Raw genomic sequence first — 67,739 nt, 5'->3', positions numbered from 1 at the left:
CTACGTAGTACTCCGGCTAAACCCAATTAGACATGCTGCTGTTGTTGCCTTTCGAAAGGAGGAAGAGGAGGAGGCCCACAAGGTCATAAAGTCTCTTTTGACTCCGATCACATCGGCAAAAGGAAATTTCCAAAAGCTAAAGCCTGCATCGCAGTCATCTCGTGCAAAGATGGTGACCGAGATTTGCTTCTTCACCCTTCCATGCCATTGCTCGTTTCGAGTTGAGATCAACAAATGTTGTTAACGTTAGTTGATGAGTCAACTCATCTGATATCTCTTTTCGTATATTTAAATCACTAATCCTAAATAATTCTAACTTAAATTAATAATTTGAGCTGATACATTAATTACTATTATTCTTCCTAACCATAAGCTCTCAAAATAATCTCATCTCCATACTCCATCGTGCTTGTATATATATATATATATATATATTAATTATCACATCGTGCACTCTTACAGTTCATGCTCGCAGGCCAATCCATATAATTATATTAAACATACTGGACCTCGTACTTCACCTGCACCGAAGAACTTATAATACCAACCAGAATAACAATAACAGTTGGTTTGAATCATCGACGTATTTTGTTCATGGTTACTGCATTCGAAAGACTCGATGAGAAACAAATACAAGCTTCAAGCATAGTTAAACTGTGCTTGAATAATCACTATAAACAGTAAATAATAATTATCGCCGATGCATCTTCGTGCATGGTATGAAGTGATATTTCCATGCGGGGTGCACATCTTATCGACTGAGACCCGACCCAGAAATGGCGTCGCAGCATTATCCATTCAGCTGGCCATGCCGAAGGGTGGCCCCACCATCACCCACTAGTTGGGTGCAGGGATGGGTAACGACTGTCACGTTATGGCTGTTTTATAATTGCCCCATAATGGCCAAGCAAATGACACCGGAAGCGAACGTACCCGTCGCCCGCTCCCGTCTCCCTAAACGACAAGCCGCGTGCCGGGGAGGGGGGGGGGGGGGGGGGGCCCACCGTGACCCATCGGCAGCCGTCCATCAGACGCCATCTGATGCCCGCCACTTGTCCACGTGACCGTTCCATCAAATTAGTGGGGAATTATTGGAAGGGACAGCAAAGAGAGCGGGGCGTGAATCCCAACCCGTCACCCTGATGCCTTGTCCACCGTCCGATCAACCGTGATATCACGCGATCCACCGGATCGAGGACGTCCGTTCTGCTGCGCTCCCCCCGAAATATTCGTTTCTCAAAATAATATAAAAAACAATAAATATTTATTTTTTCCTGTCACACCTAATCATTAAAAATCTAATGATTTCGTTACTAATTAAAGCGCCGGTCCGATGGCAGACACCGTAATTACTCCAACGATAAGGTCATTTGTGGACCTCGGGAGACGGTATTCTTCGTTTCCTGCTCTCCTTGTCCGCAAGCGACGGACAAGGACCAGCGGCACGAAGCTAACGGTCCATATCACTCCACGCGAACCGGCAAATTTATATCGACCGTCGGATTAAAGCACCGGGTCAGAATAACTAAACCGGAGTCTCAACTCCGGTTAGTGAAGCGTGGAAGCGAGAGAGCGAGAGAGAGAGAGAGAGAGAATAAGAAGCAAATACATTAGAAGCGGAGGCCCTCCTCGTCCTTTAGATCTCAGGCTAGGGCTTATATCTTGTGCACTTGTTTGGATTGATCGCTGGGTGGTGTTGTTGAAGGGTTTGTTCTTTGTGGTTTGTCTGATTTTTCTTTCCTTTTTGGACTTCTTTTTTATCCATGCGGTATGAGTGAGTTTCTTCCCCTAAATCTTCTCCTCGTTGATCCGATATGATCTGAGCGAGTTTTGATCCTTGGTCCATCGATTTATTCCGGAAAAGAGAGGTTTTTAGCATTTCCGAGGTGGATCTAAACCTGATTCGTGGTCAAATTGAAGAAGGGGAATGGTAGATGAAATATGGGATCTTTTCTGACTCTGTTACTTCTGTTCTGGATAGTTGCGGGTGGAGTTTATCGACATCCCTGATCGAGTTCTTGCTTTTCTGCTTGTTGTAAGCCGAGGGGGAAAGGGCGAGTGAGGAAAGATCTAGTTAGTTGTAGTCTTCAGCCATGACTTACTTCCCGGAGGAGGTGGTGGAGCACATCTTCGACTTCCTCGGCTCGCACCGGGACCGGAACGCGGTGTCGACGGTGTGCAAGGCTTGGTATCACGTGGAGCGGCTCAGCCGCCGGAATGTGTTCGTCGGCAACTGCTATGCCATCCGGCCTGAGCGAGTGATGGCGAGGTTCCCCGGGATGAAGTCGCTCAGTGTCAAGGGGAAGCCCCATTTCGCCGATTATAACCTGGTTCCTTATGACTGGGGTGGCTTTGCTCTCCCCTGGATCAAGGCCGCGGTGCGCCGCTGCCCGGGCCTCGAGGACCTGCGGCTGAAGAGAATGGTGGTTACCGATGATGACCTTGATCTCCTTGCGCGCTCCTTCCCCAACTTCAGATCACTTGTTCTCGTCAGCTGCGAGGGATTTAGCACTGATGGGCTCGCTGCGATTGCCACTTATTGCAGGTGAGCTGCCTATCTGTTATTACTTCGTTTCAGCGGAATGTATGGTTAATAAGTGTATCTTAAGGGTGTACGCGCATTTGTTTTCTCGGATTGTCTGCAATTAGTTGTTGTAGTTGAAGGTTATATCTTTTCTGCATGTACATCTCTCTCCGTTTATCATTAGGTATTGGAAGTCCAATCAATCTGTAGCATTTTTTCCTCAAGCAGGATATGCTATAGCTAAATTTTCTTTTTACTGTTCTGCTAAAAAAAAATAATCTTTGCTCCGTGGAGAGATTAATAAGGATCATGGGTTGGCTCTGTGAGCATACAGATTGATTATAAGTTGCTTTTCTTCCCTATGTGTCTTGAATAAGTATTAGCAGCGTTTTGTAAGGATTAGATGACTTGATGAATTTAAAGGTGCTCACCTGACAATGTGGTAGGCTTAAATTCTTGTAATTATGAAGTAACATTAGCTTTTCCACTTTTCTAAAGAGTACGATTACTGGTTATAACATTTCTCTTGTTTGTTTATGTCTGGTTGCTGCTTATTAGAGGTCTTAGGGAGCTGGATTTACAAGAAAATGAAGTGGAAGATCATGGGCGCCAATGGCTCAGTTGCTTTCATGAATCCTGTACTTCTCTGGTGTCCCTGAACTTTGCTTGCCTCAAAGGGGAGGTCAATGCAGGCGTTTTAGAGAGGCTCGTGGCTAGGTGCCCAAACCTCAGGAGCTTAAAGCTTAATCGTGCAGTATCTGTGGAGTCACTAAATGAGATTGTTGCTCGGGCTCCTTACTTAGTGGACCTTGGAACTGGTTCTTTCGCAGTTGACCACCATACCGATGCTTATCAAAGGCTGATGAATTCCTTTTCCAAATGCAAGTCATTGAGTAGCTTGTCAGGGTTCTGGGAAGCTTCTCCTCACTGCCTTGATGCAGTCTATCCAGTCTGCATCAATCTGACTGTTCTAAACATGAGCTATGCTCCTGCAATTCAGGCCGATGACCTTATCAAGCTGATTTCCCTTTGTTTTAAACTTCAAAAACTTTGGGTGAGATTTTGTTGATTCGTTTCTGAAATCATATAAGTTTCTCTGTATCACACGTTAACTAACTGTGGGCTGATTGTTTCACAGGTGTTGGATTGCATTGGGGATAAAGGATTAGCAGTTGTCGCCTCCACTTGTAAAGAACTGCAGGAGTTGAGGGTATTTCCATCTGATATCTATGGTGCTGGAGCTACTTCTGTGACCGAGGAAGGTTTGGTTGCCATATCTTCAGGATGCCCCAAGCTTAATTCATTGCTTTACTTTTGCTATCAAATGACAAATGCTGCGCTTATAACTGTTGCAAAGAATTGTCCACATTTCACACGGTTCAGATTGTGTATCCTCGATCCTTGGAAACCAGACCCTGTCACTAATCAGCCACTTGATGAAGGTTTTGGGGCAATTGTGCGTTCGTGTAAAAACCTCAGGAGATTGTCACTATCAGGTCTTTTGACGGACCAGGTTTTCCTATATATTGGCCTATATGCAAAGTGTCTCGAGATGCTGTCCATAGCATTTGCTGGTGATAGTGATAAGGGGATGGTTTGCATTCTCAAAGGATGCAAAAATCTAAGGAAACTTGAAATAAGGGATTGTCCATTTGGTGATATCGCACTCCTGAATGATGTGGCAAAGTATGAGACAATGCGATCCCTTTGGATGTCGTCCTGCGACGTTACCCTGGGAGGTTGCAAGGCTCTTGCAGCAAAGATGCCAAGACTTAATGTGGAGATCATAAATGAAAGTGAGGGAACTGATAAGCTTGAGGAAAATATTAGCGATCTCCACAAAGTGGAGAAGATGTACGTTTATCGGACTGTTGCTGGGCCAAGGAATGATGCACCAGATTTTGTTTGGACACTGTAGAATTGGCCAAAACATCTGTATTATTGTTAGTTTCCGGCGGTAATGTTCTTAAGTTCTTCCGATGTTTTATTTGCTTTAATGTTGTGGAAGTGGCACTATGCAATATCTGTTTAGGTTGGTTTTTTTAGATTGAAGCTAAGGAAGCCAAACGGAATTCCCGGGTTTGTAGCCTTTGATCTTGTGTAATTTTTCTAGGGGCTTGTGGTCCTTAATGGTAGTAGCAAAAGATTACTAGACATCATCATATGTCTTTTTATTCGACTTGCTTCCACTTTACAGTTTTAAAGTGAACACATCTTTGAAAGTCTTCATGAGTTTAAAGAGTGAAGCATCTGCAAATTTGCTTCAATCATAATGTAAGTCTCATTCCTTGCTCTGATGTCTTGCCTGTACAATATCCATTATACTCGGCATGACGAAAATGAGATGCTGGTTGATCCAACTAATAATCATATGGTTTAACTGTGCAGATTGTAAGTATGTAAATTTATTTATTTGAAGCTGGTACTATATTATGTGATGTCTTGACTCCAAAATCCAAGTTGATGGCCCCTTCACTCTCATTTGATCCATACAACTACTTTGTCATCGGATGTAGCATTTCTTGATCCAAAACCATCAGCCCCACAAAGTCGATTACTAAAGAGAAGGAACTTCGTGGATTGTTCATCTCTGCTTTTGTTGCTTCCAACTCCCACCATGGAATGCCACACGTGCAGATTCAAACATGGGCAACTCTCTTTTTTCTTTGGTCTCTTGACATGGCTTTATTTTCTCGACACTGATAAGGTACAGAAGGAGAGTGGGAGAAGAAGAGCATTGGTGGTGTTGGTGCAGTGATGAGATTGTGTCCCATTAAGCTCATCATCATCTTTCTTGTGTTTGGTCATATGGCCTTTTTCTTTTCGTCACTGTGGTTCGCAGAGGACGACCAGCTTTTCTGACCATTTGCATCTGCTTTTGGTCTCCCCGCTGTAGAATCCGCTGAATTCTTCCCTTGTGATCGTCTCTTTTTCGTCGTCACATGACAGTCCAGCCTGACTCGAACCAAAAAACATAGATAGGGGAGACTGAAATGAACTCTGTTCCTGCTTTCGTATCTTAAATAAATAACATTTTCTATTCTTAAAGTATCCCAATTTATTAAATGCTTCTCAAGTGTTTTACAGCTTTTCTCTCGGCAGGAAATGTTCCATCACCTGCCAAATCAATCCAGCTGAATTAGTCACGAAATTGTTGCCCAGCCATGTACCACTCAATAGAAATTATTAAGGAAATTCCAGGAGCTCTCTCTCTCTCTTGTATACACACAAGAACTACAAATGTCTTCAAGATCGTTTCATCAGAAAATGAAGATTATGGACTCTATGTCTAAACTAGAGAATCAAACTGATTAAAATATAATAAGAAATGGGAACAAATTTGGCCTGTTGGGTATCTGTCATCTTCCTGGGAAGGACAAATACATAATAGGAACTTGTTGGTTGGAATGTAAGGCCAAAGGATACAGTATCGCAACAATTTTGGTCACTTCTATTTGCTCCCAAGTTCCATGAATACATCGCTGGCTGGCATCAAAGGACAGCGAAAGGGAGGAGTTAAAGAGGTCTTAGATTGCATCATTTGGCTATGGCTCCTTTACAGCAACAATACAGCTCAGATTGGTAGCGGTTGGATTGGACTCGTGGCATCAACAGTGACGACAGTGGTTTCAGCAAACGGCTGCTGCTGCTGCAGCTGCTCCTGTTGCTGCACCCCGTATCTTATCACAACCTGTCTTTGGCTGTGGCCTCGGACGCGTCATGTCTCACCACGCAAATAGATGGATTGTGGCTGGCAAATGTTGTCGGAACTGGCGATACTAACTCTTCTCTCTCTCTCTCTCTCTCTCTCTCCCTGCAGAGATTCCCGTCTGCCAGAGGACGAAAGGTTCCTTTGTCTGAAGCAGTTAACTCCTTCGTCTACCCACCTTATTCCCTTCTCAGTCCCCAGAAGGCAAAAGAATTCTACTATCTTAAGCTTCTTTTGCACAGTTGGGGTTTGGCTTTGGTGTTGTAGAATCCAAAGCATATGTTTACTGCGTCATGAGAAAGACAAGTAATGGTCGATAGAAAATACAACGGGGAACAAAGCCAATGATCTCCGAAATGACCCTTACAAAAGTACCGTTCCGTTACAGAACAGAGGAAAGGATACAAGTAGATCTCCACGCGCGTCCATATCCCAAAGGCCCGCAACTGCCATGGATGACGAAAGATCCAATTCCGGCGTGGTCCTCTCGTACCCATTCGGAGTGTCCATCGCGTGATCTGCGTTCTTGGTGCTTTGAGATGCACGCGTGGACGTGATTTGAGATTGGAGCTCGGCGTGGGCGACGTGGGGAGTGAGGCAGGACCAGGGAAAACAAGCACACCTCATCGCTTCAGAGTCCACTACGCTTTTGTTCCCCGCGTCCAGGTTGGCGTGGAGCCTGAACCAAACATGGATGAAGAGGAAGAAGACGAAGAAGACGAGAGAGTCCCACACGGAGTGCGTGATTGCGGTACTGAGCCACTGATAACAACGATGACATTCTAAAGAGAACTCTTAATGAATTCAATTGATTGATCCCTCCTGTTTGTGGACTGATGTCATCTCTATGATTCACATCTGCGTGTAGTTCGGAAAGAAAGGGTACAAAGATTGCAACTTGCATGTTCATAAAAACGCGATCTTTGACACTGGATCAGCTCAGGAGGAGCCGTTGTTGCCGAGGTGGAAGAGGCGGCCGCCGCAGCTCGGGCAGACATGGGCGCGCTTAGGGACCATGAAGTACGTGAAGCAGGCTCTGCAGCCGGCGGCGACGAGGACGTGGCCGCCGCCGCCGCTGCCAACGTCATCGACGGACGCGGAGGTCTCCGTGGAGGAGGCGGAGGAAAGGCTGGAAGAGCCAGGGGTGTCTCCGCTGGCATCGTAGCTGGAGCCAGTGGTTTCTCCGCTGGCGTCGTAGCTGGAGCCGCTGTCCTCATCATCCGAGGCCTCGCCTTCGTCGGAATAGGATGAGGCGATCGTGGAGTTTCGCGGGTCCTCCGTGGTTCTGATGCCGGTCTCCCAGTTGATGTAGTAGACTTCCCCTGTCTGTAACAGTGGGAACAGGAGACATCAGTACGAGGCGACAACAAAGATCGAATTTTTGTGAGAAAATTTGATAAGAAATGCATCACTTGGGACGATCGAAATATTTGTCGACAGAACATATAACAAGATTCTCGGGAACCAATGAAAGATGAAAAGCTTGAAAAGCTGACGGGACAAAGGAGACATGGGAAGCCGATGAATCTGAACATGTTTTCGTGCTTGTCATGTATAAGCAACAAAAGGCCTTTTTTTTTTTCTTTTCTTTTCAGTTCTTTACAATCATGTTCCTTTGGTTGTGCTCATCCTTGACAAGCAAATCAACAAAAGAATGAGCTGAGAAGGAGCAATTCCTTTCTACTACTAACCATCACAGTCTTTTTGCAGCAGAAAACCATAAGAACAGAATTGGTGCATTTGCGGTCAACGTTGGAAAAGGTTGCGGATGCAAGAGTGGCATTTACTACAAGAAAACCAGACGAGAAACATCAAGGAAGGATTTCGACGAGGGAATCGACATCTTAATGAGCATTAATGGCCAAATGATTGGGCAAACAGGGAGAGGAGTGGAGGAGGAGGCAGAGAACGCACCCTCATGTCGAGGTACTGCTCCCAGTTGTGCGGGAGGGCGGTCCCCGAGTTCAACTCCACCGTGACTCCCGCGATCTCGTCGCTGTCCTCGACGAGATGGCGCCGCTGCTGCCGCCGTGGCAGCGGCGGCGGCTTTGGCTCCCTCCGGCCTCTTCTCAGAGAGCAGTTCCGGAGAGAAGCGGTGATCATGTCGATGTTGGGCCGCGTCATCGCCGAATGCAATGCCCGAAACCAAACCAAAGCAAGTTCAGAGAGCAGAGAGGAGGGAAGAGCTCCTCCGGTCTAAAGACGAGCCATTTGGTTGATTTCTAGTGAAGTAATATATATATGTATATATATAAATAGAAGCGGCGGGGGGTAGAAACACGATACGAACTCATTTTTAACGCCATCTTTAGATCTCCTCTTGAGTTTAACTTGGATTCTTTTACTTGAAGCTTTACATCAGGTCACGAAGACCACACACAAGAATCTTTTTTGGATCCTTTGTCTGCAACTGATGCATTGAACCATATTTCGAAGCTCAATGACTTACGCAGAACTATGATTCCTCACGAATCATCCCTGAATTCTAATCTGCTTTCCTACACATATTCAAGCAACAGATTGGAAATTATGCAGAACTATGATTCATGGATTTCCTTTTTCTACCCGATATAACCATTTCATGACTGCAACAAGAAGACCAAATTCACAGACGAAATCGACCATTATATTTCCTAGTGATCCTACCACTTGGACAGATCAAAATTTGATGGGATGGAAAACCCTCAACCTATAGTCTCAAAAGCATTCTCAAGAACAGACCAACCAGCTGCCACCAGGAGATCTAATCACCATCTCTTCTTCTTGCTTGACTTGCAGCACTTCACTTTGATGAGCTGGCAATCACACAAGTATGGCCAGTGATCCATATTTGGTTAAAAAGCTTCTCTGCATTAAAATCTTAATTTTCAAAGCAAATTGGATCAAAGATACAAACTTTAAGTACAGAAATACAAAGAACAGATTAAAAGCAGAAGACTAACACCTTTGCCTGAGCATGTATTCCAGCAGTAATGGTTCAGATAATGCGTCAGAAATCATGTAATTGGATGTTAGAAGTTGCAGCAAATAGTTTTGTCACAAAATAGAATGACAAATGATCTGAAGCAGATAACTCACTCATTCAAGTGGTAGAATTGGCGTAGAATAAGCATCCTAGATCAGATAAATAAGAAATTTGTCCCAGAATATTCAGCGAGAGAAGGAGGCAATAAAAGAATGCCAAATGAATGCCAACATGTAGGTGATAAGTGTCTCAAATAGGCATCCAAATGAATGCCAAACTTGGCACATTTTTATGGTTCTGATGGATCACCAAAATTGACAGATACCACAGGCTCAAAATAATGCATCTCAAATGTATAGTACCACTTAAAAGTATTAAGGCAAGAACAAACCTGTAGATCAGATGATGCCTTTCACTTTAGATTCCAAGACGAATGTGTGAGAAGCAGTTGTGAAGATGAATGAGTAGTGAAACCACTGAACACACAAAAAAACCATATATAAAGATAAAATCAAATGAAAGAAGCAAATACATTTTGCATGTATTTGATGTTATCAAACCTATTCTGAGACCAACAATCATCAGTAAGGCTCACATCATACACAATCCTGAATCGTTGCCAGTTGCACTTTTAAGGAATCAGGCTACAATAGTCAGCCAATTCAAAGCTTACATGAATTGGCTAAAGTATCAGTCATAGAACTGAAACACCTCAAAGAAGCATACTTCACATGACTACATATACATACATACGCAATACAGCATGACTGCATCCCTAGTGCAAGAGAACAAACTCGAATCACGAAAAGAAATCTCATATGCAGAAAAAGAAGGAGAACGTGAGTCGATGCCCATCATAAAGAACACGAGATTCTAACGTAGAAACACTGCATTTCCCCTGTCCATAGTGAAAGAGAACAGAGGCCATTAATGAGGCTGCTAAGGATCCATGAAGAACAATGGAAAATTTCCAAGTGAAGAATACCTGGGAAACAAATGAAAATGTGTAAACATCGACGACATCAAGAGAACAATGATGTGGGCAAAGTGATAACTCTCAGTTCCAATTACCAGAGAACAATGCATGAACATAGACAAATTGATTGAGATGACCAGTTGATACCAGTGGCCTGGTACCTGATTCTAAGATATGTCTTACCACCAGTTAAGATAAGGATTTCATTCCAGGACTGTAAAGTCAACCACAAGCTTCTTCTTGGCACTAACACCTCATGGAACATAGAAAGAGTAAGCAGCCTAGCATGAAGGAAAAGAGCCACTTAGATTAGCCAAGGAGACTGCCTATAAACCACACAAAGGTTTTGATTGCAGCACTGAAGACCATGGAGAGATCATAGGCAAGTCATCCTTGGCTACCCAAGTCAGGATCTTATCTTCATGTAAGGCCACTCTTCCACCTACTGCTTCAAGGATTGGCATACCCTCTCAATGGTTGTGCGCCTATTTATAATGCAGGAGGAGAGAGAAGGGACTGGAAGCAGCCCGCCACATAAATTTGTCACTACCTCATCGCCTGATCCATGAGTCATTTATCTCTGAGACCTACTGATGGCCTACTCTCAGAATTTATCCATGCAGAATATATTCTCCTGATTTCTTGGGACCAATATAGATGGATGTTAATTCCAATATAGTTCACACACTCTTAGTTTCTTCCTAATAGCACTCTTAGTGGTTCTCCTCGTTGCATTAATGCAAAATCTTAACTTCTGAGCAATTCTAATTATCACATGCTTTGACCTCTTGCATCGAACAGTAAGCGTCATGATCTTGCACAAAGTAGAATAATATATTCCGAGCCTTTTAGCAGCCTACTTGTTTTCTGATTGGTGAGGCACAAGTGGTGGAAAGAATTGACGAACTTTAATTCCTTTTCATGCTTTCAGTATATTGTTCCGATACAAATAAAGTCAATGCTATCCACCACTCTTTAAAGCATTTTGTTCTCTCCCAATTGGTTGACCCTTAGGATCCAGTAAGGTCAAGGCTTTCAGGTGATGGCAATTCAAACTTGGCTATATGCCAAGCTTCTTCGACAAAAAAGTTCTCCAGGCACACACATACATATCCGCTGCATTGGCAGCCCTACTTATGGAAGCTATTGGAAGGCTTAGGTGCCATGAACTTGTGGTCAAGGCAATTGCAGAAAAGATGGGGAATGGCATTCATGTCTGTGTCTGGCTGCTAATGAATCAGATGCATTCTTGGATCCTATCAGTGCCCTTTCCTGTATCTATCAAAACGTTGCATCAGTTTCAGTACATTGCAGCATTGGATAAACTCGACAAATATATGTATATATATATATATATATATACACACACACGCACACAAAAGAAATAATTCTCTAGCATATTAGATGTTGAAAACTTGCACTGTTTTGAGGGAAATGGATGGCAGAGCTCAGAGACTCTGAACTTATCTTTAAAGAATCATGGACAAGAAATGGTGGACCACTGGCAGAATATTTTTGGGTACCACATGTTTGATCTACTCGTGAAGGAGTTCAAAAAAATTTGAGCTCCATCTCATATCAACAATTAATTTGCAGGTAAAGATTATTCGATCGCCAAGTACTTGGTTGTTGAATCAAGTGCAGGTTTTTAGTATATGATCTAACAGTGGAATCCAACCTTTTCAAGAGCTTACCGAGCACAGAAGCTTCAGTTCATGTTTCTGCAATCAATGAACCATGTGAAATGCGAGCAAAACAAGATTGCAGACTCTCTCTCCTCCAAAGCAGCACTGGGAGATGTTGCTGATGATGTTTGGCTTGGGAATTTCCCAACTGTTGTCGTGTACAAAGAAAGATTGCCATTCACCCAGAAAATAAAGGAAAAGTAGAAATCTTCCATAGATGTGGGAAGAAAATGGTTGAAAATATCAAATCTGCCAATTTTACTGCTATTCCGATTGTTCAAGACTTGGATTAAATAGTTAGTTATCTTGATGATGATGATGATGATGATGATGATTTCTAGATGTACAGATTGTTGGATCAAATATATGCAAACAAACTAAAAAAAGAATTTTACTGTGTTCTGTATTAGGAAAGATATTATTGAAAAAAAATAAATCATAATAATATTATCATAATTCTCAATATTTTGATATTATATTATCATAATTCTATTAGTAATAAAGATCACAATCTCTAGTGAATGATTTTATATTTTTATTATTGATTAAAAAATTATATAATTATCATATTTTATAATATCTCTTTATGTATATAAATTCATACTTGAATAAAATTTAATAATCTATCAAATAATCAATTCTTTTTGTTTTATGCTTCACTTTCTTTAAAACCTCTATCAAGATTTTAATTACCAGTTCGATACATATCTTTACAATCTAATTTTATTTATACATATAAATAATATTTAGTTATTTTTATTATATGATCAAGAACATTAGAACGATTGGACCGGTTCAAGCGAACCCGACCGGCTGGCGGACCGGCAGAGACCGGTCCACTGGCGCCAATCTCTCTCTCGTCTTCGCGGCATTAAAAGTCTTCCAAGTACTACTATTTGTTGTAATTTATTCTTCGAATTGCCGACTTGGTTGCTGCTCCTCCGCCGTCGCCATGTGAGCCCCTCTCGAAAACCGCGAAGGATCTCAATGTCGAACCCCCCAGACTGAGAGAGATCTCCTCCTCCCTCCGCTCGCATCACCCGGAAGCTTCTTCCTCTGCTTTCTCTCGTCAGCATCTCCTTGCCCCCTTCTTTCATGTTTGCACTGTGGATTTTGATCGGTTAGCTTGGGGTTTTGGTGGTTCCTCCTATGGCCGCCAGGAACCTGAAAAATCTCATCTTTTGATGAACCTCTGGTGTTTCCCCTGCTTTTCTACGCTTGCGAAGCTTCCTTTAACGCTGCTACTACACTTTTTGAATCGTGGCAACTGTAAGAATCTCATGTTTTGATAAGTTTCTTGTGTTTTAGCGTTTTCTTGTGCTATGTCTTTCTTGTTCCGTCCCTCTGCTTCAAATTTCGCTTTAGTTTTTTCTAACCCTTAGACAGAGCGCCTGCAACTGAAAAGATTGAATCTTTTTCGTTATTCTATATGCAATGCCTGTTATAATTTTCGTCTTTCTTTCAGCAACTACAAGAATCGCATATATCTGGATTTTAGTGTTGCGTCCCATCCTTTTATGTTCACTTATTTTGAAAGATGGTTTCTAAACACAATTCCAAGTCGTTCTTAATCCATGGTCAATTTCTCACGGTTATCTTCAAAATTCTTGACATTTCTGTATTTTCACTCGATTCTGTTTTCATTGAGCTTATTGTTTCTGTTGTTTCTTGATGGTATGCCTATGCCAGGATGTTTGGGATAAGACACCGTCCAACATTCGAGAAGAATGGGTTGCACTTCGTCTATTCCGAAAAGGTATCCTATGGGAAGGAAGAAGAAAAAGCACATCAGCATCCATGAGGTTGCGGTATTTGTCCCAGCGGTCCGGGTTCCTGTGGCTGTGGATCTCATTCGCCCTCTTAGAGGATTGGTACCTCAAGATCTTCTTGACAAGCTGTCTGCACTTCGGGGTCGAATAGTGTTGCTGACTGAAGAGAATTGTACACGATCTTAATCTTATCTTCTCATCAACTTTGTATCCGGATTTTAGATCCATGCGTTCTAACTTAAACTATTATTAGATCTTTCATCAGTACCTACTGTTTCAGAACTCCAGCGAGCCCTCGAAGAATACCTACGGGTCCTTCTTGGTATGTTGAAACCAGGTATGAACCTCTTATTGATTCATTATTTTCTTCTTTTTTAACCTGATAGGCGGTCTGACTAAATAAATGATTACCTTGTAGAACACCGGCTTGAGGCATCAGTAGAATTTAAGTGGAAAAGCCTTGGAGATGATGGTCATGTATGATTCTATTCTGGTGAATTTATTGATCTGGTATGTTTCATCTAATTTCTTGAAGTAAAAAGGTTGAAATTTCTCTTAGGAAACTTGTCTTGCGAGTGCTTGGTATGAAGTGCTGTCAGTCGTTCATATGATGGCAATTCTTTCATTACTGGAGGCGAACCTAATGCTCGTGCCTAAGGATAGTCTAGATTCATGTGAAAGGAAAGTATCAGAAGGTTTGTCTTTTGTTTTATAATATTGGAGGATAACATCAAAACACAATCTTGATTCCTGCATAGAATTTGTTGGTAGCTAATTATAAATATGAAACCTGGGCTCTGGAAGATATTGATTCCTGATCATCATTTGCTCAACAGATTCAAAGAGGGTTGCTATTGATTTTTTACTCAAGGCTTCAGGATGCTTGGAGTACTGTGTTCACCAGATACTGGTGCATTTACCGATGCAGATAAGGTTACAGCCAAAGTTTGCATGACATTTTTCCAGTGCCATCACATGATAGCAAATTACCAAATCAAAGTATCATGGAACCTGAAATTATGGTTTACATGATTTGTTACTCGAGGCACTTGGGCCCCATAGACTATAAACTATGGCATCATTTATATGGGTTGAGTGGGTGTAGATGCACCTAAGATTTTGTTTATTTTTTGAGCTATAGGATCCCAGATGTTGGTTATTTCATGTTTCATTTGCTACTATTTCATGATGTAGCCACACTCTTTTGGTTGTTACCTCACTCTGACTTCAGCATGTTATTCTAGGAAAAGTCTGCCAAACGACTTGCAAGATGGAATATTGGAGTCTATCTCTTCTCAAGCATTGGCCCAGGTGGCTTAATTTCACTAACTATTCAATATGAGGATCAAATGTATTGTTGGTAGATAATACTAGAATAATTGATGATTTTGCATGGTAAACATATTATTATACTTTTCTATTTGGACATTTTTACTTCATATTGTGTTAAAACAAGATATTTATTTAGATAACGCAACAGATTGCTTAGATCAAGGATTGTCACGTTGGTCAGCATGGGTAGCATGTGCTTTGCCAGAAAGGTGATGGCACATGGTGTGACCATGCTGAGACGTATGACTAATACAATTTCTGTCTCATGCTTGCTAGCATAGAGACATGATGCACATTCATGTTGTACCAAAAAGGTATCAACATGCCCTCAAGCTATGAAATAATCCATGCTGAAGATGAAAAGAAGTTGATTCTTGGAGGTGTATGGTCCTTGGGCTTTTTGTATCATTGACAATTATAGCTGAGTAATTAATTATCCATTTACCTTTTCTCCTATTTGATTTACTATTTATATATAATCTGCAATTAGAACAACAAAGCCTTTTTCCATCATAGTTAGACGATCTGTCCTAACTTGTTTTTGTCTTGATAAGATTCCTTCAATCAGAACTTAAATTTTGAACAAGAACTAGTTATGTCCTAAAGGACCTAAAACTTATGAGATAAAGTCAACAATTTGAAGAAACTTTTGTTCAATTGGATTGCAGAGTGGTATCAAACTACATAAGAATCATCATAAAATATGCCATATTATCTTTAATTTCAATTAGAATTCCTTTTAGTGTGTGTTTCATGTTTCTCTGCCATGTCTAACCTCTTTTTTCATCTCAAAAAGGCTAATAACTTGGTGCATTTAAATGTGAAATACCTTTCTTTATGTTTTGTAAGGCTTTCTAATACTTCATCGAGTGTATAGATCATGTTATATTCTGTATTATTGTCAAATGCAGGGTGTTGAAATGCAGCTGGGGTTGGCAATCGAGTCTGAAAAGGCTACTTTGTCTGTAAAGAGGAGGTTGGCCTGTGAGGAGGTCAGCTATTTTTCCGAGGTCAGTGACTTCGAGCAAAATCAGTGCTAAGCATTGCCAGTATTGTAACAGAAATTTACTTCACTATATCACAATAACTTTAACAGCAACTAAGGGCATCAAATGTATTTTTGAACAAGGTTTATATCATTATATTTTATACCTATGGTGTTATTTTTTATTCAAAAGTTTTTTGTAGTTTGTGCACTTGAGATACTTCTTATCTTCTTTGATAATTTTCTTCATTTCTCATTTTTAGATGTTACACCACTTGAACTTGGACATTGGAGAAAGTGCAACTTCAATTTCCGATTGACTCCCTAAGCTTTCTTCTCCTGTTGTTTCCTCTCTTTTCTCCTCCTTCACTAGTGATGATTTGATCGGTCTGGCTGAGCCAGATGCCTATCTTTTATGAACACCCATGTTGCAGGTGCATATGCTGACCGAATCATAATGACACAGGTTTATTATTGATCATTTAAGGTCTAAATTCTGTCTTAGACTGGTTTTGATCCTGTCGGACAGGTACACTATTGTTATATTGGATGCTATACCGACATGTACTGCTCAAAATCATTAAAATAATAATAATAATAAATACAGACTACTATTGAGCGATATGATTAGTATATATCAGTCAGGCTGGTATTTGAAACATTGGTCCATTTAACCTTGGATTATGGTTTGGCATCCTCTCTTCTGGTTATCATCGGCATATTTTGCTAGTGTCCAAAAATTAATTTGGTAATGGTGTTTATACACACTGTTCAGAGGTAATTGGTATTTTTCATGCCTACACCATTTAGAGGTTAAATCTAAATCGAATTTTGGCATCCAACAGTATTTCCAAATTTTTCTTGATTGATTTGTGTGTTTGAGATACTACATCTTACTTATATTTATGGGCCATACATGAGATGCATGGATATATTCTTTACATGATACATATGAGGGTTTTGCCTTGTATATATAGGGCAATGACCTCCTTGAGTCTCATGGTCAGAGCAAATTGGGTATTTGCTTCCTGGCTCTCTTTTCTTCACTCTATGATCTTTTCACCTGGTATTTCATCCATGTATGGACTTCTGTTCAAAATTGGTTAAGCCTTTGGCTTGGACCATTGATTCATCATCTGACTTGTGTAATTCTAGAGCTTGTCTATATGTATGTGCTTTTCTATGCGGCTTAAATTGATTTGAATCAAAGTTTCATCCGTTCTTTTTTATTGACTACTTTTCCTTTCGTTGATCAGGCTCACAACTGGTTGTCAGGGTGTGACACCAGCGATGCATATGGGAAGAAACTTCTCCTGTACATTAAGTGGAAATACCTGGAGGCTAAGGTGCTGGAAACTTAGTTCTTCTCCTACCGGAGTTGTCATGTTTATCACTAAACAAGCTTGCATGTATTAACCTTGCATTGTTTAATCAGGCAGCAGCATATTATTACCATGGTCTTATCATCGACAAGGGCAGTGAACTGAGCAATCATGTCAGTGCAGTTTGCTGCCTGTTTGCAGCTGATGAACTCCTCATTGCTAGCAAGAGAGCCAGCTTAAGCTTTTGCCTCGCAGCCCCTGTTACCAGGTGTTTTTCTTTTTTCTTGTGTGTTTATCTCAATTTATGTATAATTCATTTGCTTTAATAAGATGTGAGATTCTTTGCTGTTCTTTTTTCTCTTTGCAGGGTTCCTCCTACATGGGGTGTCATGAAGCACTTACACAAGAAAATTCCTGAAGTGGTGTCCAAGAAATCACAGATGTACGGATATCTTTTTGAGCAAGATAAGAACGAGTATGAAACTTCTAATTAACCTTGAATTATAGATATAGTTCATTTTCACTCTTTCTCTTCAAAGTTGCAATTTGTTATTTCTTTCCAAAGTTCAGTGGATATATATACACACACTCACATACATACATACATGATTTATCTTTCCTGATTGAAAGGACTGCATATTGGTAAAACCGATTTGCTTCTAGTATCATATACACATTTGAACTTATTCAACTTTTCTTCATGCTTTTCATTGGAAAAAATTAGGTATCACCTATTTTTATTGTTTGATTACTAAACCATGGTATCATAAACTGGATAAGTTGTGTTTGTAATTTATGTACCAGTCATAGCAGAAACTGCTCTTAGGGGTAGGTAGTGTGAATCACATACCATGTCAAGTTATATTACTATCCATTGTTAATCTCACCTAAAGGATTCTGTGAAGTGATATTTTGGAAACTTAGGACCAAAACCTTTTGCCACCTTCCATGATGCTTTGCCTTTTCACTATTCGGAGGTCTATTGGGTTTTGCCATAGTTATACCTTTAACATTGTCCACAAATCATACGAACCACATGAAAATTAATCGTGTAAGAGTTATCATCTTCATTGACGCCCGTCCGATGTCCAAATAGTTTCCAAGAAGAGAGAACGAAGAGGATGACAACAAAAAGGCGATTAACGTCCCAGCACCTTCCTGAGACAACAACATAGTGTGCCATGTCTGAAAACAATGAACTAAAACTTGTTCTCCCTACTTTGGTTTCTTTTCTTTCCTTTTGCAATCACAGTTCCTTTTTATTTGTTGTTCTTGGAACAGGGCTTTTCAAGCCTTGCCAGATCTTCCAGAGTTTCCCCTGTCCTTGAGGCCTGACGACTATGAGTTGCCAGAGATTGATGCAGCATGGAACAGTCAGAATTGCCAACCTCAGATTCAAACTCTCAAGGCTTATCTCAAAGATGATGAGGAAGATGTGGGTTCACATTGAACTGTAGCTTTCTTGTCCGTCATGACTATTGGCAAATTGCATTTTGATTGATGACCTTTATCTTGTATTTATTTATCGTTAGCACAGTACAGATACCCGCTAGACTGTGATGATATCATTGATGAATTCGCAGCTGACTGACAATGTTTGCATTCTAACTTTGTACAGTTTACCATTCGATGGTAGAAGCTGCTTTGAAGTCATTCTCCAACCCATCCAATCTTGATTTATATCGACAGTTCATCCCACTTGATTTTGCATATCTATCAGATATGTAAAGACATATATCTATCAGATATAAAGTAAATTTGCACTTGATTAAAGCTATAGGTTTTGCGTATCTATCAGATACAGACACATGTTTTTGCAGATAATAGTTTCACAATTTTCTGCTTGGAACACATAGTAAAGATGTTTTTGAACTCAGAAGGAATAATGAATGATCCACCAAGTTAATTTTCCATGACATATATTTTATAAAGCGAAAAACTATTGGTTCCAGTAAAACATCTCAAAATAGTTGCTTTACCATTCCACATAACCTCTGAATCCAACTCCTGCAACGATTAAAATTCAAAAACTTAAAAGTTCAATAACTATAGAAATCATCACGGAACAGACCTCCTACTAAACACAATATAGAAGACAAAGATGCCTATAAAAATTTTTGTTTCATGTAAAAATTATCTAGTGACAGACTAATGAAGTGCTCTCTGTATTTGAATGTGACTACAAGTCGAGAAGAAGCCGATGTGGATCTTCAACCACATCTTTGATACTTTGATACGTTGCAGGAAGAATACGGCTCATCTGCCATCGATTAGTCGATGATCATAAGACAGAGCTATGTACATCACAGACCTGGGGACAATGTTACCATCAACCACCATTGGACGGGACACTATGGAGTGCATGCCTAAGATGGCAGACTGCAAAAAAAATGTAGACATATTAGGTTAAATTATAGAACACACAAAGAACTATTCATCTAAATTAGGCTAATTACTTGTGGGGGTTGATTATCTGTGTACTCAGAAGACTCCCATAAACTCCACCATTTCATCTATTGATATTGTCTATTGTTTCCTTCCTTGCGAGGTTATTGATCTCATTTTGTATTTCTGCAAAATTTAACCTATCAGCATTCCGGATAACTCAAACCATAAGTCTCTGCGAAAAATTAAAAATTTGAATAGCCAATACATGCCGAAAACAACAAGGTGAAAGCCACAAATTTGGCACATAGATTTATATACATGCCAAAGTAACAATTTAACCACAAACCACATCAACAAACCTTCTGTGTGCCAACAGCTATACTAATGTCAATGTAGTCTCTATATACAATATCATCCCTGTCGATGACTGAATCGATGATTGGCTGGTTCTGGAGTCCAGAGACAGTGACCTGCCAACATAAAGAGATGATAAAAAATAAAGAATCAAGTCATCAATGAAAAGGTATCTTTTTTATTGCTCCTCACATGACAGACCTTAACGAAACCTGACATGAGACCCAACTTCATGCCATGCTTTTCTGCAAAAGCATCTTTATATTCAGACCGAAGCTTCATCAGATTTGTCCTGCGATATAGATTGCACAACATGATTGCCACAACGCAGAAAGAAATATGTGAAAAATACTATGATAAACTTCAGCAGAGACAGCGACCTAGTCTATAAGACCATTGCCAATACAGGTACATCACACTTAACCAACTCAACAATAAAATTGAACCAAATTGGTGCATTTGGTTTGATCTAGCTCATAATTCGGATTTTTTTTTCAAATGAGTTGGTTTGGTTTTTTAAATTTAAAATATATTAATGTAAACAAATATATAGGCCATATATGCATGTCATATTTGTCCAGCATATTTGACAGATAAACATAGTATATAATGAGAAGATTATAATATGTTCAGTTCCATCTATAAATTACCTTAGAAAAATGCACAACCCCAAATCAAGTTTCCATAGGTTTACTCCAACAAAGCAAACAAATTGTTTCAACAATCTGCTCTCATCATGTTCAGATCACAATAACCTGATAAACATGTGCATAAGGGGCTACAACGAATTAGTTTGCAACACTTACATGTCAACTTCATTGAATGTTGTTAACGTTGCAATGTGTTCTGAGAATCCTTCAAACGTGTGGTCACCCTTTTTCTAAGCCTCGGCATTGGAACCTGCAAGGAAATGAAATTGAATAGGCAGAAGCAGTAGTTGGACAACAATTCAAGAAACTATCCATTGTCTAAACCAGACATAAATCTGTTATCAAGACCTAAATATGATGAGCAAAACAAAGAGCCTTACTCGTCTTTCCCTTTCCTTGGGGAGTTAGTTGAGGTTCTGAAGGTGAGGATTTGGGGAGTACAGCAGAGGATACTTTAAGCACTTGTTTCTCAATCTTCTCTGCTTAGGACCTGGTCGTGGAGAATCTGCAGGAGGAGATGGTTGTCGAGCATCTTGACCACTTTATCATCTGATGAGGCAACATGTGTCGCCAGGGGAAGACTTAGATATCACAGCAACCTTGGTTCCTTGTGTCACAGTATCACCTTCCTTGGCTATAAACTGTAAATGGAAAAGATCACCATATTTGCATCACTTATGAAAACCAAGAATCAACTATATAAGAGAAATTTATTTGAAGCCAAAGTAAGATGAACTCTAACCTTTTGGATAATCCCAGCTTCAGGACTATTTACATCAATGGTCACCTGAAACAAAGATCCAAAGGTGCTGAGAACAGCTCCAAGTGACCTATCACTATAAAATCGTGGACTAATTCCTTATCAGTCTCAATCTGAGCAATTGGTTCATCAACTTCAACCCTATCACCGGACTCTGAATGTAAAAAGAAAAGCACATTCCACACATTTGTGAGAAATAGCCCCTAAAAGCTTCAGGTAGGAGCAATCAGATATCACAAAACAAATAAATATGCTTCTTCAACCTATCTTTTTGAACTTAACAAGTCTCTTCAGTGAATGGTGAGCTTATAACGTTTGTGCATACAGGCATACACCTGCAAAAGCATGCACCACTATGCTTATATGCATCCAGTGAGAGCAGAGAAACGACATGCTTTTTAAGAAGGTTGCTAAAGTCCAATCGTTGATAGATTCACCCATGAACAGAACGACAGCATCAACCAAGTTGCCTGAAGAGAAAATTTTCAAATAAAAAAGTTCTCACTGCCAAATAAATCACAGCAGCAGATATTTATCTAACCCTTGCAAGATCAGGCAAAGACAAGAATTAACTGCAAATGCATACCATTCTCAGAAGAAAATGACCTACTCCACATTTGATAAGGAGAGGCCCTGGGGAGTAACCTTATAAATTTCCTGCAATTTTCACGCAAATAAGCAATCGAACACAGGATAAGCACTTGAGCTTTCAAGGTTTTCTTATCCATAACAGCCACATACAAATTGAAATGACACAATGTGAGATCGATGCGACTACTTTAACAAAGTGTAATCATGATATATGGAAATCACCTGGAAGCGTATGATGGCTACGGTGGTGGACATGTCCACAGCTTCTTGCAACGAGTAGAGCCTGCAAGGCCGTACAAACTACCAAATTTAACAGCAATTTTATGATGATTAATCGAAAGGGCATATAATGTACCATAATGATAAAGAAGAACGTCACTCGCAGCCCGAACTCAGAAGCTTTGCTGGTATGAGCACACTGAATCAGGAAAACCCAAAGAGAAGCTTAAACAATATCGTCGTCTCTCGTCCCCACCTATTGTCCTCTCTCCCACTACGGCGGGCACGGATTAGATTAAATTCATTTACATTAAACATAGCAATATAAAAGACAAAAAAGATTTCATCTTTGCGCATGATAAACGTCCAATTGCATCAATCTTTGTCGAAAACCACAAAAATCACATTGCTTGTTTGGAGCAACGAGATAGAAATAGATGGCAAGCAGAGGCAAAACGAGCGATGGAAGAACTCATCGGGTTAGGAGCTTACGGCGGCGGCCGGCGTATCAGAAAGAGACGGAGGATTAGCGAGAATACCACTTCGACGGCTTCCTTCCTTTTTCTCTCTCTCCCTCCCTCCCTCGTTCGGCGGGCTTTTGCACGTGTTATTCACGTGACATAGTGGATCCACCTCTCTGAGAACTGGACCTTCGCCCAGGTGGGCACTCAGTCAGGTGCCCATTATTGAGGCCGTCATGGTCCCACCGGTGGTCCAGCGTTTGCTAACACGGTTTGTCCAGTAAAATGTCGGGTAAACAATTCGAGTGTAATAGACGAGTATAAAGACTATTCTACAATTTGCCAAGAATCATTTTTGCTTGGCCCACATGATATGGCCAATAAAACGTCGGGTAAGCGGATGAGTAGCGAATGATGGATAGCAAAGATTGTTCCCAATTTGCAAAGAATCAGTTTCACTGGCCCACAAGGTTCAGCCAGTAAAACGTCGGGTAACATATTCGAGTAGTGTAGATAGGTAGTATTTTTGCTCGTGCATTAATACCTTCTCATTAATAGTTTGTGACAATGATCATTTAATTAGCCCATTTTTATTGATTGAAACAATTAATTAAAAGTTCATATTGTTTAAGTTTTTCTTTAACTTAGTTATTTTGTATATATTTTTCTTGTACATTGTGGACATTCATTATCAAATAGCTGATAACTATTTCTCTTTAGCATATTATAGAACCCTGATATGATATTTTGAATAATTACAAAATTATATTTGGCTGTGGTAAAAAAAAGAAGTTCTAAATGCATCCATGTTAGATTTAGATGTTGAATTATAGTTGATCCAAGCCATTTTCAAAGTCAGTCTCAGTTCAATTTCAGACGAGATGTGATTTGTTTTATTTTGAATATCGATGATATTTTTGATAAAATATTTATCTAATACTTAAAGTTAATTTAGGGTTCAAAGGATTTGGAAGGAATTTACAGAAAATTCCTTATGTATAGAATGCAATCGTTACTGTCATAATCGTTGATAGTTATGAAAAATAGTTACACGTTGCATTCGAGTTTTTAATTACCATCACAATATCATCATGACGTATCAAATTGAGATATAATTAATAGTAGATAAGATTTTTTCAATTATACGAAGAAATCATGTTATGTTGAGAGAAATCCTCCATCCTAATCTGTATAAATAGGAGAGAGACATGTTAATGTATTCGAGCTTCAAGCTTCTTCAATTAAGCTTCTTCAATAATTTTTCACATCCCTTATCTCTCTAACTCTTGCTCGCTCCTTCCCTCTTATCTTACTTGCCCGCTCCTTCCCTCTTCTCCTCCGGGCGTTGCCTGCATCAATCAGGTTTCTCCACCAAATCGCTACAGCTTCCTCCTCGTGCAACTTTCTCTTCTAATGTAACATCGCTGCAGCTACCTCCTCTACTGCACCTTCCTTCTCTATTGTAGTTATCTCCTCTATTATACTTCTATTGCAGCTTTCTCCTCTACTATAGTATCGCTGCATCTTCCTCCTTTGATGTAGCATCACTATAATATCGTAAACTGTTTACTTTGCATCGATCCAAGATTGGTATCCTTGACAAGAGCACCATCTTGCAGGGGCATGATAGCAGATAAGTTTTCTCCAACTATATGAAGAAATCTCTCTACTCTGTTAACGGAAATCCTCTATTCTGTTGAGAGAAATCTTCCCTTCTAATTTGTATAAATAAGAGAGGGACATGTTAATGCATTCAAGCTTCAAGCTTCAAGCTTCTTCTTTAATAATTTTTCTTATCTTCTATTCTTTCCACCAAGGTTCGTTGTATCATACCGTATCGGCATTTTGACCCAGGCTCGGTATGGTACGGTACCGGTGTACTTGGCGGTACATCAGGGCGTACCGAGCAGTATACCCTGGCGTATCGAAAAATTTTATATTTTTTTCATAATGTAGCAGTGCTACAATATAGTACTGTAGCACTATAACAGTGGCATAGCATAGTACTGTAGCACTGTAGCGATACCGGGCGATCCACGTACCGGTAACCTGTCGGACCTGTACGTATCACCCGGTACGGACAGTACGCTTCGGTATGACAGACCTTGCTTTCCACAATAATAACGGTTTATTTGACTTAGTCATAACGTCGAAGTATCAATCAAGATATCGACCCTATGTCATCTACGTGGTCATATCGGACTATCGATCAAATGTCATATCATCATTTTTCATATCGCAAACCAAATCAAAGTTCAACTTATCATAGTAACAACTACAATTTATTTTTTTGTTCTCTTTAAATTATTCCCGTGTTGTTTATAGTGATTTAGCTTTGTTTCTTTCTTCAGCTGGCGAAGAAGGTAAGGAAAAGAAATCGCATACTTGGTCATGAACAGACTAGCACCAATTTAATCTCACTAAGAAGCTCTGTGTCTTATTTCTTGGATTACATGGGAGGAGCACGTCTTTCACAATTGCTTGTACGCATGCTGGGTGACCACACCATTAGCTCTTCCTTGGTCAAACCACCATGCCTTCCACCCTCAACCTGAGGATGAACACATGCAGCGTGATGATGTCTGCGTTCCTTGTTCAGCTCAAATTCCCTCCCCCCACCCCCATCAGGTGGTGGCTGGTCAAAGAATCTGGAAGCTCAAACAAAGAAGACAGCAATCCCACGCCGCACTCCTGTCAGATGTTCTAATGGGTTGACTTCCGGCAGGATCCGACCCGTTAATGCCCATCATAGTGCATTCTGAATCGGGTTCTTGCCTTACCGGATCACCCAGGGCTAATAATTAATACAGGAAAGGAAAGGGACAGAGAGGATGAGAGGGGGACAAGAGAGCTTTCGTTGAATTGGGGGACGGCAAAAAGAAACACATGCTGTGTCGTGAACGACCGAACTCCCAAAGGTTTAGTTGGATGTTGATCCCAAAGCCACACTCACAAGAAACCCCGGCCGGCTGGCTTCGTGGCAATCACGTAAGCCATTATTTATGCACCTTACGGTAGTTTTTAGATCCCTCCGTGTTCTTATTTAGCTCACCTTTCTTGTTTCTTTTATGTTGTTGGCTGCCTCCCTGTTCTTATCTGCTATCCTCCCACCATGTGAGCTTGACATACTGATATGAGCCTTAAAAAAAGGGTGATATAAGCTTGTAAGTCATCTATATATTTAGATATGCCATGCCTGCTGCAATCGTGGTTAGGGTATCATGTCAGTGTGGTTGCAGATCAGCTTTCATCATGTTCTAACACATTATTAAGCTCATCATCTTTCCTGTGTCCTTGGTAACAATTTTAGAGTGCAGCAGCAGTTTCTAGTCTACACCTGCAAACTTGGAATTCAGATCGATCATGGGTCTCATTCTGATGTGATCTCCACTTCAAAGCAAACCCCTGAGCTAATATTATTGGCCAAGGAGGGACCCCCATGCCTTTGACTGGCCTCTTCTTAGCTCAGACCCTCTTTTCTCAGGAGCATCTCATCTCTTTGGCACACCAAATGCATTCATGCCCTCCTCTTTAAGAATTGTTCAGCTTTTGTTCCTGTCTTTTGGCAGCATTGGATCCTCTTTTGTGCATGTAAAAGCATGGGTCTCTCGATGGCACAAGCCACCCGGGCTCAAAAGCAAGATGCAACCTGTCTCTTCATTGTTCTAGCAAAGAGGACAGACACATTGGGACTAGCTGAAGCACGTGATTTCATTAAGATCGAACATTCGTTGCACATTAACTACTGGTTCAACTGCTCCATGAAGCTCTCTCGCGTCTAAGTTGTTGAAGATGAACGCTTACAAGAGATGAAGAAGAAGAAGAGTAGTAGAATTCCCAGAGTTCAGCTCAAAGGTTATTTGGACTTTGGCTTCCGAGAGAGGAAAAAAGGAGGCGGCTCTAAGTTTTGATACACTGATACAGAGGGTTTCTAGGCAGGCCTGTTCACTACGGAAGTGATGTGCCGGAACTGGTTTCCTCTCCACTGCTGCTCCCGTAGGAGAGCTCGGTGACGCAGCTCGTCTCAGATATGGAGGATGCAGAATGGCTCCGATCTCTATCACGCTGCCCCATGAAGTCAATGAAACCAACTCCATGATTCGTGCCTCCGTCGTCGGTCTCCGCCTCCATCTTGGTAGCTCGTTTCTTCTTAAAGATGCGACAGAGCACCCAGTCTCCGCTTGGGACGGCCACACAACTCTACATGATCACAAGCATTATGGAGTTCAGCAAAGATTCCACACTGATGAAGCCAATTTGCGAAAGAGGCTTGTGATTACATTCTCTGTAACTCACAGTGAAGTGATCTCAAAGCAGAGCAAAATCAACAACAGTTTGGAGCTTACTTGAGATGAGTTCTTTCTCTGGGGGAAGATGCAGGCTGTGGTGTCAGGGCCGGTGAGGCGGTACTCATGCATGATCCAATCCGTCTTGGCACCGGTTGGGGGCTTCCCCTGATAGAAGACCAAAACCTTCTTCATCCCGACCACCTGGCTGGACCGAGACGACGTGATCTGCTTGTCCTTCCCCGTGGCCTTCCAGTACCCGGATCTCGCCGCCCGGTTCGATCGGCTCCCCTTCGTGTACTTTGCCTCCCGTAGATTGAAGAAGTATCTCTCCTCTTCGCACCCACCTGAGCATTGCCATCATCACTAGTGTCACTTCATCGGCACTCCAAAGCATGATATGGTTGGGGTTTTCGGAAGTTACACAGGGGAAGTAGTAGTAGTAGTAGTAGTAGTAGTAGTAGTAGTAGTAGTAGTAGTAGTAGCAGTAACCTGGCAAATCCCATGGATCGAAGTTTGAGAGATTGATGTCAGGGATGATGGAGGCAGGCAATGGGCATGAGAAGACCTTCGTCCTGAGGTACTGCACCACCAGCTCCTCATCAGTGGGGTGGAACCTGAACCCAGGGGGGAGCCTCAGCACTCCATGCCTGGCGACAACACTTGGCTTCGTATCCATATGAAACTCGGACCAGGAAGCAGAGGAAAACAGCAACGACGACGACGACAACAAGGAGGCCTCTAATTTCTCGAGCTAGAGACTACAGCCGCGGGTCCAAAACGGGCGGAATCAAAAGGAGCTAACGATCCATGGTTTTCTGCTTCTGTAGCGCGAAAGAGAGAGGAAAGAGGAGGGGGGAAAGAGAAGGGAGGGGAGGGGCCAAGGAACCGGGGCGGGGAGGGGAAGGGGCGTGGGTCGAAGGTGAGGGAGAAAGCTGGGGCGGTGGCGGGTCTTTTATAGCAAAGGTTGCGGCCACAACGCGACGACTTGTGTAGCGTGAACCGGACTCAAACCTTTGACGCATTTTATACCCATATACACACGTCTGGTGACGGCGATTCACACATCTGAGAATTTACCAGCACACATCGATGCATGAATTTTATAATGCTCTGATGATGTCCAGATTTTTATGTTTAGAATATTACTCCGTTGATGATCGAATCCACTTATTGGACATTCAAATTTGGATTTCTTATCCTATAATATAAATTTATTTATCGATACGTATTCAAATAAAAAAGTCCTTTTTGTGCTGGGATTTTTCTTTTTTTTCTTTTTAGAATTATCCGATTTAAAAGAAAAAATAATAATTCTGTACAGCAAATTTGGATCAGTGGTTGCATCGATTATATCTTGTCGAGAGGAGACACCGATGTCCGGCCTCACTCGTCGCATGACGTGATTGATCGTGAGAGAGCCGTGCGAGATATGGAACCTGAGAAAGTTGGACGCAAACTTATCTATGTATTTATTATATATTCCAGAAGGTCGAATTTTCTTACAAATAAATATTCTTTGGGTATTTTAGGTGAGTCTTATTTTTTGTTTTCAAATACTATATCTAATTTGAAAAATATTTGAACTGTTCCTCAAATTTTTTTTTTACATATTGCAGTGTTTTGATCCAAAAACAAAAAAAAAAACTTAAAAGCAAATAATTTTTCAAATTATTTTGAAAAAAATAAGAGTTTGCTATAGTGTTTAATATGTATTATAATATACTATAAATAATTTTGATATATTATAATATTATTTAATATGCAACATCGCTCAAATCATAATAAAAAATTATAAAATCTATTTAAAATACTATAAATAATCTAAATAGACTCTTAACATTGACAAATCTAAATATAAAAATATGGTATCTTAATGATTTACGAAAGAGACATAATATAAGTCATTTTATAATTTTTTAATAATAGTTAAAATTAATTAAATAAGATATTTTTTTGAGAGATATTTTAAATATTTTTAAATTAGGAGTATTTTTTGAGGGAAAAAAAATTGAGTGCAGTGAATGAGAAATAACCCAAACTATGAATATTTTCTAAAAAAAAATCACCTGTTTTGTTTTATGATTTGTTAAAATGGTAAAGTCCAACATGTAATTTATTTATGGAAAAAGAAAAATGGAGGGTAAACGGTGACTCAAATTGCAATTGTTGAGAGCCTTCTGATCAATTAATCCATGATCGATGCCTTCTGATCATTTATCACCATCAATTAATCGATTAATTATTACGAATTTAAATATATTTAGGCTAAATTAAGAATAAAGGGGAAGGGAATAAATAATGCAGTTCTCCTCCTTTTTGGTGGGTCCCATTCCACTAATCGATCTAACGGACATCTGTCAATAAACCTGACGATGTGTGAGTCAAAGTCGTCTCGTGCTTGCGTCACGCTTACGATCTAACGGGGTGAATAAACCTTTGGGATGACCAGTTATCACGGAACTACCCTCAGGTCCGGAGCGCCAATCATTCCCGTCCATCGTCGGAGATCAGACGTGATTTCGAATCACGAAGCAAAATTAGTTGGGAAAGCGGGCCTACTTGCGTCCAAAACCACCGACAAAAAGGAGCAAAATGACAAATTTGCCACCTAACGTGAAAGGATGCTTTCCATTTATTCTGATCGACCAATCGATGGGCTTAGTAGGATTCTTTAGCGAAAAGAAGAAGTAATTGCCTTCAAAGATCAACAATTCTGTGAAGCCAATTAATTCCAAGCAAAAAGCTGTGGCAATGCAATGCCGCAGCGCATGCGTGTATGGAGGAAACTACGGCATTGACATTGCATGGCTTTGGCTGCTGCCGTAGGGCGAAGGCAAACCTTTTCATTTGCCACGAGAGAGAGAGAGAGAGGAGAGCGAGGGAGGATGAAAAGGAGGCAGAGGAGACATGTAATGTCCCACTTGCGATGTGGAAACATGGAAGAAAAAGTGCTGCTGGAGATGTGCTCCCCTCAGCCAAAATGCGGCTGGTTTTTCCTTTTCCTTTGCCAATGATACGATACCATCTACTTCCCCAGTCTTTTTCTCTCTTTCACATCTCCTTTTTCTGGTGTTGTTTTCTTCTCATCAGATGGTATCCGATTTATCATCATGATCTGTTTCTGGTCAAGGGCGTTTGCGTGCGGGGATCGAAGAGGGCTCGAAGGAGGGAGCGAAAGAGAGGGCGTCAAAAAGGTAATACTTTTGTGGTTTGGAATATGCCGTCCTTTTCTGTGTTACCTTTCTTCTTCTGCTTGGCCCTGGCCTTGCTTTGTGTGTTTCCTATGCCACTCATCGGTTGGAATTGAAGCGAGGGAGAGAAGGTAGCCATGTGTGGTGGAATGTCCGTTAGCTACCCCAAGCTCATCTATTGAGGGTGGTATCGGGTGGTGGTGGGTTGCACATGGTGGGACAAAGGACCACAAGGTCTTTACAAGGTAAAATAGGGTTCGCACAACTCCATGGGTGATGAGCATTCGTGGTTCAGAAACCCTCCTTGTTCTTGTTACTTGTACTTCACAAAGAAACCAGTACCTAATGCTTCCTTTTTCTCAAATTGAAGCAATCAAGTAAAATTAGCTCTTGTGGGGCATTTCTTGGGTTCCAAGGAGTCAAATCTGGGCTTCCCTACATATATGAACTTAGGATTTGGTTAGGGAAACTAAACCTGAGGTGGTGCATAAATTGCATGGATTACTAGTGTTTACTGAGAAGAGCAAGCTATTTAAAGATCACAAGAGACCATGAATTGTTTTCAGGTGCAACATATTTACTGATGGCTTCTTGCTTTATAATCCTAAATAGTATCAGAGTCTCCGATTTCTCCCAAAACAGGGTGAACAAAAAAAATAAATCTTTTTTCTTTCATTACATGCTTCCATCTTGATTAAATCTTAAAATGGAATATGGAGGAACTTAAACTACTGGATTCCAAAAGCATGCTAATTTCATAGATATGTGGTTTACGTATGCCAATAAGTTAAGGTATCATGGACATCATCTGTCAGCAAGCATGTAGTTGAATCAATTAGAATGATGTGGGCATTTGTTGTATCAGCCAAGCAATCTGAGATAGCAGATCTTCCATTGTCGGAAGAGGTTGATACTCCCTGTATCAACTAGAGACTGTCTGCTACCTTAAGTCTTTATCGTTTCATGGTTTTGAGTCTCAACTTTAATGGCTTTCACTTTCTTGATTACTCCTTTGGGGAGGCATCTAAGATGACTTGTGGTTATCGGATTGGGATTCTGATTTCTATGGAAATGTGACGTTGGATGTCGGGGTTATCCTTTAGTTAGGAACATAAGTTGAATCCTTCTCTTCCACGATATAAGACAGAAATAAAATTGGGAATAGTGAGGGAAGATAGAAAGAATTTATGATGCTGATTGGTGTTGCAAGTTACAGGACATGTCTCTTGTGTCTGCGCTCCTCCAAAGCTTGACTAATTTCATCCACAAATCACATCATGTCCCTATATTCTGCTGATAATATTTCTGAATTGCATGACGCTTTTAAGGATAAGTTTCATCGAACAAGATAGGCAATCATTTTAAGCAGGCAAGCATCTATGGAATAACTTAAAACTTGATTTATATTTGATGTTGTGCTTCTAGTTTTCTTCAGTGTTTCATGTTAAACAACACCAGTGTTAGGCCCTTGTGTCTTGACTCATGAAGGAAAGGTACACTCAGAGAATCACAAAAGCGATCCTAAAAAAACTGAGATGACTTCAACTGGAATCAAGGTGGATGGACACGAAAGAGCTACTTAAAGATTGTGGATAAGCATATAGGATCATTCTGGAAAGCTAGTAGTATTCTCAGGCCAATCATAGCATACATTTTTTTCTCTTATTAATCAAAGGGTATCAAAATATGTTCTCTTTTTCTCCAACTTTGGTCGCTTCCTGCAACAAGTATTATGCATCGGTGGTGCCACCAATCCGAGTGACAAGTAACAGTAACATTCTTCCCGCAACAAATATTAACAAGACTTTGATCGCTTCCTGCGACAAATATCATGAATTGGTGGTGCCACCGATCCGAGTTTTGTTGACTAAATTGTCAACATATTGACAGCAGCCTCATACAGGAAAAGAATTCGGAAAAACAACATCCTTTATGGGTGAAACAACAGCTGAATATTTGAACTGCTTTCTCATCCAGGCTAGATATTGGGACAATTCGTTATAATACAGTTAGCACAATCAATTTTCATTATGGCTATTTTTTCCATTTATAGTTCCATGTTAACATTTAATGAACTTCTATTTATACTTCTCAGCTAATTTATTTGCTACTCTGCTTTAATTATGCTTCCTGTCACAAAATGAGGAAAAGGATTAGTTGTGACTGAAAACATGATCAACAATCTAGGTTATCAATTATCATGATGTTCATTCGACAGTCTCTGCAGGCAAAATCTTAATTCATTTTCTAAAGTTTACTACTATATATTATATGGCCACTTGAGCATTTATCTTTCGCCCAAGCTTGCAGATAATTTCTTTTTATAATCATATGGTATCAACATCCTCATTTTTTTTCCTTCTCGTGGTTAAAAGGTTGACAACTAATTGGTGGATCCAACCATGGAACCTTTCAAAAGGCACAAGACAGAGAAGCAAAGCAGATATCTCAAGTCTTCCTACCAAGACCTTGGTGTTCAAAGGCTGCAAGTGCTTGCTTGTTTGACAAAACAAAGCGGCTATGTTAATGGATTTGCCGGTGCTCCTGGATCTATTACCACCGTTCCCCATGATCTAAGCAGCACATGGATACAAGTTTAATTAATATGCATATATCTCTCTCTCGTGTCAGGCCATATAAAAACATTAAGGTTGCTTGCTCAGGAGGATCAGCAGCATCGGTGATCCATCTGTGTTGATGGATCTCATCATTCAATCCACATCTGTGTTGATAGATGAAGAGTCGATGATATGAAAACAAGCTGCTTTGAACTGTCAATCCATGCCAAGCAATACTTATTTGGACACGAATGGTTTGAACCGGCCATTTTGGCAGGTGAAGTGTCTGACCTCTGCTTGAGTCTTCTAAGCCAATCCAAGAATGAATGTACATGGATTTTATACACTTAAATCAAAGCTAAAAACTATTAGATCCTCCATCCGAACCCATATACATATACCAAACTTGTTTCTCGGAAAGAGGCAAAACACTAACCGCTATATTTCATGTTTTGGAACACGTATCGTATTCTGAGTTTTAGCTTTGCCTTTGGTATTTTCACTAAATGAACGTTTTACCATTGATGATAAGGAAAATAAAAACATTTGATTGTTATTCCAATATTCGATGGTGAATGTTGTTTGCGATATATACGTACAACCTTGTGGGATATATATATATATACTAACGAAAAGGAAGATTGTTTGATTGATGAACACTCTCATCCCAAGGAAATCGAAGAAAGAGTGAGAGCCCATATCAAATTAGTGTACAGCGATTACCCCTGAAGGGGAACATCGAAAAAAATTCTACATAATCTCGTACACGAAGACGACAGTAAGTGTCATTGTTGTACCAGTTGAGGTATGAGCCTCAACAGAAACGAAAGCTCATGCTGGGAAAACTTGGGCCTCGAAGCCTCCTTCACCTTTGCCTCGACCGCATCTTCTGCGTCCGGGCTGATGAACTCCGAAACAGCCTCAGTGATATCTTGGACCAAGTCCACGATCACGCCGTTGATCCCCATGAGGTGCTGCATGTAGACTGCCTCGGGAACGTTGCTGCAAACGCAGAGAAAAAGTCATCGATCAACACCAACAAAGCAGAACAGTATATCCTGTAGCTACAGGAACTGAGTGCAGGTAATGGCGTACTTCAGTTGTCCGTATGTTAGGAGGGCAAGTTTGGAATCTTTGATTCTGGCTATAGCTGTTGGATTCCTAAAGATGGCTTTGACTTCGGACACTAATCCCTGCAAGCCGTATGCCAAGCAGAGCTTGATTCCCTCATCCAAGGAGTTTCTCCTTGCATCCCCGTAGATCTGCGTTCCTCCATTGGTGAGGAAGAACACCTGCGCCAACGACAGCCAAGAAATCAGATTGGAGTCCGTATGCCTTACACTCTCTTCTTCGTTAGTTGAGATCAAAGCCGCTTACAGGGTAGTCATTTTGGAGTTTGCGAATTAGTCGTGCGGCGTCGGGCTGGAAGGACGAGAAGATGATTGACCTCTCGTTGGCGAACTCGTAGACAACCTGCAGAACGAAGGAAAGAGGAATTAGTAACACCGATCGCGAAATGCAACAGGGACGTGGAACCCTTGGAAGATGAGGTGGTGGTGCATCGTACTCGCAAGGTCGCTCGAAGCGATCGAGTGAGCTCTTCTTCTTCGTACACGACATCGTCGACGAACTTTAGCTCGATGTTGAAGCCGACACGGGGATCGACACCTTGGAATGCTTCTTGCAGCGTGCAAAACGAGTCATCTGCTTTGACGGCCCAGTTCAGGATTCGCCCGTCTTTTGCCTTCCTCAGCAATGGTTTCCCCACCTGTAATCCAGTCAACAGCAAAAAATAATGAGCATTGATTCTAACTTTCGCCTGAATGAAAAGACGCAGTCTTGATAGTGATTACCTTTGTATGATGATCTCTTTGGGGGCCGTAGGAACGGAACTCCTCCAAGGAAAGATGGGTGACAAGCTTCTCGGAAATCTTTCCCTGTGATAAAGAAACAATGAGAGATGAACATTACATTGAGCAATTTGATTGCCACCGTAGAGAGTACGTACAAATGGAGATTTAACAGACTTACATCTTCGTCTTCGGTGAGTATGAGATCGTCATGGAAGATGATGGGGCAGTCATCTTTGGTGACCTACAAGAATTGATTGCATCGAGGAAAAGTCATCATCATCCTAGCCCAAGAGTAAGATGCAAGAACCAGTCGGTGGGGTCAATCATCAAGGGGGTCGAGGATGATGTTGACTTCAGCGGCTAAATTTTGGTGCTCATCGGAGGATGTAAAAAGAAAAATAATAAAAAAAAGAAAAAAGATAATCCATCTACACCAAAACACGAAACAAGGGGGAATCAAACGGCTCGTAGGATGCCACGACACACGAAAAAGAAAACGATTCTTTTCCGTCACCGCCTCCGGTTTCGACGCCAAAATCACGTGAAAACCATCCGCCCAAAACCGCGGCACCTAATCGGGCAAGGAAACAAACGCGGCGTTCTCGGACGCCGCGTCCTCCCCCCGCCACTCCGACGCGGATCGCCGCGGACGGAGACTGTGGACAGCCAGAAACCCAATGGTTGCTGTTTTCTTGAGTAACGACCGAAAAGAGAGCCGTGAAGTGGCCGGAAAAGGTAACATTAACGGCATTAGCGTCGGTGTGAGAATTGAATATACCTGGACGTCGAACTCAACGAAGTCGATGGGAAAGCGTGCGGCCTCGTTGAAGGAGCGGAGCGAGTTCTCCTTAACCTCCCTCAGCCGCGGGTCCGGCGACGCCAGCGCGTTCATCCCCTTCCCTCGGTGCCCGATCACCACCAGCCTCTCCGCCTTGTTCACCCATCCCGCCCCTGCTCCGGTAGATCACCGATCAACATTCAAGCTTCCACTTAAAAAATAGAGGTAGGGATGGAGGGAGAAGGAAGGGACATCCAATACCTTTGTGGAGACGGGAGGAGGTGGAGAGGGCGACGACGGGGGCCTCCGGCAGCTGGTCGAGCGAGGGGACGTCAGAGACGTGCACGGCCTTGAGCGCCATGGAGATCCGATGGGACTAGGAGGGATTCGGAATTGAGGGCTTTGGGAGCGGAGATCGAGTCGAGACGAGACGAGGGGCGGAGGCCGAACGGGGATGGGATTTAAAACACGACGGGGGAGTTCGAGACAGGGTGGGAATATTCGCGGAATTCCGTATTCACAGGATAATGCCTTGGGATATCCCACATCGGGCCTCCCACGACGGAATCTTTTGCTCAATTTTTATATGATTACTATTATTTCTTTTAAGTGGGAGAGCATATACCGTCGCTTATGCCGTCACGGACGAAACGGAGAACGCGTGCGGACCGTTCGGGGGAGGCATCGGAATATGCCGGGGAGATATTCCCATCGCGTTCTGACGCGTAACTCTCGTGTCCTCCGACGAATGCTAATCCATCCGTCTTATTTAGCGATAAAGACGAAACAAAGCAGAGAAATCGTCAGCCGACACGTCAAACCAACATAAGGAAAAGCTAATGTTCTAAATAAAAGAGACCAAATCCTCCGACCCGCTTTCCCACCCTATTCGCGATTGGAGAGGCAAAGGGATCACTCACCATATTACACGCCCCATTGTCAGGTAAGACGTCTTATTAGTAGATCGCCAAAAGTTGCGTCGGGTTCCAATAATTAAACTTGGATTACTGATGCGATTAAGCAATTATTAGTTTAATTTTCCTCAACAGTTTAGTGGGATCCAGCTGCACTTAATTAAGTATAGCGATAAGCATGACACCTCAACGATTAATGTGCCATTGAAAGCCCACAGACGCGGACGAGGGGAACGACCTTTCTCTCCTTTTCCTTATTCCATGAGGTGGTGGAGAAGCCTCGAGAACGAGGCCACACGAGACTACACAAATCGACAGATCGCAGCACGTCAGAATGACGCGGACCAACTTGTAGAAAGACGCAAAGACGTTGAGCTTCGACGGTGACGGAATACGCTCGTAATTGTGATCCGAATTGACCCGGTCGGTGTCAGCTGTTCCTATATCAGGATCTCCCCGGTCAAATTAATCCGCCGTATTAGGGTCCATTCCGGTCGATCAGGGTCAACTTAGGTTGGCGAGACCAAGTTAGCTAAACTGTTAGACACGCAGCATATGCCGAGGAAGAAAAGGAGAAGGTTGAAGATGAAGGGAATCCAGTGAAGCTCTGTCTTCGGCTGGCATGGTAAAACTCTGACAAAGAAAGCATCGGGTTCGCTGAGCACCATTGAAGGACAAAGCAAAAGTTTGCTTGACGCAGATTACGTGAATCGAATGTAATAGGATCCCTCAAACGAATATGAAAAGAAGCTGCTTAGTAGCTTCTCTCATCCGCTGGCTGGTGAGACAGTGCAGCTGATGATTCCTTAAGATATTAACTTCATTCAATCAAAACTTGGCATCCAAGTAACTGAGTAGGTGTCGGTCATCATCCAAGACAGCACCAGGTAGGAGATTTTAGTTCATTGCATGAACACTTGTAGTTTCCTGTTTGGAAGAAAGGGAAAGGTCACTTGTATGGTCCTTCAAAACCTATTCTTGAGGAACTCTACCATATCTGTTCTTTTTTGGTTGGGTCACAAGTTGTAGAGGAGGAGGAGGTGGTGAGACACCCACCACAGTTTCTCTTGTATTGTCCTGACTACTGGAGAGAAAGGAAGTGACGCATCTGATCTTTATGTATTAATCCCTAAAATACTTTTAACCATGTTAAAGCTAATAATACTACACTCATTAAATCCTCACAATCCAACATAAGTTTTCAGAACTTAATTGTATTACGTGTGTGATGCACAAAGAAACCAATTATTGTTGCTCGTCAACTATAGATCTTAAATAGGAGCTAATATTGTGCAGTCAGTATTCGATTGTAGTATTGTGATTAGCATTAATCATACATGTCATTGGCAAACACAGATCAGAACACATGCAAGAAGCTCAAATGTTCACTGAACATGCTATGCTTTCAAGCATACCACAAGAAGACATTTCATGGTTAGGAAAGATTGCAAAGCTCCAAATTCTCAACAATCTGTGACAACAAACAATGGCCAAGGTGTAAGCAAAGATGTAAGCCTTGCACAAGACCAGTGTCATGATATTGAATGTTACATTCATCTTGTCCAATATATTAATGCATATTTCAGCTTATAGCAAGTTGATATTCTTGTAGGAATGAGTGTCTTGCTTGTATGAGAAATTGTGTGGCAAAAACAGATCATTCTGGACAATAACATGGGGTGCAGCAAGGATTGTGAGGGGCCTGTGACCCAAATCAAGATGGTCGTAGCTCATTCAGAATGGTCTCTTTAAGATCCATGTTTCCGGCTAGCTTTCAGATTCAACAAACTAAAGCATCAGAAGTAATGAAGCTGAGCTGAGAGAGAGAGAAGAGAACAAAAAGGAACAAGTCTGTGTTCTTGTCTCCTTCTTACCCTTTTGTAACGGCACAGAGCAACACTTGGAAAGCATGAAAGCCGTCCGCCTATGTGTGCTAACGCCATAAGCAAGCTATTGGTCACCAATGAACTCCCCCTGAAGCAAGAGAACAAAAGCAAAAAAGGAGAAAGACCAAAAAACAGAGTCTCAAAAAAAATTATTAATCTTGAATATATGTGCAATCCTTACGATAATACATTTGGAGATAGATAGGCTTTCAGGTGTATCCAGTGGAGTTTTACATGGTGTATACGACAGAAAAATTAGAGCTGGTTAACTGAAAAGGAAATCAACATTATTCGATTCAAAAGAGAGGAAAACTGGGGGAAGAAAAAATGGTGGAAGTCGCAAGTCATGGAGGAGGAAAGTAGGGTTTTGTGGAGTGTGCACACGAAGCAAATGAAGGCACCACCCCAATCATGGCTTTTGCCCATTCGTTGTAACGTAAATAGAAGCTTCAGCATGCCAACATGAAGCCCATATGAGTTCATATCTATGCATCTTTCATGATTCAGAGTACCATACAACAATTATTTACATGTTTCATGTAGAATAAGCTAATCAAGCCTCCCTACTCCCCCTTTAAAATGGGACCTTCCTCACTCCTCAGAGCCCCAAGCATCCAACCTCACACCTACTTCAGCCATCACCACTCCCGCATGACCTCGGAGGTCGGCGAGCCCCCTCGTGACCCTCGCTGAGCACTTGGAGGAGGAAGAGTCTACTTCCTTTAAGTGCTCGACGCAAACTGTTCTCTGAGGAGGTGGGAGAGATGGCCGGGCTTTCCTTGGACCACCCTTGGGCATTCACCATTGGCATCCTTGGTACATCAACACTGAAACCTCTCTTTCTCCTCCTGCATGAGTCTGCAATGAACTTCAAGGTTCACCACCTGCACTGAGGTGGAGGACTTTTGAGGTCCAAGGAAGATGGTGCACTTTGTTGTCACTATCAAATCCTTTCTGAAACATCATTGTCCATGCATGATATTACACTACTCGAGTCTTGGAAATCAATGTCTCTAATTCTTCATTCTCCCCGATGAGATTTCTAACGCAGCTTCTCATCCTGATCCTGTCCCAACAGGTAATATCATCTCACTCATGGTGTTTCTTGCGCCACTGTAAGTTCTCTCTCATTAATTTTTCTTTCCTTCACAACTTCTTTGATCGTTCAAGCTTTCAAGTGACTGTGCTACTCTACTATCTGATGAACTCAAAACGGCAGGCCAACATTCTATAGGATGTACACAAGGAAATCCACTGAAGGGTTCCAATCGGTGCCATATGTCGTTGCTCTGTTCAGCTGCATGTTATGGTTCTGCTACGCATTCCTCAAGACCGACGCATATCTTTTGATCACCATCAACTCGATCGGGTGCGCTATCGAGACAGTATACATAGTCATATACTTGACGTATGCACCGAAGGTGGCAAAGGTGCACAAAATGTAGCTCACGTCCAAGTTTTCTTGACCATTGCTTGCAAGAGTATATATTATACGTCTATAGTCTATCTCTCGATATGTTTGCTTTCGGATTGCAGATATTTACCGCAAAACTGGTTCTGCTTGTGAACGTGGGGATGTTTGGGTTGATTCTTCTTCTCACGCTGCTGCTAGCAGAGGGCTCCAAAAGAGTTGGGGCGTTTGGATGGATCTGCGTGAGCTTCTCCGTGAGCGTCTTTGTGGCTCCCCTGAGTGTCATTGTGAGCACAACATAATCTCGATAAAAAGTATCACGGTGAATACATCTTGTAGACTCTATACATGATTTGATTCGTGCAGAGGCTTGTGATGCGAACAAAGAGCGTCGAGTTCATGCCCGTCTCGCTGTCTTTCTTCCTCACGTTGAGCGCCATCGTCTGGTTCGCGTACGGTTTACTGACCAAAGACATTTACGTTGGGGTAATCACTTAAACACTCACTTGTATGTATTTGCTTTGTCATCTCAGTCTTTCTGCACAACGAAGTCACTCTATTGTCCTTTTTCCTATCTCGTTGTGGGATTCATCAGCTGCCGAATGTCGTGGGATTCATCTTTGGGATCCTTCAAATGGTGCTCTACGTAGCTTATAGGGACAAGAACAGGGTCGCCATCGAGCACAAGCTGCCCGAGCACATCATATCGATCGCGAAGCTTAGTGCTGAGAAGGCCTCCGAGATCTATCCCATCGACTCTGCCACACCGGTAGTCCATGATCAAGACAAGGTGGGAAACGAAGGCCAGAAGGAGCAAGAACAGGGCGGCGGTGCAGAAGAGGCCAAGGGAGGCATGGCAGCTCCTCAAAGGGAGAATGAGGCGAACAGTGTTGAGGTCTGACTGCCCATTAATTGTTGGATGGATGGATGGAAGGGAATGAAAGGAGCTACGTTTGAAGAAGAGCCACACAAATGTTCGCTTGTTCTCTCTGTCATCTCTTTCGGTTACTTGACTTTGTTCTATTGCGAATTAATGAGGTGTTGTTGCATTGGCTTCTCTACCGTCATGTTTTAGTTGAGAGACTTATGTTTGGTTGCAGATTGTGAGGTGGGCGCAGGTGAGTTGGATATGTAGGTTTATAACGTGTAACCATGATTCTATAACATGATGAATTAATTGGTCACTCATAAATAAAGAGGAGCCAAACATGAATGCTTCTGTAATATGCGCAATATATGAATGGCCAAAATGTAGTATATGAAGTCACAAGGAAAGCAAGAGAAACACAACACTGCTCCCGTCTAATTTAGCTGCCGAACTGCAAAGCTGAAGGATCTGTCATATAAATATTTTACTTAAATTACTATTCTGATGCTACATGACTCTATTTTTTAGTTATCCCATAGTCATGGTTTAAAGTATCGGTCCGCACCGAATTAGTTAATACTTGATATAGTGAATATTTTCGATTAATCAAGACTCGATGCATGCATGAGCTCAGTATATCAAACCCATCACATCAACATGAAAATAATATTATTGATTCATAATATATTTCCATTGTCACTCTAATATGGGAGTCTGAGTTGTCTCACCAAGCATACTAATTTTACGGTGTGTCGTAAGGGGCGTATAGTTCTCGAGCACAATAATATCGAAAAATAGATCAACAAATTCTGATACTAACGATACCGATCAAGATATAACCATAAGTTCAATAGCACTCAATACACTAATTATTGTTTTTGTTTATCGATAAAAGCAACATCAGAATAAAACTGAGAAACCAACTCCATGGCACTTGACTTTCTTGAAGAAAGCAGCATCAGAATAAAGCCACTAGGAAGGTGGGCACAAGAAACAGACATAGCAAAAGGCTAGCAGAAAAACCATGGCGTAAATCAAAAAGTCTTCTTATACTATAATAGATTGTTGACTCAACATAAAAGGACATGGGCATGCAATTGTTCTTTGTCCATAATGGTCCATGGTCAAAGCTTAGGTTGCTTTCCTACTCCAAAGGCATCTTAAACAGGAAAAACTCCTTCCTAGTAGAAGCCAAAAGATACACTTCGATATGAAAACACTTGTATCAACTTTGGTGATACTGAACGATAAAAAAAGATTGGTACATCTCCAAGGCCATATGAGCCAAATAAAGGTCAATCAATGTACCTCAATCGTTTCTACTTCACATTTGGTGAGGAATATACGAAGTTGTACCACAATTACGAACTTTTTTTGTTTTCGTATACGCATCTAATTAATTTCCTGTATTTGTTTGTAGTGTATATAATAAACATTGTTGAGAAACTAAATTGTGTGAATAATTTCGAGGAACAATAATTGGAGAACGTAACTACAGAGAGGCAAAGAGAAAAAGGAGGGAGCCCCGAGATTGGACGTTGGGCCACACACAATCTTGTGGAGATTCGCGCCATGGGATCGCGCGTGCGCCGGGGCGGCCGAGCTGGCGGCATCGGGTAGCGTGGAGGCACGCCATTGGCCTAACACTCCGACAAGGATGTCCCAAAAGAACCGCTTCGTACCGGAGGAGGAAGTTGGCGGGCGTTGTTTGTCCCCCTCACCCAACTCTCTCTCTCTCTCTCTCTCTGCACCTGCGATGGACTGAAGGTTATGACCGTCTATGACTGAACTCGAAGGACTATGCCTCCATGTGAATGCAAATGCAGCCCACCTCTGCGACCCATTTGAATCTTCTCTTCTCTTCACTTCTCTTCTTTGTTTATTACTTGTTTGTTGTCGGTGTGTGTGGTAGTTTGGAGAAGTAAAGAGGTGGAGGATTCCTCCTTCTGCCATTTCCAACCTTCAAATTATCTGATATATATATCTTTAATCAATGAAGAACTCAAAAATATTTTCTCTGTCAACAGTACATAAATGTTGCATTGTCCCACTTCAATCCATGCAGACTAGGTAGGACATATACACAACAACAGAAAAGAGAAAAGAAGATCAAACACAGAACTTGAGAGTAACATCAAAAGAAAACAAACCCAACTTTTTTTTTTTTTTATTTTTACTTGTTGAGATCTTTCTATACATATGATCAACATCATCATCATCATCAAACAAAGTTACACTCCTTTCTTCATCACTACCATGCATCTCAAACCCCACATAACTCCCACCAACCCTCGGAAAACCCAAAGGAAGAAAAAAAGAAAAAAGGAAGAACATTAGAAAAGAAGACATGCATCCCACAAATCCCATGCATATTCATCTTGCACCCAAAATGGAGGACCTTAAAAAAACCAACCTCCCCTCTCCTCTCTCTCTCTCTCTCTCTCTCTTCTCTTTCACTCTCTTTGTTAAGTAACCATTAGGTAGAAAAACGCACATTGCTTATAAAAGTTGGTGTTCTGCAGCTGACATTATAACAGGAACATCTCACTATTAATGTTGTTATACTGTTTTGAGGTTTCGGATGTAGCTGGTCTCAGAGCCAGAGGGCGCCGGCTTCCTTGAGGAGGGGGACGAGCGTGCCGTTGATGTGGGCGGCCATAACCCGGTCCATGGCCCCCACGAGCTTCCCGCCTATGAACACCACGGGCACGGCGGCTCCGCCCGCCGCCCCGCCGCCGAGGAGGCGGGAGAGGGCGCGCTCCATCTCCTTGCCGCGCGGGTCTTCGTCCAGCTCCACCACCGTCGGGCTCACCCCCATGCCGCAGAAGAGACGCTTCACGGCGTGGCACATGCAGCACGTGCTGACGCTGAAGATCACCACCGCGCTCTCCGCCGCCAGCCGCTCCACCCGCTCTAGCGCGTCCATTGTCGCCCCCCTCGCTGCCGCCGCTGCCACGTACCCCCACGCCTCTGCCGCTGCCGCCGCCGCCTGGTAGTGCATCCTTGTTCTTCCACCCAGGTTAAGCCTCGGCCGAAGCTGAAGCCCTCTCTACGGAGTGTTTGAGGAAGCAGAATAGCTCAAACGAGACGAAGAGGAGAGAGGGACGGGAGAGCTGCTGCTTGTGGAGAGTTTGGGAAGAGAAGGCGGGTATTTATAGGAAGAAAAGAGGGGCATTTTGATAACAAAAGATAATAGTAACGAAGGGGTAGAACGGGATGTTTGGGGGAAAACCTGTGAATAAGCTCCTGCAGAAGGGAAAAAGTTTCGGAAGGTGTCTATGTTTAATTGCTGCTTCAACTTCCATAGCTTATGTCATTCATTCCTGTTGTAAGTTCATTCCATGTGAGGTTACGTAGGCAAGTGAGTTGATTCTTTTATTTGTTTCAGATATGGTCAACCATGTTAAGAAGCATTCAATGCAGTGTTTCTCAGAAATCATTCTTTTGGAAGCCAAAAAAGAAATGAAGGGAGAAAATAAAAAAGAACATTACAGCAATATTTTTACTGGAATTGCAATAAAACTTTTGTGCTGCACAAGTGTATGAGTCTGAACTTTAGAGAACAAAACGGTACAAAAACATATATCAGCAAAGAAGAAAAAGAAGAAAAGAATAGAAAGACAGAAGAGGAGGGCAGGCTTTATCAGGAGGATATAGGCGTGTCGGGCAAATGCGGCTGTCATCGTCCTTGTTGTCGGGGTGGGGTCTGCGTCGTGACCCGACCCCACATCAACTAATTCTGAACCACTTTGGAGAACAGAACTGCCCTAAGAGATGCCCGCATCATATAAATATATATATATATACATGTATATACATTCCTCCTCACTATTCTACATCACTTCTTTTCATTGTATATACATTCCTTCTTCCTTCTTTTGCCCTCCGATGTGCTTTATCCAGCGGGCATCTCTACTGAGAGAAGGGACATGTTTTTATCCATTTTGGATCGGCTTTTGTTCCTCACTGCTTTTATCCACAAATCTTCGGTAGATCCATGCAAAATCTGCTTAGGTGGCTACATAACGGCCGTTATTTCGGACAGTGCACCGCGGTTCTCATCCGACGAGCGAGGTCAATGGTCAAAGTGGCCCACCACCTGAACCCGGAAGGGCGGGCCCCGGGGTGAGATAAAAGGGGGGAAAGGCGTAGTTGTGCGTCAGCACGTGGGAGGCAGGGAGATGATGGTGTCGGCAGGAAAACGGCACGTGGGAGCAGGGACGGGGCAGCCCGCCGCGAATATTAAAGCCCAGGCGGACGTGTAGAGAGTTTGATGAGGGGAGGGGCGAGACTCGGAACACGAAGCGAACAGATGGATAAAGAGACGACGGGGGAACAAAACAAAAAGCCATCCTTTGCGTGCGCACGTTTACCGCGGCCAACACCATTCTCTTCCTCATCCCTGACCTTTGTCCCTCCTCTCTGCCTCTCTCTCTCTCTCTCATCCGACCTCCTCCTCCCCTCCTTAGTTTGATATGGAGGGAGCGTAAGAGAGAGAGAGAGGCGGTGATTGTGATCCCTAAGAAACCGTTCCCAGTGGATGTTGCATTGTGTGGTTGGGGATGAGGAGTTCAGAAAAAGTAAGCAGTAGCAGTCGCAGTCGCAGCAGCAGCGGAAGAGCTGACTTGGGTATGCGTACACAGAGACCAAGAAAGGAGGAACAAAAGAGCAGCCTACGCACGAGAATAAAGCAAAGAGGCGGAAACATATGTACCTTCCACAGTGGGCTTTTCCGAAGCATTCTACAGGTGGAATAGATGCAGCAGACATGTCTTCCTGTACGTCCCCCATTAAAGTAGAGATATGCAACTTCGAACGCATTACTCTGTGAAACAAAGAGAGAGGAAAAGGGTCGGTCTGCTTGAGAACCATAAAATTCTATCTATTATTTTTCCTGCCAACACGTATCTATCAACTGTCATTTTTCTACTGAACTGATGAATCTTATTATCTCTTAGCCGGTTTGCGTGTGCAAAGACGTGCAGCAGGAAATTAACAACACATAACTAGTAGTAGTATCTAAGCGAGTTCTTCAGATATAAAGATAGAATCTTGGGATGAAGATGTCCACAAGTAAACAAGTCAAAAACCGTATCTACTGACTGCATCAATCTGTGAGAGTCGGTTGCTGGACACAGCTTTTGATGACCATTCAGGAGATAGAAGACAAGTATATGGAGTATCACAAAAAATCCGAGTCAAAGTGTAAATTTTTACTACAACTGAATGAGACTGTATGGGGTAGAAATGGAGGAAGGAAAGAACAAAGTTGGTACCGTGTCAGAAGTCTTTGTCTGGTGGTCTCTGGCATGCACCAGCCAAAGCTCCTCCTTTCTTTAGCCATCCACTATTATTATTATTATTATTATTATTATTATTATTACCCATCCCACTGGGCATTCTTTCGGGGTTTGGCTTGCCGTTAACAAACGCAGGAGGAGAGCGGACATGACGGCATCTGCTTGAGGCTTACGTGATGCTGGTTGACTGCTGACCAGTCCTTCTTCTCTCTCTCTCTGTCTCCTCCTCTTTCTCTCCTTTCCTAAACCTGGCTTAGCCATTTCTAAAGAGATAGTGAGTGGTGTGGGCGTGGCGAGGCAGCACATCCAACCTTTTTTGCTCATGTACATATGCGGGGACTCCTCATCCAAGCTTTTTCGATATGAATCCAGGATGGTGGCACCACCTGCACACTGCATGCCTAGCTATGTGTGGGGAGGGGATGCCATCAAAAGTGGTCATAGATTGTGGTCCGCTGCTTCAACCTTCTCAAACATCCAGCGGAGGCAAAAACTGTGCACCAGGTTGTGATCCTTGAGACTGTTGGGTGTAAAGGTGAAGAAAGCCACACCAGGTTGTTTGCCGGCATGTCTGCTCCCAAGAATCAACTCAGCGAGCCTTGTCATGAATCATCATGCCATTCCACGTCAGGTTTTCTACCTCTCGAATTACCATGCAATGTGTATTTTACATTTGTTTTCCTACTACTACTTCTGCTTGGTTGCTTTACATGTAAGTGTATGTGGTCCTCCAGTAAATGAAACGTCGCTCCCAAGTTATAATTATGGGAGTAGGAGACATGCTCATGCAGCCGAGAAATGGGGCTTCATGCTGTAATCATGGGGCCATAATGAGGCCGGTGGTCAAATTAAGTGGGGGGTGGAAGGAGAACAGGGTTTGGGTTGGAGAGGATCCCACCCCATGATGCTGCCTGCTCTGCTCTGGTCCCATGCAACCACGACACAATTGGATTAACCGGTGTGGTATTAATGAGCCAAGACACCAAGATTCATCACCACCATGGCCCACCGGGACTGGGTTCATAGCCTCAGGAGGTGGCCTTTTTGGTAGATTGAGGAGTGGCGTTGGGTAGATATCATCATGGGGTTGCAACACGGGGGAGTAGAAAGAGGAAGCAGCAGCTTCCAGCATCACCTCAACGAGATGCCACCCCAAGTTTTGGGTACAACAGCTTGATTTGGTCTCTCCCTTTCCATGACACAATCATTAAGATGTGTGCTGGTTTTGTTGAATTGAATGTGCACTATCTTTCACATTTCCATATGAACCACATTTTTCCACTTCACTTGACCAGTAAGGAGCTTTACCTCTTACTAGGCCTAATGGGCTGTCTTCTTTAGGCTTTGCTTCATTATCCAAGCCCGTCACAGCCCAAATCCATACCAATCCATATACAATTATATATATATATCTAATTGTTGAGGAGGTCATTATTATATAAAATAAAGTTTTAGAACTTAAAAAGATCTTAAGGAGGACAGGAGAAGCTGATTTAGGATACATGGTTATTGGTAACTATGCTTTGGATGACAACGATGATGAGGATGCAGAACAAAGCTTCTCGTTTATTCCCTAACTTCTTGAACTTTGATATGGGAGTTTCGATCCTCACATCAACATAATATATCTGTTTAAGATAAAATCATTTTGGATTCTCCTAAAGAAATTTTTTTTTCTCAGTCCGAATGATCCTGGTTAAGAATTTATTTGAGCAAGAACACATGGGATATTCCTCTCATGCCACCGAGAGTGGATGATCCTCTATCAACACTCAATAGCCCTTGTAAAGTTGACTACTACTCCCGATGATCGATTGTGTTAGATTTAAGACATCGAAACATATAAGTTCGGTATCAAATAGTGAAGTACTTATATAGGACATCTTTGGTGTCTCAGGTCTAAGGACCAAATACACTATTGGAACTACGGAATCGCTGTTTGACAATAAGATATCATCAACCCATAAAATAAGTGTATTATAGTAAATTTTTTATATCACAAGAAATTAGATAAATTATATTATTTTTTATTTTTTCACAATGGCTCATATATCTTTTAAATATAAAATTATAAATTTATATATATCCAAAACCTATATATACCCTTGTAAGTCATAATATTAGATATATTTTGAATAGTAAATATGTTTATATCCTGTCCAACTGTCTACTTGCTCGTATTACCAATAGAAGAACTTAAAAATGATCGAAGGTATAGATCCGAAAATGAAACCAAGTTTGAACACACCTCTACTTATAATAAGAGTTATATGCAGATACGTTTATGATAAGAATTAATTTAAAAAAATAGAAATACTTTTGTTAATTAAAAGAAAATTAATTTTTTTTTATTTTTGATAATAAATATTAGAAAAAAAATGATGTGGACTTTCTTCTATCGGTGTCGTGGCGGCCTCCGCATTCTCGGGTGGGTCCCGCGTGAATAACAGCATGCACCGCATTCGGATACGGTCCGACACTTCTGGAAGATTCTTAATGGAAATATCTTTCCATCCTCTCTGACGCCTCCAGAAGGTACTGGAACATCTTTCCATCCTCTCTCCCCCCTCTAGAAGGAACTGGAACATGTTTCCCTGCCCTCACCCTCTCGCTTCTTCCAGAATTATCCCTTCCTTCTGCTATATATAACAAGCATCTGTTTGATCCCAATCCACCACAAAATCGTAACCGACGTCGAACGAGTTCCTCTCAAAGCTTTCAACCAACACAGATAGGGAGAGATGGAGAGCCCCTTCTTCTACTCGCTCGATCCATGGAGCGCCGCTGGCCCCCGGCGCGGGCAGAGAGACGTCGAGAGCCCCTTCTTCTACCCCGCCGATCCATGGAGCGCCGCTGGCCGCAACTACCCACCCGGCCCTGCGACCGTGCCCACCTCGAATCCTCGCGTCGTCTCCATTCCCGTCCACTTCGTTAGGTCCGAGGAGGCCCCGGCCGTCACGAAGCCTTCCATGGCGCCGCCGTCTGAGGCGGTACGGTCGTCAGCGGCCGTCGCCATCCAGAGGTTCTTTAGGGGCCACCTGGTGCGGAAGAACGTGAGCATCGTATCTCAGGTCGCGATGAAGGTGGAAGAGATCGATCGGAGGGTTCGTACGGAGGTGGAGCGGCTGAGGGCGGACCCCAAGGAACGGCTGCGGATGGGCGAGACGCTAATGTCGCTGCTCCTCCGTCTGGACTCCGTCCGCGGGGTGAGGGAGTATCGGAAGAAGACGATCCGGAGGGTGATCGCGGTCCAGGATTTCCTGGATTCGATCTCGTCCCAAATCCTAGAATCGTCGAATTCTCATTGTTCTGAACCACTGATTCCGGCGGAGACGCATCAAGATAACCGTGATCCGGATGCCGACCTTGAAGAGGCAGAGGAGCCTCCTAAAGGAGGTAATTTCGATGGAGAGTCAGCCCTCGACGCCAACGTCGAAGAAGCCTCGACTCAAGAGTGCCAAGACCCGGATTTTGCTGCTGCCGATGAAGCTGCCTCTCAACAGAGCCAAGATCTAGGAGTTGTCATCGTCCAAGATGCCGAAGCACAAGATAGGGAACGTGTGTCTGATGCTTCTGATGAGGGATTTGAAACCTTAGATTTCATCGATGACCTCGAGAAAGAAGAAGCGAAGGATGAAGGCTTCGTGGTGATTCCGATGGATGAAGCTGAAGCTACCGACACTTCTCCGACAAAGGCCAACTCGGAGGCAAAATTCCAATGCGACGAGGCTGCCACGGGCAAAGATGGCGTTTCTGATTCAATAGAGCAAGAAAGCAGGGAGACGACCGCTGTCCGCTCGGAGAATGCTCCGGAGGTCTCAACGGATATGGTTGACGCTTCAACCGGGGAGGCAGGATCGCACATGGCCGAGGACTCGATGCACGCAATGGCGGAACCCACAAAGGATTCAACGGACGCCTCGGGGACGGGGGAGGTGCTGAAGAAGGTGATGGCGGAGAGCGAGAGGCTGCAAGGGCTGGTGGCGGCGTTGTGCGAGCGGAGTGCGCAGCAGGTCAGTCTAATGGCAGGGCTGTTCGAGAGGGTCGAGCACTTGGAGCGGGCGATGCAGAGGATGGAGAAGAATAAGAAGAGACGTGCAAACCGCCCTCTTGCTTCCCCGATCGATAAGAAAGGAAGCCAAACGAAGCAGTGATTCCATCGTTTCTTGGTTTGCAAATGCCATCTCTGCTTTGCTTTGGTTTTGTTTTGTTTTGTTTCTTTGGTTCGACAATGTAGTTTGTTCTGAAGCTTGTAAGAGAATAGATGAACAAAGAGAATTCGTGTGGAAGAAGTCGAGGTTGCCTCCATGTCTTATTTACCTAGCGGGGAGTTTTTGATAACGTTATCAGAGAGAACGCTCCCTTCATCGAACCAAAGAAAAAGTCAATTACCAACCAGGGAGTATAAATCGAGATTTGCAGTATTCTATTAAATGCGAATCGAAATTGGTGTATTACAAATCCACAAGCCGAAAAACCAATTCCTTCTATCTTATAACAGATTTGAGTCTCGACCTTTAAGGCTTGACCTAAGCTCCGAACCGGAATTCATGGGGAGAAATGGTATGCCAAATCTCCCTCTCTCGTGAATCGTGGAGTTCTTGTCTCATTGAGTTCGCCTTTGAATTTGTTTTGCGCAATGGTTTTCTCTGATAGATTATTGTTTTCGTGGATTTTGGGATTAGTTGTGGAGTTTCGTGACCACGAATTGTTCCATCTGTTAGGCTCCTAAAAGAGGCAGAAGAGTGCCAGTCTTGGCGAAGAAGAAAGCGGTAATCTTTTTGTTATTGTCGAGAAAAAGTTATTCAGTTGGTCTGGGTGGTGATCTCTTGCTGCTGACTGCTGTGATGGTCTCTGGATGCCAGGAGAAGTGGCCGAAGCAGTTTGGGATAGGAGGTGCTTTGCCGCCGTAGAGGGGCCTGCACCGGTTCCTGAAATGGCTGAAGGTTGCCGGATTCGGAGGAAGAGAAGAATCCTCAAGCAGCGGCATTAGGTCCCGCCGGCACTGAACCAGTTTACCAGAACTTTGGACAAGAATCTTGGTATGTACTATCTATTAATCTTTTCTCAGCTGTTGCTTCTAGCTGTTTTTAATTCGATTAGTAGATTTACGAAAGAGAAACAGCGATCTTGATTCGTTTCGTTGTTCACAATTTGATTTTTTTTTTTGCTTGAATTTTTGAAAGTTTATGAAGACAGTAGAAAATATCAGTTAGCCGAAATTTAGATGAATAGAGAATAAAAAGGTATTATTGTAACATGCTTAAGTAAAAGAAAGTTTAATTTCTAACCTACATGTGCCTCTCTTATACCCAATCTAACATGCTCGAGAAACAAATACATGGATTCTTTAACCAAGATACTCTCATGAAAAGCATTCTCAAACATGAACTGAGCTTCAAAACTTTTGTATTTGAGTTATTCATTTGCTAATTTCAGTTATATAATGTAGGTTCTTATTTCCGTATAGATTGGATATCACAAATGATTCATTCCCCAAATTTGTCAGCTCCTTTAAGTAAAATGTAAATGACTACACATACCTTTTAAGTACAAGGTAACTCTGTTTCACCATTCCATGATCATGCCAAGGGATAACCTTCTTGAGAAAATGTTCCAACCAAAGCCTGCTTGTTAAGCACCACAACTTGCCATCATGACCTGATATGCTATTCCTCATTTTATCAGTCATGTCTTCTTTTATGTACTCTCATCAAGTATCTAATCTTTACTCAGTTTTTCTTGGTGCAATACAACTTATATGCAATTACCTTATAAACTTATGGTGTACTGCTGTTTGTTCAAGACCGTTTTGGTAAATGTTTTACATAATCCATGAAGAATTTGGCGTGTCGGAAGCCACTGTTGCATTATGTCTTTTTAAGTTGGCGAGCTAAAATGTGTTCCAAAGTGGCAATCCGAGATAAGATCTACATCCATTTAAATTTTGACCTCAAATAATAAAGAGTGCAACCAGATCTGTCACTACTACTGTGCCTTTATGATTTGAATATAATTATGAAAGAATATGTGGATTTCTTAGCTCAGTTTTCCTACTCATAAGGTTTGATGGTAGATCTTCTGTGACTGCAAAGGTGTTTTGATTTTGTTGTGTCAACTGGAATCATACATGTATTACCTGGTTTCCTCTCTGCATGTGTGGTAGCATTACTGTTTAGTGTGTTTTACTTTCTCCTTGTGCGTGTATATTTCAATGCACTGAACCAAAGTCTGCTGTTTGATTCAGGACTTAGAATGCTATAATTTACATTCCATCCATGAAGCTGAGTTTTAGGTGTATCTGCACCTACAAACCTGTTCAAGGTGCTTCTAAGTACCGAGCTGAAGACAAAGCTGCAAAGAAGGAAAAGCTTCTAAAGAGGGCACAAGCTGAGGCTGAAGGTAGGACTGTTGAAGTTAAAAAGCCTGTTGTTGTTAAGTACAGTCTCAATCATGTCACTTATCTCATAGAAGGCTGAAGGTAGGACTGTTGAAGTTAAAAAGCCTGTTGTTGTTAAGTACAGTCTCAATCATGTCACTTATCTCATAGAACAGGTTTTAAATCTTCACATTTGACTTCATATATCAAATGTATGAATCTGGATTTTTCTTTTTTTGCCAAATGCCTAAGAAGCATATATAGAAAAACATCACCACTCTCTTCTACTGTTGCAAGTATATACTTTTACACTTTCTATTTGTTGGCTAATAGAACAAGGCACAGTTGATGGTGATTGTTCATGATGTGGATCCTATTGAGCTTGTACGTGCCTTCTTCTGTACTGACACAATTGCTAAGCTTATTCTAGTATGCTGATATACATTTGCTGGCTGTACCGATTTGAATTTCTTCAGATTGATTGTGATTCCAAATTCTTACAGATCGTGCACAAGAAAACAACAACAGTCCTATGCTTGACCAGAGGATAAATTGGAGTTCAGCAAAATATTAGAAGCCATTAAGGTGAAGAGACAAAAGCTATAGTCATGCATAAATTTTTATCTTTGCGCTGTGAGCCTTAACCCCATTCCTTACCGACTCCACTTCTTCTTGCAGGCTAATTTCAATGATAAATTTGATGAGATCAGGAAGAAATAGCGTGGTGGGATACTGGGATCCAAATCCCAGGCCAAAACAAAGGCCAGGGAAAAGATGCATACCATCAGAGGAAGCTGCTCAGAGGATGAGTTAGATCTTCTTTCTGTGTTGTTAGTTGATGATAAATTAATTACCTTGAGCATATTTTTTGACTTCATTACGAACACTATTAAAAGGATTTTGTACTTGTTTTTAATTAAATGCATCTCTGATCAATTGATTGTAATCAATCCAATCATGAACTCAATTGGTGGACAGACAACAATCTTCGAATACAAATCCAACATTTAGCCCGCAAAGATCCTACTCGCTAGCTAATTCACCCATCAACCGAATCCCATCCGTCTCATCCCCAGATTCGTTAATCACGACCGTCCCTTTGCCAACTATATCCCATTCCCCCCCCCACCCTGTGTAGTCTCTCCGCCACTGGCAGACAAGCCACCCCCCACCCGCACGCGTCGTGAGAGACGAAAGTATGGCAGAAGGCAACGACAATGCCAACGGTTCAATGGCGCAGCAGCTCCTCTTCCAGCAGCACCGGCAACAGCTCTTCCTCATGCAGCAGCAGCAACTCCAGCAACAATTGCAACGTCAACAACAGCAGCAGCAGGCCGTCTCCCGCTTCCCCTCCAACATCGACGCCCACCTCCGCGACCCCAGCCTCCGATCCCTACACTTCCAGGCCCCTACGCCGCCGGCAGCGGCGCAGCCTTCCTCTTCACAACCATTGCCATCCTCCGTTCTCCACTATCCACCGCAGCCCCAGTCGGCGAGGCCCGCAGCGGTGGGCGTCGAAGTCGGGGTCGGGAGGCCCGGGAACCCCGTGGAGGTCGAGATGGCGCAGAAGGACGCCTTGATGGTCTGCAACCCCGACTTCAAATGCCCCTTCGCCTCCGTGGAGGATGCCGTGCTCAGGTATGCCCCTCTTCTAGGGCTTTTCTTTTTTCGGTTGGATCTTAGATCTGTAGCTCCCTTGCGATCCTAGGGTTTTGTTGCCTCTTCCCTTTTTCTTCAAAAAAGAGAATTTTGGTATTGGCAAAGAAAATAATTACGTTGGGGAAACTAGTGTCTGATCGATCGATAGGATAAAGGGAGGAGAGGACGAGAATCTGAGAGTGAACTCACAATGTATCCCCAGGTTTGTTCTTAACTAGCAGTACTATTTGCATCTTGTTCTGCGATAGGTAGGCAGATCAGAAGGAACAATGAAAGCCCGATTGCAAGACAAAAAAAAGTGATGTATGTAGATATCTTTCCAAATTCGATAAAGAAAAAGGGATTTTTTTCTTGTACTAACCAACATAGACAACCTTTGGTGCTACCACGAAGCTACTAGGAGCTTCAATTTTCTTTTCCTATATTCTACATTTCAGTTTTGCTAGTTTTCTTATTAGTTGCACCTTCAGATCAACAAACTTTGTTCTGTAACAGATATCATTCCTCTTCACATGAATTCTCTCAATAATTTCATCAAAATGGTCAACTGGTTCTAGGCTGCAAGATCCATGAGGAAAAAGTGTGAAGAAAAACATAAAAATCTCCATGCTCATGATTTCATCGAGAGTAGCGTAAGCCTTTGATGATCGATGCCCAAAAATATGCCTATGTATATGATGGTTAATAAGAATATATGTACTTAATAAGAGGCTACACAATAATATAAAAAAAATGTTTTGGTTTCTTTCATTCCCTATTTCTTTTTCCAATCTTGTTGAGTAACTTATTTACGTTATCACATATATGTTGAAGAGGTGACATCATCCACATGTTCCTGTTATTCGAATGGATGGCTGGCGACTAAAATGATACTTTTTTCAGTACACTATACTATAACAAGAAGTTCTTTTTGATTTATGGAAAACGATTATATACCAATGCAGTTTAATTGTCTAAGGTCAAGTAGCATATTTAAACCTGAAGTGTTCCAGGCATCATGCTAGATGGCTCAGTGAACTGTTGACCACAGTCCAAGGTTTTAGGCAAAGGTGCACATGAATCTAGGTTCGCCTCCTCGACAAAGTTGTTTTCCCTTAGATTCATGAGACCATACTGCATGTTTGACAAATAGAAAAGTTTCTTATGTGATTGATTGCAAATTGGTAAAACATTTTTCTTTTTGCAAATATAACTTCACCTTATGCTATGCCTATTTGGAATAAAGGCTTGCTGATTAAGTTCAATGTATTTAATATAATGGTCACTCTTCATGGAGACAACTAAAGGATTTCATCATGAATTATGGACTTAAGGATTTAATGGTAAGATTGAAGTATAGAATTGAGAACTAGAGTGCATTTACGCTTGTTCCACTTCAACTTTGACATGACAAAATTGCTTTGTGCTTTAGTCAGTACAAAACCTTCACAAGTGAAAGAGGCTTCAGGGGAAAGTAAGCAATTCTGCCTTGCTGCTTTGTGAAATTTGTCCATAAATTTTGAGCTTGATCTTGATTTTGATAGAAATCACATTAGCATCATTCTAAACCGAGAATAAATTTGGTTCTTCCATCACCAAGCAGTTGGTCAAAGAATTCAGGAAGATGATAGAAGAAAAAGATATGTTGTATCAATTATCTTGAGGCATTTCTGGTTTGTAAAGATCTGCTTGGTAACGGGCAAGGGGCCTTGTACCTTACAGACAATGTACCAATAAACCATCAGCGATGTGATTGGTTATATTGGTCGATGTGGGATCTATACTATAGTCTCAACTGCTATATGGCACATAATGGTCTGTCCTAGAAGAGTTCCATTATCATTATATAAAACTATAATCCTTAACTAGAGGACGATCAAGAATTAGAATAACTATATATCGGAAAGTATACATGGCAAGACAAAAAGTTGATCAAGTAATTTATTGTGAATTAACTTCTCATCATTGATGGTTGCATTACTATCTGCACAGGTTTACAGTGATTTTTTGTGTACTTGGAAGTCTAGAAGGATTGCTTTGTGTTTGTAACTACTGTTAGAAAGATTTGGAATTCATTATGCTTGCATGTGACTTACATTCTTGCACTTTATTAGCTTCTCATTTTCAATCATACTTCTATTCAACTAATTTATTACATTTTTTTATGGAGTGATTTATGGCATTCTGTCTAGAAAACTGCGTGACTGGATAAATTGGATCTTTCATGTCATGGAAAGTTCTTTTTAATGGTCTTCGCCATGAGCATGTCTTTATCAGATCAGATCACTGTCTTATCCTGAAATGTGCTGTTATGACTTATTTATATTTGCTTCAATACATAGTGTGGTTAAACTGACTTAAAATAATTAACTTTGCATAGCTGCATGGAGTTCATTGTACCTGTGTGCTACTTGTCTCCTTGTCACATCTTCCTGTAGCTTTACTGCTTAGCTTTTTTGTCGTTGTGGATCATTCCATGCAGTAGTGTATTGCTTATCTTGTGGAAATCACAAAACTTAAGATTAATTGATTATGAAGACCATTAAAAGGGTTCATTTCATCATTTGCTTCTGACTTTTCAGGCTGCTGCCTTACCATGTGGTTTCCGATTATGAAGCTGAAGAAGATGACAGAATCCTCGATGGTGATACCCTTGGTCATATTATTTCACAACTCCAGCAATGGGACCAAAACATTCTCACAAAGATTGCAGAGTTCACGACTACATTTGAGAAACAAGTCCTTGCTTTCAACATATTGTCACGGAAGAGAGCACAAGGAGAATTCAGGTCAGAGGAGAGGCTTATGATAGAGCAGGCTTTAATGCAAGAAGAGAAGCAAGCTTTGCTGGAAATAAGAGCAGAAATGGAATCTAGAGAGAAGGCTGGTAGGGAAGCCGCAGAGGCCAAAATGCGGATGGCAATGGCTCAGGCTGAACATGCTCGAGCAGAGGCTCAGGTCCATGCAGAAATGTATGTTCGTGCCCCGATGAGGGCTAGTACTGCTACATCCCTCGGTGACGAGGGTTCTGGCCATGATATGGGGCAGGAACAGGGAGGTAACATGGACGAAATTCATGGGTGGGGAAGCGCTCAAAGAGAGGATGAAGAGCCATCACAGGATTTTTTGAATGATGAGAACGGAACTGAGAATGTAGACACCAGAGCACAAGGTGAATGGCGAGAAGCTGGTGAGCTGGACCTGAACTCCAGGTGATATAAGGTTAAAGTTGGCTGCTCTTCTGTGGAGGAGATCCAAAACTCTTTCCAGCTTGCATTTAGTAGCTTATGCACAAAGTTGGTCAGTCACAAATTGTCAAATTTGACATGAGCAGATCTGTCATGTTGACAGAGATCTATTGCTGCATTTATTTAGAAAAAAGAAAAAGTTTCTTTTCAAAAGGAGAATACAACTCTATTGCTAGATCTAATTCGGCGACTATCAAAATGCAGCTGTGGATCAGATAAGTTGGAAGCCTGTTCATCATGTTAAGCAGCTTTTTATATCCTGAAGATTGATTTTGGGCAGAATGATTAGAAGGCTTGCATGGCTATACCTTTTAAGCATCTTTGTTCCTTAATAGAATGCTATGCTGCTGAAACTGAACACGTTACTTTCTGGATATATTACTAGTAGGCAGGAAATACTTTGGACAATATCCCTGAAGAATTAAGTTGCTATTGTTGACTGATTGTTGATTACAAACACCATGGTTGAAACTATATTTCTGCTTGGCATTGACTTGGAGATTTCTTGGTACCATGCAGTTCTGAGGCAGAGTATCTCTACGTTATGAAGCATTGGATCACTCGGAGACTCAGGTAAAATATCAAATTTTCGCCAAAATATTTGGATTTCTCTATACTAAGAGGATTCACAGCATATAGTCCTTGTTGTTTCATATTCCAACTTTTGTTTCTCCTACTTCTTGCCTTATCGTCTTTCCTCTAATGCAAGAAGCATCAGAAGAAAATAGGGTTTCAGAGACCACACCTGTAGACACAATTTTTTGAGCATCCCAGTTGGTCACTTTTATTTGTGGATAAGGAGACTTGTAGCTTCCTTTAAGTAAGTCATTATCCAATTCTGAAGTCCTTTTAAGATATTGACTTGCCGTATGGGTAACTCCTGCACACATAAGAGTAATATCATACATGCATCAATTACGTACAGCATCCACTTTGGTATTCTTTTGTTCATTATACTGATATTACAAGCAAATGGTTGGGTTGAATATAGCACCAGAATATATTCTTCTTCTAGATATTTCAGTATTAATAGTGACTCAACAAAAGCCTACTATTCCCTTTCTTCCAGAGCTTGGGCAGCACCATACCCTCCTGTACTCTGATTCCTTTTTTTTTTTGCAAAAGGAATCCTAAAGAAATCTCCAAAATAAATTGTTCTTAATCCTTAAACCATTGACATAAATATAATTCATAACTCAAATTATGAAATTATTTTCTTGTCCATGCACCCCTTTTTGATGCAGAGGATAAGTGTCATCTGCCCTCCTCCAAGGCATCCTGGCTTGATGTGACCAGATTGGTTTACAAGTAGCTAAGTAACACTAGAATATGAATATCGACTACAAAGCACGCTACCCATCTCAGACAAACAATTGTCATCTTTGTGATGGCCAAATATATATGTATATATACTGTTGGCAATCTTAGCAGTGCTGAAAGGAAGGAAGAGCATGACAAGCAGTACTTATGAATGAAACCCTAATCCAAAGGGTACAAGGTGGCGGTAGGATCCTTCAAACTCGTAACATGTTGTGATTGGTATGCAGATCGTCAGACTCTTGAAGCAGATACATAAAACTTGCATACACATCAGACTGGTATGTTCATACTGCAGGCTGCTTAAGAGTTCAAGGTAGTTATTCACAGGGTTCATATTGCAGCCGTTGTCTTCTTTGCATCTTCGGCTACTGGCACGGCCGGAATCGCCCATTGTCTCACCAGCAGTTCACTTGCAAGCTTGCAGGCGACATCCTGAAGGCCCTGTCCCATGCGTACCGGAACTTGACAGAGAGCGAGCTGGGGATGCCCTTCCCGTCGTTGACGAGGTAGCCGGTGCCCTCGCGCCGGAACAACTTGGGGTCGACCGTGGCGGAGCTGGCGAAGCCTTCCGACCGCAGGAACACGTTGGTGATGGTGCAGCGGCACAGGTTCTTCACCTCCACCTGGAACACCGGGTCGTAGCCGACCTTCCGCCCCGTGTTGGTCTGCTGCACCTGAACGCTCGACAGATCGCACCGCTGGCTCGCCACTGTCAAAGATCCCAACACACAGGACGAGAACAAGGATCACCTATGGGTCCTCAAAAAAGCAGCACCTCGAGATGGGAAGAGGGAGGGGCACGTACCTGTCGCGAGGAGATGCAGGAGGAGTGCAGCGGAGAGGAGCTTCAGGACAGCCGCCATCGGAATTGCTTCGTTACAATTGGGTGGGGAGCCTTGTACCGGTCAGTATATAGAAAGCGGTCGTTTTCCTTCGACTGTTGACAGATCACTTATGCTTTCCACTGAGCTCCTGTAAAATTCGATATCTAATTACTGGGTGGGGAAATCCTTTTACTTTGCCTTCAGCAGTGGGAAGCAAAACAGTAGTGTTCTGCTTTAGTCACCACCATTCTGAGCCACAACTTTGTGGCATGTTAGGCTGTGGGTTCGCTTTTACCCTCTCCTGTATTAGGCTTCCTTCTCCTTCCTTAGGCTCCACGCCATGATCCAAAAACTAAGCAGGAGACCAAGTCAGTATCGACAACATGAAGAGACCGAGAGTAGGAGTTTCTATGGTCTTTCATCTTCACTTCCGGGTCCTCCTCTAACAATTCTAATTCTTCAGAACGTCTGTAGTCTTCCATGCTACGAAAGTCGCCTCATCTTTCAAGACCTACTACTCTCCACTGAAACCAAACAGTAGATGGAGTTTGAAAGTTGACCTTGTGTCAGAATGTGGATCCCATGACAGGAGTTATATCTCATAGTGAAAGGAGAGATGAGGGTTCTAATGGTGTTGATCGGAGAAGACCCCAAACCAAGGAAACATGTTTGTGCAAACAATTTGAGCTTTCAGAAAGAAAAATAATGGTGTATAGATCGAGCTTGGGCAGGCTGATGTTGATGCCCACAGGAGGAAAGCAGAGAGAGAGAGAGATCAATCAGGGATGGTCACTGCATACTTAAAAGTCGGAAAAGCCACCGAAGAGGCCAATCCTTGCTGATGACCTAAAAGTCAAGAGATCCTATCAGATACTAAAAGCCGGGATTCATGATGATTCAGATGAGCTCCCGGAAACTTTATGCACCCCCCAGGAAGTCCCATGCACATTTTTATAATGCCAAGAACCATGAGACCTTATCAAATCGACAAGCCATGTGTCGATCTTAGATAATTCAACAAGCCTCGAGGAAGAAAAAGAATTTTTGATCACCAAGAAAACATTTAGAGAACGAGGAAGAGTGACACATTGCATGTCTTTTGAAGAAAGTACACCTACTTAGAGTTAAAAGCAGCGGAGTAGAATAGCGCCTCCACCAGAATGAACTAAACTATGGGAAAGCAGACTTCTTTTGCATGCTGAATCGTTCCTAACTTCGCATGATGTAGTGAACTTTCTTAACCTGTGTTAAAGTAATGGCATAATGCAGAGGGACCTACTCAGAGTTCTCCATGCAGTGGCAACATCAGAGTGTGGAATACTGAGCCTTGCATCAAAACATACCACTCTTTGTCATCCCTTGAGGAGTTGATCATCAGAAACATAAATGCAACTGAATCATGTCTTTTCTTTTTTTGTAGAATAGATTGTAAAGCTTAATCATATCATCAGGATCAAGGCATCATAAAGTTTAAGACAGCTAAAATCCCACTTGGAGCTTCGTGATTTGTACTGCAGTTGATTTGGGCTTTGTGGGTCCAAGTAAATGTGGGCCATGTAGCCCGGCCTGACCCACCCATTGACCGTAATATAGAAACTTGGATTTGGAACCCAACCGAGAGTCGAACCATTCGACGCCGGTTTCGAATCTATTAACTGAAGCTCGAGTCATTACTCTGGGAAGAGTGAATCGTATGATTAATCTGTAGACCATTCACTGCTTTTATTATTTGTTTTAGAGATTTCTTCCTGCTACTTCAAGACGAATCAACATAGAAGAAGCCACATGAATTGTAAGAGCAATGGACAGATTAAGCTTCAGTAAATCTACATTTGTACATGTTCTTTACAGACTGGGTGTTGTGTATACTGTCGTCAGATCTTTCTACGAGCGGTGATCAGGAGTGGGATCTGACCAACCTGAAGCTCTGCAAGGAAGCTTTGAGGAGATTACCGAAGAGGAAGCTGGCAACCTCAGGAGGCTTCGGAGCGAGAAGAGGAGGAGTCTGCTTCACCCTCACCACCATCTCCCCGAGCTGCCGACATATCGAATCGATCGTCTTGGCTTCCACCGGTTTGCCCGACATCTCCGAGAGGTAGAACGTATCCGATGCTTTCCCTCCCTGTGTCGAAATCTCTGCTCTTCTGATCGTCAAGCCATTCTCTCGGAAAACCCTCGTCACGTCTGAAAGCAGACCAGGTCTGTCTTCTGTCCTCAGCACCAGCTCCAACCCCTGGGTTCGACCGAACAATGGTACTTGAAACAGCGAGACAGAGATCATGAGCAGTTCGTAATGGCTGGGATCGAGTGATGGATACCTCTGTAGTTCGTCTCTCGATGGCTGCCTCGAGGCACTTGATCACACGCTGTCGCTCCGCCTCAGAGTTTATGGGGCACCCATCGACATGTCTGATGTAGTATTCCTGAGGTCACAAGGCTACCGATGCTTAGCGTGCATCAAATGACAGGGAGAAAGCTCTGCGATGGTGCGATCCTATCTTACCTGATAAGCTTCGTCGTCGTCTCTCGTGCCAACCGTGCCATGAAACACGACGTACTGCATGTCCGTAAGCGTGCACACGGTGTCGAACAGAAGCTTCGGCCGGTCTCTTGACCTCAGAATGACCACAGAGTAATCCTTCTCGGCGCAGTCCATCACCGCAACCTGAGGCCTGGGCTTATCGTCGCCGGCTCCCACAACCGTGCTCTCGTAGTCCCGGTCGCCGAACATCATCTGATGCAACCTCCTCTCGGTGTGGGTGCGATCCTTGGAGACCGTCATCCTACCCATCCTCGAATCGTTATCGCCTCGAAGAACATTGCAGAGGAGCTCCTTGATGATGGAGAGCCGCTCAGGGTCCTCGACCGCTGCGCCGGTGGACTCCTCGGTAACGTGTACCACCGCTGCAACTCTGGTGTTGTGCGTCCATAGCTCAGCTTTGGCCACGCTACAGTTTCGGTTCGCTAGCACGGCACATATTTCCGATAGCAAGCCGGGCCTGTCGGTGCCGGTCATTTCGATGAAGGTGTGCTCCTTTGAGGGCACAATATCCACTGAATTCCCAATTCTAGGGAAGAAGAAAGCATCTGATCCGAGCGACTGTAGACATAATGTTGTATTAAGCACAACAAAGAAGATGAAAATGCCATGTTAATAGCTGGAATCCTAACAGTAAAAGCTTACATTTTGTATGCAGGAGATTATCTCTTTGTCTCGTACTTTATTCCCATTTCTATCAGTCACATTAAATACTGAAGCCGCACAAACAAAGATCAAACTCAGCATAGTTTCTTCTCAAAAGAGGATTAGTTTTCTGTGAGAGCTTACCATCCATAAACCAACTTCCATCTGAAGAAATGTAAGCCTTTGTGATTATAAGGTCCAGATCAGTGAGGACTTGAATTACCTCTAGTAGAATCCCATGCTTTTTTATGCTATCCACCTTAAAGGAGAGAGAGAGAGAGAGAGAGAGAGAGAGAGAGAGAGAGAGCTTAAAGCTTTTGCAGATGTAACATGCGCAGCAGGATAATGGCTTTGTTGCATGAAAAGAGCTGGATACTTACTTTGATGACAGTAGCGTTATCACAAGCATCATTATCTATCACAACCCTGCACCCAAAACCATAAGATCAGATGTGACTTTGAGGAGGAGGAGGAGTTCATCAGCACATCTAGTTTTTGAGGGGAAAAGACTGAGAAGAGACAAATGGTAAAAGAAGGAACATGATGAATCTAAATAGTATTATTAAAGCACCAGAAATATTGGAATTCCTCCTAATCATGAATCAGTAGATTGAACAGAACATCCTGGAAAAGAGAAAACCCAAATAGGTCCTGATTTCAAACAACCAAGATCCAACAAGTGATCTATGAATCAAAACATGGATAGGAAAAAGAAGAAGAGGAAGACCAGAGTGACAAATCTGGTAGATGATTGTCAGATGCAAAAACTCTTATTCGATTACTACAATCTCAAAACACTCCAGAAAGTACTTGTCAACAAAACAAAGCATACAAGCCAAAAGCCAGAACACGGAAGATCTTTAAGCTGCAGATCTCAGCTAAAGACAAGCACTTCAGAAGCGAAAACACAGTCAGGCGCTAATCCATGCAACACAGCAAATCCAAAGAAGAGATCATTCGAACAGAATAAGAAACAACAGGAAAACGCTGAATTCTGCTACTCTCAGCTAAACTTGAGCTCCAAAGAACAAATCCAACCAAACTGGAAGAGGAAGAGGAAGAGGAAGTGGAAAAGAAAGAATCGATGCTGCAAGCTACCTTGGGGGGTTCATCCTCCTGATGAGCTTGGCATACTCATCATCGTCCACCTCCACCACTGAACAGCTCCCCATCCTCGCGGCAACACCCCCGCGTGCAGCAACGCCAAATAAGTAAACCAAGTCCAAGGAAACAGAGAGATTCCACCCTCGTCTACATCAAAGTAGAAAGTACACGCCAAGAAGAAAACAGAGGAGGAAACGGGAGGATGATGGAATAAGGAACGGAGAAGAGTGAGACCACCACCTATCTTGAATTAACGACCGTTCCTCGTAGACTGCTTCTTTACCCAATTTTTACCGACGTTTCATCTAGTGATTGGTTATTCTAGCTGTTTCGTGTAACGAAGGGATCTCCGTCTACTCTGATATTTGCACCCTTTTATATGAGGAGAAAGTGGTCATGGAGAGGGGGAGGTGAGACGAGGGGGCGGGATAAGGGGAAGATTGGGAGTTAGGGTATCAAGTCGGACGTCAATTGCTGGAGTGGGCGGTCCCACTTGGGGGCCGGACCGGACCGGGTGCCGGTTTACCCCACCTGATGTTGGATTAATGACCTGCTTTGTTGCATTGGATTCCAAGCACAAATATATATATATATATATATATATATATGATAAAAATGGAGCACTTGATCTGATAACAGGAAATTTTAAGACATGATAAAAATTGGATCTCATTGGACTAATTTGATAATAAAATGATAACAGGAACACTTAGATATTTTTTTTCTTTGTCTATTATAAAATATATTTAAGTTTTTTATTTTATTAAATGTATGATTTTATCAGTTGATTTGTGGGTTCAACCAATGATCTAAGACTCTATCGGATATTAATAATTATGCCTTTGGGTGTTATTGACATAAAATTATACTAAATAATTAAAAATAATAATATTTTATTATTGACTACTTTGATTAGACTATATAACTTAATTGCTAATAATTAACCATTTTACAATCTAATTTTGAAATACTTTATACGATAATGATCACCACCATGTAGACTAATTTTGTGATGTTTGAGAAACATATATTTGTATGCAACTTATAGACATTCATATATCATGATAAATAATTTTTATTACACAATATGATATTTCATCATTATCTTTGACATGATCGTCATCGTAATCATAATTATCATTCAATCTTATTTTGAAGTAACAAAATGTGGTTGGGACCATTACCATCATTATCTCATCATCCATAGCAACCCAAAAATATCAGGTGCGCATGGGTCCCAAAACATATCCACGTTGTTCTCGATGTGAGAAAAACTCATTTCTTTTGAGCAAATACTAGATGATCCTCCTCATTTAAAACCACATACTCTAGCTAGGGAGGTATCCAATTATGTTATTTCAATTTGGACCAATGGTGGGGGATCTTTTGTCCAAGGAATATCCATGCACAGGAGCTGTCATGGGACCAAACATTATGTGGGACTGAAATGTGGGATTGATTATACATTTAATGCACATGTTGGGTGGGAAGCCAATTAGGTCAAGTGGCCCAACTTTGTGGCTTCTTAGTGCAGTTTAGGTGGGTAAGGAAGCAACAAAACAAAGGAGGAGAGAAGACTTTTGCAAAGAAGATAAATATTTATTAGCCTTGTATTTGTAGATGTGGTTGTGTCAAATAAGTGATAGTCTATTTGATCCATCTAAACATGAGCAATTATCGTTTTATTTTTCATGATATATGTCTTTGTTAATTTAATATCGATGATAATTTTGAGGAAGAATTTAAAGAATATCTTTAAGAGTAAATATTAACATTTGATATGGTAAAGAAAGACTAATTTGAATAATCATGTACTAAGATGGTAAGGATTTGAGGATGGATGAATGCTTGCAACATAAATTGATTCTAATAATAATTTTAAAAAATAAGTACTACGATTAGATTGATCCACCCATCAACACAAAAAAAAACAACTCTCAATAAACAAAAAGAGAAAATATTTGATTTTCTGAGTTTTCTAGTCACTATGTGTAGTATATGTACACTTCAATTCTTTTCACTTCTTTTTCTTATTTCATCTCTATTGATTCATTTAGATAGACCAATAAATAAATAAATAAATAAATGAGCTTAAAGTCTCATGCCAATTTCAATAAAATAAATTCAATGAATAGGTCAAGTGAGACCACTGATTTCCAAAGGCTAGTCATGGCTACTCATGTGAGTTTTGTTCATTGATCTCCCTTCTCAAGATATCCAATATAAGCATCAGCTTATAGAATTACTTTGGCTCTGCAGTGAAAAAGGACCAGAGTCAAAGCTAAACCTTCACAGTGAGCTACTCAGATCAGCCAAATCTTGCAAGTTTGAGTTCTGTTCATTTGTTTTCTTGGGGTCAAAACATGAGGTTGTGTGGATGAACTGTTGCCCAATCAATGACTTTGGGTTTGTATGTATTCTTGCAGAATCAATTGCCCTTTTGTTGGGTTAAGCAGCCAAATCATACAAGACTTGGAGAGAAGTTGACAAAGAAGACAGTGCAAGGAAAGAAAGGAACATAAATCTTTTTCTTCAACAGTTGTTGCCTGCTTCCTTTGAATGTTTGTAGAGAAGAAAAATGGAGTTGGGGCTAAACCTGGATGATGAAGATTGATTAGGAGTAAGAGAGGACAGTGGTTAAGCCTAACTTGGAAGAAAAGGTTTTGATTAGTTCAAGGCAAAATAGGGTTGTTGGTGAAGTAAACAGCAAAAGATTCATAATGATGAGCAACTATCTGCACCAATATCAGTACAAACATCAAGTAAAGAAAGTTTTGGTTTTTTCTTCTTGCCGGAATTAATTATCTTTGAATCTTTGGGTGATCTTTAGGCAAATGGAAGTTTTGGTCTTTTGACATGGAAGGAGGCCAAAGGTCATCATTATCCTATCATAATCCATCCCCATTTTTAGGAACAAGTCAAAGGCACATACATTGTTTAGAGGCCAAATATTTCATATTCCTATTGCATGACATAACCAGTGGTGTCATGATCATCTAAAAAGAAAGGGGATTGACTTGGACAAAGCAAAGACCTCAGACTCAGACATAGGTGTCATGATCATCTGATATGATTTAGATTCTTCATGTTATTTTTAGGGTATTTCTTCCTTTATAACCTGTAAACTGCTCTTTGAATGTTGTTGGGCCCCAACTAATGGGCCACATTACTGGGCTTATTTGGGTTTCACTTCTCTCTCTCTCTCTCTCTCTCTCCACCAAGTTGGTTCTAATTTAAGTGGTCATGGAAAGCTTTGGGCGCCCGACAGTGAGAAAATCGAGTTGTGAGGTCAACACGTACACGAGCGTACATAATGGTCTCTCTGCAGGATCGAGCCGAATCTATGGGGATGATCTCAGACTACAGGAAGTTTCAAGCAGACAGAGATTTAGGAGAGATTTCGGTGGAGTCGAGCCAAAATCTTAGGGATCTGATTCAGATTTCATCCAAGTATCTATCTGTCTGCTGACTCGGTCTTACCTGGCATTGTATCCGATTAGAGCATGGGTGGGTCGTGGTGACTGTACGGTGTGGAAGCTTCTTACCCTACTAACATATATTGGCCAATTCTCGGCCCCACTACCTATGATTGAATCGGTCCCGGAGTATTATGATTCCAAGTGACACAGGATCCGTGGCAGCTGGTTGTGGGCTCACCAAATCTTAATGTCGGCCGACCCGATCTCCGTACGCCCACCCGGTTGCGGAGCCCAATAAATTCCCTCACCCACTCCGATGTGGTCATCGTATGAGCATCCTTGTCCTTATAACGGTTGCAACAGTTATGGCGGTTAATACGCATCTGGTCATAATGAGTTATTTGGTGTGCTCATAATAATATTATCGCACGGTGACCGGAAAAGCTTATTCGACTTCGCCCGAGCCGGCGGTTGGGAAATTAATGCTGGTGTTCGTCCTTAATTGTCAGTGGGAGCAGCTCAGAGGCTGTCCTCGAATTGCACGAGATGAACTCCATTGTCCCTTCGGTGCCTTATCTACATGGAATGAGAAAACAAATAAATAGATCCCATTGTCCGTGGGACCCACACGCCAACACGTCCGTACAGTCGCTCGCTCGCTCGCTAATAGAGCGCGTCGACAAAAATAATGACAGGAAAAGCTGAGCGACCATTTAGAGTTCGAAGATGTGTGATTGCTTGAGAATAAATATAGTTAGCTTATGTTATGTATCGTCGATCCAAAACTTAGGAGGACGAGAGAGAAAGAAAATCGTTGTTATATATATATTTTTTGTAATTTTTTCTTACATAGCATTCATTTTTTTTTATTTTAATATAATATTT

The 67,739-nt window shown here is 41.9% G+C and overlaps 11 protein-coding genes and 1 pseudogene across 25 annotated transcripts; 5 read left to right on the top strand and 7 right to left on the bottom strand.

The window, feature by feature from the left end:
- Positions 1–1,571: 1,571 nt before the first annotated feature.
- LOC104000666 (transport inhibitor response 1-like protein Os04g0395600) lies at positions 1,572–4,700 on the top strand. The gene is made up of 3 exons (XM_009422766.3): positions 1,572–2,545; positions 3,083–3,578; positions 3,663–4,700. The coding sequence occupies exons 1-3, from the start codon at positions 2,094–2,096 to the stop codon at positions 4,440–4,442; spliced, it is 1,728 nt and encodes a 575-aa protein (XP_009421041.1). The 5' UTR covers positions 1,572–2,093; the 3' UTR covers positions 4,443–4,700.
- Positions 4,701–6,386: 1,686 nt separating this feature from the next.
- On the bottom strand, positions 6,387–10,627 carry LOC135583023 (protein CURLY FLAG LEAF 1-like). 8 transcript variants are annotated; one of them, XM_065171111.1, is made up of 4 exons: positions 9,759–10,627; positions 9,590–9,674; positions 8,148–9,495; positions 6,387–7,559 (listed from the first exon to the last, which is right to left on the bottom strand). In XM_065171111.1, exons 3-4 carry the CDS (start codon positions 8,355–8,357, stop codon positions 7,173–7,175), a joined length of 597 nt encoding a protein of 198 aa, XP_065027183.1. In that variant the 5' UTR covers positions 8,358–9,495; positions 9,590–9,674; positions 9,759–10,627; the 3' UTR covers positions 6,387–7,172. The 8 variants fall into 8 exon arrangements, with proteins under 8 accessions (XP_065027183.1, XP_065027185.1, XP_065027187.1 ...); XM_065171113.1 differs by having other exon boundaries at positions 8,148–9,080; XM_065171115.1 differs by having other exon boundaries at positions 8,148–9,028.
- Positions 10,628–12,787: 2,160 nt separating this feature from the next.
- LOC104000668 (uncharacterized) lies at positions 12,788–18,875 on the top strand. Of its 4 annotated transcripts, none has more exons than XM_065170441.1 (12): positions 12,788–12,927; positions 13,549–13,800; positions 13,882–13,965; positions 14,047–14,105; positions 14,188–14,323; positions 14,465–14,561; positions 14,873–14,939; positions 15,872–15,970; positions 17,202–17,291; positions 17,381–17,535; positions 17,635–17,709; positions 18,549–18,875. In XM_065170441.1, the coding sequence occupies exons 2-12, from the start codon at positions 13,587–13,589 to the stop codon at positions 18,715–18,717; spliced, it is 1,245 nt and encodes a 414-aa protein (XP_065026513.1). In that variant the 5' UTR covers positions 12,788–12,927; positions 13,549–13,586; the 3' UTR covers positions 18,718–18,875. The 4 variants fall into 4 exon arrangements, with proteins under 4 accessions (XP_065026513.1, XP_065026512.1, XP_009421045.2 ...); XM_065170440.1 differs by having other exon boundaries at positions 17,635–17,742; XM_009422770.3 differs by having other exon boundaries at positions 12,794–13,128.
- A 387-nt stretch (positions 18,876–19,262) lies between these two features.
- LOC104000777 (dihydrolipoyllysine-residue succinyltransferase component of 2-oxoglutarate dehydrogenase complex 2, mitochondrial-like) lies at positions 19,263–25,817 on the bottom strand (annotated as a pseudogene).
- A 566-nt stretch (positions 25,818–26,383) lies between these two features.
- On the bottom strand, positions 26,384–27,886 carry LOC104000669 (NAC domain-containing protein 83). Its single transcript, XM_009422771.3, has 3 exons — positions 27,469–27,886; positions 27,037–27,323; positions 26,384–26,890 (listed from the first exon to the last, which is right to left on the bottom strand). The coding sequence occupies exons 1-3, from the start codon at positions 27,653–27,655 to the stop codon at positions 26,639–26,641; spliced, it is 726 nt and encodes a 241-aa protein (XP_009421046.2). The 5' UTR covers positions 27,656–27,886; the 3' UTR covers positions 26,384–26,638.
- A 5,518-nt stretch (positions 27,887–33,404) lies between these two features.
- LOC104000671 (glycerophosphodiester phosphodiesterase GDPD1, chloroplastic) lies at positions 33,405–35,822 on the bottom strand. The gene is made up of 8 exons (XM_009422772.3): positions 35,621–35,822; positions 35,360–35,532; positions 34,760–34,822; positions 34,582–34,665; positions 34,296–34,496; positions 34,106–34,201; positions 33,824–34,020; positions 33,405–33,730 (listed from the first exon to the last, which is right to left on the bottom strand). The coding sequence occupies exons 1-8, from the start codon at positions 35,718–35,720 to the stop codon at positions 33,514–33,516; spliced, it is 1,131 nt and encodes a 376-aa protein (XP_009421047.2). The 5' UTR covers positions 35,721–35,822; the 3' UTR covers positions 33,405–33,513.
- Positions 35,823–38,681: 2,859 nt separating this feature from the next.
- Positions 38,682–40,731, top strand: LOC135650885 (bidirectional sugar transporter SWEET14-like). The gene is made up of 6 exons (XM_065170545.1): positions 38,682–38,975; positions 39,238–39,274; positions 39,379–39,589; positions 39,696–39,857; positions 39,937–40,056; positions 40,166–40,731. Exons 1-6 carry the CDS (start codon positions 38,924–38,926, stop codon positions 40,469–40,471), a joined length of 888 nt encoding a protein of 295 aa, XP_065026617.1. The 5' UTR covers positions 38,682–38,923; the 3' UTR covers positions 40,472–40,731.
- Positions 40,732–42,937: 2,206 nt separating this feature from the next.
- LOC104000672 (glutaredoxin-C5) lies at positions 42,938–43,546 on the bottom strand. The gene has a single exon (XM_009422773.3). It carries the CDS (start codon positions 43,437–43,439, stop codon positions 43,032–43,034), a length of 408 nt encoding a protein of 135 aa, XP_009421048.1. The 5' UTR covers positions 43,440–43,546; the 3' UTR covers positions 42,938–43,031.
- A 4,933-nt stretch (positions 43,547–48,479) lies between these two features.
- LOC135651408 (uncharacterized) lies at positions 48,480–49,892 on the top strand. Its single transcript, XM_065171473.1, has one exon. The coding sequence runs from the start codon at positions 48,480–48,482 to the stop codon at positions 49,890–49,892; it is 1,413 nt and encodes a 470-aa protein (XP_065027545.1).
- A 3,350-nt stretch (positions 49,893–53,242) lies between these two features.
- On the top strand, positions 53,243–59,350 carry LOC104000674 (uncharacterized). Of its 5 annotated transcripts, none has more exons than XM_065171625.1 (4): positions 53,243–53,755; positions 56,338–57,576; positions 58,248–58,636; positions 58,748–59,350. In XM_065171625.1, the coding sequence occupies exons 1-2, from the start codon at positions 53,316–53,318 to the stop codon at positions 56,969–56,971; spliced, it is 1,074 nt and encodes a 357-aa protein (XP_065027697.1). In that variant the 5' UTR covers positions 53,243–53,315; the 3' UTR covers positions 56,972–57,576; positions 58,248–58,636; positions 58,748–59,350. The 5 variants fall into 5 exon arrangements, with proteins under 5 accessions (XP_065027697.1, XP_065027696.1, XP_009421051.2 ...); XM_065171624.1 differs by having other exon boundaries at positions 58,741–59,350; XM_009422776.3 differs by lacking the exon at positions 58,248–58,636.
- On the bottom strand, positions 58,438–59,265 carry LOC104000675 (uncharacterized). The gene is made up of 2 exons (XM_009422777.3): positions 59,129–59,265; positions 58,438–59,032 (listed from the first exon to the last, which is right to left on the bottom strand). The coding sequence occupies exons 1-2, from the start codon at positions 59,184–59,186 to the stop codon at positions 58,719–58,721; spliced, it is 372 nt and encodes a 123-aa protein (XP_009421052.2). The 5' UTR covers positions 59,187–59,265; the 3' UTR covers positions 58,438–58,718.
- Positions 59,351–60,933: 1,583 nt separating the features above from the next.
- LOC135585524 (ACT domain-containing protein ACR6-like) lies at positions 60,934–63,657 on the bottom strand. Its single transcript, XM_065170429.1, has 7 exons — positions 63,430–63,657; positions 62,712–62,757; positions 62,476–62,590; positions 62,332–62,399; positions 61,651–62,247; positions 61,466–61,570; positions 60,934–61,380 (listed from the first exon to the last, which is right to left on the bottom strand). The coding sequence occupies exons 1-7, from the start codon at positions 63,501–63,503 to the stop codon at positions 61,045–61,047; spliced, it is 1,341 nt and encodes a 446-aa protein (XP_065026501.1). The 5' UTR covers positions 63,504–63,657; the 3' UTR covers positions 60,934–61,044.
- Between the last annotated feature and the right edge of the window lie 4,082 nt (positions 63,658–67,739).

The sequence above is a fragment of the Musa acuminata genome, chromosome BXJ3-10, assembly GCF_036884655.1.
Source record: "Musa acuminata AAA Group cultivar baxijiao chromosome BXJ3-10, Cavendish_Baxijiao_AAA, whole genome shotgun sequence".
Taxonomy (NCBI): Eukaryota; Viridiplantae; Streptophyta; class Magnoliopsida; order Zingiberales; family Musaceae; genus Musa; species Musa acuminata.
Note: the sequence above shows the minus strand (reverse complement) of the source record. Positions and strands in the feature narration are given on the sequence as shown.

Bases quoted from the DNA above. Each gene is read 5' to 3' on its own strand.
- LOC104000666 (XM_009422766.3), top strand. From the start codon at position 2,094: ATGACTTACTTCCCGGAGGAGGTGGTGGAGCACATCTTCGACTTCCTC. The intron at 2,546-3,082 runs GTGAGCTGCCTA...GCTGCTTATTAG, and splicing joins GCGATTGCCACTTATTGCAG to AGGTCTTAGGGAGCTGGATT. The intron at 3,579-3,662 runs GTGAGATTTTGT...ATTGTTTCACAG, and splicing joins TTAAACTTCAAAAACTTTGG to GTGTTGGATTGCATTGGGGA.
- LOC135583023 (XM_065171111.1), bottom strand. From the start codon at position 8,357: ATGACGCGGCCCAACATCGACATGATCACCGCTTCTCTCCGGAACTGC. The intron at 7,560-8,147 runs GTGCGTTCTCTG...CCACTGTTACAG, and splicing joins AGCAGTACCTCGACATGAGG to ACAGGGGAAGTCTACTACAT.
- LOC104000668 (XM_065170440.1), top strand. From the start codon at position 13,587: ATGGGTTGCACTTCGTCTATTCCGAAAAGGTATCCTATGGGAAGGAAG. The intron at 13,966-14,046 runs GTATGAACCTCT...ATTACCTTGTAG, and splicing joins TCTTGGTATGTTGAAACCAG to AACACCGGCTTGAGGCATCA. The intron at 17,292-17,380 runs GTGCTGGAAACT...TTGTTTAATCAG, and splicing joins GGAAATACCTGGAGGCTAAG to GCAGCAGCATATTATTACCA.
- LOC104000669 (XM_009422771.3), bottom strand. From the start codon at position 27,655: ATGGATACGAAGCCAAGTGTTGTCGCCAGGCATGGAGTGCTGAGGCTC. The intron at 27,324-27,468 runs GTTACTGCTACT...GGCAATGCTCAG, and splicing joins CGATCCATGGGATTTGCCAG to GTGGGTGCGAAGAGGAGAGA. The intron at 26,891-27,036 runs GTAAGCTCCAAA...GTGATCATGTAG, and splicing joins AGAGAAAGAACTCATCTCAA to AGTTGTGTGGCCGTCCCAAG.
- LOC104000671 (XM_009422772.3), bottom strand. From the start codon at position 35,720: ATGGCGCTCAAGGCCGTGCACGTCTCTGACGTCCCCTCGCTCGACCAG. The intron at 34,497-34,581 runs GTAATCACTATC...ACTGGATTACAG, and splicing joins AAAGAGATCATCATACAAAG to GTGGGGAAACCATTGCTGAG. The intron at 34,021-34,105 runs GTAAGCGGCTTT...TCGTTGGCGCAG, and splicing joins AACTCCAAAATGACTACCCT to GTGTTCTTCCTCACCAATGG.
- LOC135650885 (XM_065170545.1), top strand. From the start codon at position 38,924: ATGGCCGGGCTTTCCTTGGACCACCCTTGGGCATTCACCATTGGCATC. The intron at 39,858-39,936 runs GTGAGCACAACA...TGATTCGTGCAG, and splicing joins TGGCTCCCCTGAGTGTCATT to AGGCTTGTGATGCGAACAAA. The intron at 40,057-40,165 runs GTAATCACTTAA...GGGATTCATCAG, and splicing joins CCAAAGACATTTACGTTGGG to CTGCCGAATGTCGTGGGATT.
- LOC104000672 (XM_009422773.3), bottom strand. From the start codon at position 43,439: ATGCACTACCAGGCGGCGGCGGCAGCGGCAGAGGCGTGGGGGTACGTG.
- LOC135651408 (XM_065171473.1), top strand. From the start codon at position 48,480: ATGGAGAGCCCCTTCTTCTACTCGCTCGATCCATGGAGCGCCGCTGGC.
- LOC104000674 (XM_009422776.3), top strand. From the start codon at position 53,316: ATGGCAGAAGGCAACGACAATGCCAACGGTTCAATGGCGCAGCAGCTC. The intron at 53,756-56,337 runs GTATGCCCCTCT...CTGACTTTTCAG, and splicing joins GTGGAGGATGCCGTGCTCAG to GCTGCTGCCTTACCATGTGG.
- LOC104000675 (XM_009422777.3), bottom strand. From the start codon at position 59,186: ATGGCGGCTGTCCTGAAGCTCCTCTCCGCTGCACTCCTCCTGCATCTC. The intron at 59,033-59,128 runs GTACGTGCCCCT...GATCTTTGACAG, and splicing joins CCTGCATCTCCTCGCGACAG to TGGCGAGCCAGCGGTGCGAT.
- LOC135585524 (XM_065170429.1), bottom strand. From the start codon at position 63,503: ATGGGGAGCTGTTCAGTGGTGGAGGTGGACGATGATGAGTATGCCAAG. The intron at 62,758-63,429 runs GTAGCTTGCAGC...TTTTGGGTGCAG, and splicing joins AGGAGGATGAACCCCCCAAG to GGTTGTGATAGATAATGATG. The intron at 62,248-62,331 runs GTAAGCTTTTAC...TTATGTCTACAG, and splicing joins TAATCTCCTGCATACAAAAT to TCGCTCGGATCAGATGCTTT.